The sequence below is a fragment of the Anomaloglossus baeobatrachus genome, chromosome 3 (assembly GCF_048569485.1).
Source record: "Anomaloglossus baeobatrachus isolate aAnoBae1 chromosome 3, aAnoBae1.hap1, whole genome shotgun sequence".
Classification (NCBI taxonomy): Eukaryota; Metazoa; Chordata; class Amphibia; order Anura; family Aromobatidae; genus Anomaloglossus; species Anomaloglossus baeobatrachus.
In genome coordinates, this window is record NC_134355.1 from 86,715,906 (window position 1) to 86,787,994 (window position 72,089).

General features: G+C 42.9%; 1 protein-coding gene across 2 annotated transcripts; it reads left to right on the plus strand.

The window, feature by feature from the left end:
• Window positions 1-3,523: 3,523 nt before the first annotated feature.
• On the plus strand, window positions 3,524-32,077 carry LOC142294999 (uncharacterized). Of its 2 annotated transcripts, none has more exons than XM_075338067.1 (8): window positions 3,524-3,543; window positions 15,159-15,246; window positions 21,950-22,002; window positions 24,424-24,508; window positions 27,592-27,656; window positions 27,901-28,056; window positions 29,884-30,661; window positions 31,583-32,077. In XM_075338067.1, the coding sequence occupies exons 1-7, from the start codon at window positions 3,537-3,539 to the stop codon at window positions 30,495-30,497; spliced, it is 1,068 nt and encodes a 355-aa protein (XP_075194182.1). In that variant the 5' UTR covers window positions 3,524-3,536; the 3' UTR covers window positions 30,498-30,661; window positions 31,583-32,077. The 2 variants fall into 2 exon arrangements, with proteins under 2 accessions (XP_075194182.1, XP_075194181.1); XM_075338066.1 differs by lacking the exon at window positions 3,524-3,543 and adding an exon at window positions 14,931-14,952.
• The last annotated feature ends 40,012 nt before the right edge of the window (window positions 32,078-72,089 follow it).

Sequence of the window (72,089 nt, forward strand, 5' to 3'; positions counted from 1 at the left end):
TTTTATAGTCAACACTCCACATGATCATATGTTCCTCTGAATCACATTTTTGGGGGATTTACATGGAAAAGGTAGGTTCACACAAGAGTATTGTCAGTCCGAGTGCTGTCCATGGAAAAAACTGACAATGTTCTTCTATTGGGATGTTTGGATATGGGTTTTTTTTTCATGGACTGAATCTGTGCATGAAAAAATTCACAGCATGCATTAGTCTATTCTGTGTGTAGGATAAGAGTCGCCCATTCAATTCTATGGGGGTGCAACCAAAAAATCAGATCCCATAAGGAAACCTTATAGTATCACATTTTTACAGACATATTTCAATTGTTTTATATAGGAAACTGTATTTGGTCTTATTTTAATAAAAATGGATGCCACAAATATGAAAAATCATTTGGGTTTTTTTCTAGACAAAAAACAATTTTTTTATATGCTCAAATGAATTCTAACAATCCAGGGGCGGACGTACCATTGGAGCAAGTTGTGCAGCCAAAGGCCCAAGGGGTAAAGGGGCGTATTCCACCTCCAAAGCTGTACACAGAGGGGGGAGTATTATAACCTACAATGGGCCCGCATACAATTCCTGTGAGGGGCCCTCTTCTGTCCCTGTCCATCCAGGCGCCTAACAGTTATATGCATATAGCTATAATATGGGCCCCTAATGTCAATTATACCAGTGGGTGCTACTGACGTTGAATGGTGTTGACCCAGAATGTTCCCGTTAAACTTGGTTTAAATAGGCGTATTTCACAGTCTGTATATTTACCACTATGTTTAAATTGACCACGGGCGCATACAACCTTGTAAATTCGTGGTGGGTGATCTCTGGTCAGTGTTGGCATTACAGTCTCAAAACGGACCATGAAATACGCCCATTGAAATCCAATCTCACTCTTCAACAAAGTTTTCGGCAGCAGATGAGCCTTGTATAATATGGACTAATTGCTTACTACTCTAATATACAGTGTCAGGAATATTAGAAGATGCCTTGGAGTTCTGTGTCTTATATAAGTGTATTCAGCCTTCTGTTTAATGTATGGTAAGTGGTAAATTACAGTATTTGATCTATAACAAAATATCATAGAAAAGTATTAAATGTCTGTAATAAGGAGGTCTCATCAACTGCTCATGCTTACCATGATGACATCATAAAGGGCAATGCTAGATGATATCACAATAGAGAGAGTTCCAGACAAGCGGTACGGCTAACTGAGGTCTTTGTGGTGAAGTGAAGGCGAGACCAAGATGTTAGGTTTGTAGCTCCATGATATTAGAAGTTTAATTTCCTATTTTTAATTATGTACATACCAAAGGTTTTCAGGGCAATGTGACTCCTAAAAATTTCTATAATTTCCTTCAGTAGAATTTTGGATTTAGGCTATGAACACACACTGTATTTTTTATGTGCTTATTTTATGCCCGCAAAGTCATTGAGAATTCTAGTGTTGTGCATGTTAAGAATGCCAGCAATTGCAATAACATTAAAAGGAACCTGTCACCACTTTTTTGGCCTACAAGCTGCGGCCACCACCACCGGGCTCTTATATACAGCACTCTAACATGCTGTATATAAGAGCCCAGGCCGGGGGTATAACATAAAAAACACTTTATTATACTTACCTAACGGTCGCGTGGAGGGCCTAGGGGGCGTCTCCGTTGTCCGGTTCCGGTGTCTCCTCTTTCGGCCATCTTGGTCCTCTTTCTGAAGCCTGTGTGCATGACGCGTCTACGTCATACACACTCGCCGATCCTGCACAGGTGCACTACAATACTTTGATCTGCCCTGCTCAGGGCCTGAATGCCGGCGAGTGTGGATGACATCGGACACGTCATGCACCGAGGCTGGAGAAGGAGTACAAAGATGGGCAAAAGAGGCGGCGCCAGCACCAGACAACGAAGACGCCCATAAGGCCCACCGCACGACCGTTAGGTAAGTATTATAAAGTGTTTTTTATGTTATACCCCCGGCCTTGGCTCTTATATACAGCATGTTAGAAAGCTGTATATAAGAGCCCGGTGGTGGTGGCCGCAACTTATAGCCAAAAAAAACTGGTTACAGATTCCCTTTAAACGAATATAGTGTTACAATTCCTCCCCCAAATTGAAATATAGTCGCAGCATAGTAGAGGATTAAATTAATACATAACTTTTATTCTAGTAGTTAAAAAGATAAACGTGCAAAAAATTGGTGCAATTAACACAAAGTGAAAGAAAAAAGAACCTTATTGTCCAATAGGACTATTCCATATCTATATATCAAGCACCGGTTTTATCAAAATACTAGCTGTACTACCCGGCTTCGCCTGGGTTAATAACTGTTGTTAACAAAATAGAATGTATTAACAAAAATGTATTCTGCACACAAAAAACACAAAACAAATAAATAGAAATGTAATTATTAAAAAGCAAAAACTAAGCTAATAGAAGCATTTCACAACATGTATTTCAACACCACAGATATTCCACACAGATTTAATTAAATTGGCCAAGTAATGTGCTCAGTCTGTCTCTTTCCCCGTCTGTCTCTTTCCCCGTCTGCCTGTCTCTCTGTCTCTTTTTTTGTCTGTCTCTATCTCTTTTTAGATCTGTCTCTTTCCCTGTCTCTTTGTCTGTGTCTTTTCCTGTCTGTCTCTTTCCCTGTCTGCTTGTCTCTGTCTGTCTCTTTCCTTGTCTGTCTCTTTTCAGGTAAGTTTCTTTCCAGGTCTGTCTCTTTCCAGGTCTGTCTCTGTCTGTCTCTTTCCCTGTCTGTCTGTCTCTCTGTCTGTCTTTCTGTCTGTCTCCCTCTATCCGTCTCCCCACCGACATCTTATTACCTCACATATAAGCTTCTTATACTAGGAATGTCTTTTGTTCCTATAGCAACCAATCACAGCTCCTACTAATAACCTGTAGTTCCAGGCTCCATTTACTTTAATGGAGGCATGTTTTTTGGAGAGTAACTGAAAAGCGCGGGGTTAAATTTTCCTGTCAAAACATAGTCTATGACGTTCCCTGGGTCACATGAGGTGTCTGTGCAAAATTTCGTGATTGTAAATGCGACGGTGTGGATACACTTTTCGTTTCACTTTTTCCCCATTATGTAGATAGGGGCAAAATTGATTGGTATATTGGAACGCGCGGGGTTAAAATTTCGCCTCACAACATAGCCTATGACGCTCTCAGGGTCCAGTCGTGTGAGTGTGCAAAATTTTGTGGCTGTAGCTGCGACGGTGCAGATGCCAATCCCGGACATACACACATACATACATACATACATACATACACACATACATATACATATTCAGCTTTATATATTAGATGTGTGCCACTAGATATTAGAATTTATCTTAACCGCAACGTCAACATTAATCAACCATTCAGGTTGTAATGATTGCAGAGAGACCAAGATCTAAATATTAACCAGGTCTCATCAACTGCTCATGCTTGGCATGATGACATCATAATGGGCAATGCTCGATGATATCACAATAGAGAGCGTTCTAGACAAGCGGTACGGCTAACTGAGGTCTTTGTGGTGAAGTGAAGGCGAGACCAAGATGTTAGGTTTGTAGCTCCAGGATATTAGAAGTTTAATTTCCAATTTTTAATTATGTACATACCAAAGGTTTTACGGGCAATGTGACTCCTAAAAATTTCTATAATTTCCTTCAGTAGAATTTTGGATTTAGGCTATGAACACACACTGCATTTTTTATAATTTTGGTAAGGAGATGGATGTTTAAATACCGCGCCAAAGACCACTAGTGCAGGAGATGAATTTAACGTGACTTTATTCCATGTTCAGGTCTACGCGTTTCAGGAGCATCCGCTCCCTTCCTCAGGACAACACAGGCACAAGCAACATCAAAACCAGCAATCAAAGAATGAGCCGAAAACTATATACCTTCCGGTGTGACGTCATTGATACGCCCACTTGAACCAGAAAAGAAAAAAATCGGCGGGAATTGCACACATTCACTGAATAACACAGCAACATAATTTCAGTGCAAAAACCGCTTTGCCTTATCATAAACATATCTATTAAAAATATCATAAAACTTCCAGTTTAATAAAAAGAAAAAGAAAAATTGTTGGAGTCCCGTGTGTTTGTGAAAATAGAAAAATAATATATGTATGAAAGAATAGTGGTTATGTGAAAATGGACCAAGCGGTGAATCAGGATAGAACCTACAAGACATCCAATTAATATGTGTAAAGAATGTGACAGGGGATTAAACCATTAGACCATACAAGGCAGGCAGCGGTACATATAAGAACCCGTTCCTGCATCAACAAAAAACCAATTGTGAGTGCTATAAACACACTGTATAAAATACAGGGAGCTGAAAACTGCACTTCTCAGAACAAATGAGGTCGTGAAAGTTCAAACCGTGGGAAAGAAACCTATACGCATGCGGGAAAAAAGGTAAGAAGCGAGATAGATATGTGAGGTCGAGAAAGTTCAAAGCGTGAGAAAAACACCAATGCGCATGCGTACATACAGAAGACCAATGTGAAAGTGAATGAAACAGTGAGCATATATCAAAAACCAGAATTTACATCTAATTACAAGAATTAGAAAGGACAATAAATACAAAAATATATAAATATTAATATATGTACAACAATTTTTTGCAATCATTAAAATTACACAACCAACATGGATGCTAGCAAAAACATAAAACTAAAAATAATAATAAAAACAATATTAAAATATGAGGTAAGACCTGAATATGAGCTATAAAAAACACAATTAAAACTACATTAAAACCAACAATACAATTGCACGTTAATCAATTTTATAATTAATACCCTGACGTATACACCTAATAATTATATATAAATTTATTTGTACGTATATGGGTATATATGTATATATAACACAGAACAAAAAAGATAAAAAACCTATATATATATATATATACATAAAAAAATGTATACACATATATATATAAAATTTTAAAATTTTTTTTTTTTTTTTTTTTTTTTTTTTTATAAAACCAAAAAGCAAAGACCCCTAATGAAAAAGGTCGGTTACCTCGTTCAACCCCAACGGTTTAAGGGTATTTAACTTATAAATCCAATACGTTTCCTTTTTGTTTAATAATTCATTCCGATTAGGGGTATATGGGGGTATTTGCTCAATAGGAGTAACTTTAAGACAAAATTTTTTATCATGAACCATGGCCATATGCCTAGATAGGCCATGGAGCATAAACCCAATTTTTACATTGTGCCTATGCGAGTTCATTCGATTATGCAGGGCTTGCGTGGTCCTGCCCACATAACGCATACCACAGTCACACTCAATAAGGTAGACAACAAATTCAGATTGACACGTGAGATGACTCTTAATAGTGAACTCAGTACCTCCTGGAGACGAACCAAAGAACTCCCTTCTGTGCTGTATGGATCTACAACAAAGACAGTTTTTTATACCACATTTAAAAACTCCAACAGGTTTATTACTTAAAGGTGCAGGTAAAAGGGTCCTCAATCTACTGGGGGCTAACTGATTTTTTAGACTGGAAGCCCTCCTAAACGTAATCCCAGGTTTTTTTGGGAGAACATCCCTCAAAAAGGGATCATTAAGAAGAATGTTCCAATGTCTTTGAATGACATTTTTTATGGCCACACTATCCCTACTGTAAGTAGTCAAGAAATTTAAAGAAAAATTAGGCTCATTCTTGAAACATTTTTTTGTCATAGGCTCATTCTTTTTCCCTTTAATTAATTCCACCTGTTGGGATTTTAAATTCTCTTTATAGGCTCTTTTAATCACCGAATGTGGATATTTTTTATTTAAAAATCTGTCCTTTAGGACCCCTGCCTGTTCAATAAAATCCTTATTAAGGGTACAATTCCTACGTATCCACTGATATTGATTTCTAGGCACATTTAACAGCCATTTACAATAATGATCACTAGTAAAATCAATATATCCATTACTGTCCACCTTTTTGAAGAACGTTTTAGTAATAATAGTGCCCTCCTCATGCTTAATGGTGAGGTCCAAAAAATCTATAGTTTTCTTGTCCACTGAAGGAGAAAACGTAAGGCCCCAATTATTGTTCTTTATATGTTCCAGGAAAGGAGTTAAACTATTTTCAGAGTCATCCCAAATCATAAATAAATCATCAATATACCTTTTATAGATGATAATATGTTTAGAGAATTTAGAAGAATATATATATTGCAACTCAAATAATCCCATGAACAAATTTGCAAACGTGGGTGCCACCTTCGAGCCCATCGCCACCCCACGTCGCTGGCGATACAATACATCCTGGAAGGTAAAAAAATTATTCACCAGAATGAACTCCATGCTCTCCAAAATAAAGTTTTTTTGCGCCTCTGGTAGGCGGTCATCAACCCCCAGGAATTGCTGAAATACCTCGAGACCCAGATCATGTAATATATTTGTGTATAATGCAGCAATATCTAGTGAAACAAACCGGTAGGACTCCTTCCATTCAATATCCTTAATAATGTTAATAAGGTGGGTGGAATCACGTAAAAAACTTTTTAACCTGACCACATGTATACCCATTATCTGGTCTATATAAGCTGCTAGGTTCTCGGTTAGTGAACCAATACCAGAAATAATAGGTCTCCCTGGAGGGTTGTGGAGAGATTTATGAATTTTGGGTAGGTGGTAATAAAATGCTATCTTGGGATTTTTAACCTCCAGAAATTTTGTTTCATCTTTATTAAGTATCCCTCTCTGTGTTGCATCTTTTATCAAAGTATAATACTTTTTTAAAGAAAGATCATACTGAGCCATCTCCACCACTTCATAATGAGCCGGATTCAAAAGATTCCTCATTGCCTCAGACAAATATGTCTCTTTATTTTGTATAACTATACCCCCCCCCCCTTATCTGCATTTCTAATAATTATGGATGGGTTATTTTTTAAACCTAAGAGGGCCGCCCTCTCCTCCTTATTCAGATTAGACTTGAAAGGTGCTTTATTAAGCGCAAGTCTTTTAAAATCTTCAAGGACTAGATCGTAATACGTTTTTAAATGGTGTCCCTTACTCTGAAGAGGATAGAAATTAGATTTAACCTTACAGTCAGTATGGAAAAAATCATCCACAGGTGAAACAGTCACCTGCGGGTTGTGCTTATTGACTTGAAAATGACGAGTAAGAGTCAATTTTCTGATAAATTTTTGTAGGTCAATATACATCTCAAAATCATTTGAATTTTTTGCCGGACAAAAGGACAGTCCCTTACTCAATACATCCAATTCTCCTTTTGTAAGAATGTGACTGGACAGATTAAAAATGCCCTTATTGGCAGGGTCTATTGTGGGCCTCTTCTCTCTTTTTTGTTTGACCCTAAAGCCAGCCCTGGTTCCTCGGTAATGTTTTTTCTTTTTCCCACTCGCGGTGTGAGGAAATGTATAATCTGGGGTTGGGTGCTCCTGGCCCCCGGTAAAAAAGGAACACATTTGTCTCCCTCACGAGTATTATCAATAGTAACTATGCCTTTTGCAGAGTCATCAATAATTGTGGCCGTGGATACCATTAAGGTGGGCATCTCTAGTGGACCCTGTTCAGGAGGTAATGGGATGTATTCATCATGTATGGACATATCCAATACGTCCAATACATCTTTATCCATAATATCTTCTTCAATGACTGATATACTGACTTTTTCTCGTTCTATTTCTAGATCTCTATTTTTTCGTATTCTCTCTATTTGTAGCCTGAGGGCTTCTAATTGCTTCCTAGTCTCCGTGAAATCTCTGGGAGCAGTATCGGAAAATAAAGTAGAGCCAGGGTCTACAAGGGCTGGTTTAATCTGTTTGGGACTAGGAATAATAATCGGGTCCCTACTAGTGATTACAGTAAAAACCTCATCCGTTATGGTGGGTAAAGGGGATTCAGAATTAGGGGCACCCATAGGGTTAGAGGGGGGAGGGCGTTTTGCCTGTCCCCCATCAACACTGTCAATGCTATTATTTCTGATGGACACATTGGAATTTTTCCTATGAAATTTACTATTGAAAAAATTCCTATGCTGGCTGTTACGTCTAGGTCTATGATTAAAAGGCGTCCTATGTGTTACCTTATCAGAAAATTCTGAACTTTTTTTATCAGTAACCATATCTTGTCTATCCCGTTGTAATTTTTTAGATTTACGGAATATGGTGTCCTGTTCTAATTGAGTTAACCTAGTATTAATATCAGAATTGTGAATTTTATATTCCGGATGTAGATCAAATTTGTTCAACTCTTTATACAAATCATTAATGTTATTAGTTGCTTCATCCGCAATAGTAATTCTTTTCTTATGTAAGCACTGTAACATGCTCTGCATACAATTACAGAGAATACCATCCCATTCTGCCGTGAAAATCAAATCGGATGGAAAGGGAGAGTCATGTGTGATTCTTAAGCCCCACGGGCACAACTTCTCCTCCATGTAAATCATGAGGAACCTGGCATCCAGCCCAAATCTAAGTTCCTCTTTCAACAAATCTTCCAGTCGATGAAACAGTTTTATCATGCATGCAGTATCCTCCTCAGAGTATATGTTAGGTAAATCATGATCCCAATTGGTTCTATGAACCACGGGTGCACCTACTGTTTGTAGAATTAATTTTTCTCTTGAGGAAAGTCGGTTGTTAAAATATTCCATCTTAGGTGAAAAACGACCCTCTGCTGCTAGATCCACACACAGAAGAGCTGGTCACGCCAGATCCAAGAAAAACCGTGAAAAACACTGTGGAAAGAGAGCGCAATAGGGTCTTACCCCACAAACAATTTAGGGTATGATTCACAGAGGTTACTCACCAAGTGTAGTTGTGAAAGTCACAACCACTATGCAGGCATATAAACTGGGTCAGCGGCAGCAGTCATCCCTGTGATGAATAATTTTGGTAAGGAGATGGATGTTTAAATACCGCGCCAAAGACCACTAGTGCAGGAGATGAATTTAACGTGACTTTATTCCATGTTCAGGTCTACGCGTTTCAGGAGCATCCGCTCCCTTCCTCAGGACAACACAGGCACAAGCAACATCAAAACCAGCAATCAAAGAATGAGCCGAAAACTATATACCTTCCGGTGTGACGTCATTGATACGCCCACTTGAACCAGAAAAGAAAAAAATCGGCGGGAATTGCACACATTCACTGAATAACACAGCAACATAATTTCAGTGCAAAAACCGCTTTGCCTTATCATAAACATATCTATTAAAAATATCATAAAACTTCCAGTTTAATAAAAAGAAAAAGAAAAATTGTTGGAGTCCCGTGTGTTTGTGAAAATAGAAAATTAGAACAGGACACCATATTCCGTAAATCTAAAAAATTACAACGGGATAGACAAGATATGGTTACTGATAAAAAAAGTTCAGAATTTTCTGATAAGGTAACACATAGGACGCCTTTTAATCATAGACCTAGACGTAACAGCCAGCATAGGAATTTTTTCAATAGTAAATTTCATAGGAAAAATTCCAATGTGTCCATCAGAAATAATAGCATTGACAGTGTTGATGGGGGACAGGCAAAACGCCCTCCCCCCTCTAACCCTATGGGTGCCCCTAATTCTGAATCCCCTTTACCCACCATAACGGATGAGGTTTTTACTGTAATCACTAGTAGGGACCCGATTATTATTCCTAGTCCCAAACAGATTAAACCAGCCCTTGTAGACCCTGGCTCTACTTTATTTTCCGATACTGCTCCCAGAGATTTCACGGAGACTAGGAAGCAATTAGAAGCCCTCAGGCTACAAATAGAGAGAATACGAAAAAATAGAGATCTAGAAATAGAACGAGAAAAAGTCAGTATATCAGTCATTGAAGAAGATATTATGGATAAAGATGTATTGGACTTATTGGATATGTCCATACATGATGAATACATCCCATTACCTCCTGAACAGGGTCCACTAGAGATGCCCACCTTAATGGTATCCACGGCCACAATTATTGATGACTCTGCAAAAGGCATAGTTACTATTGATAATACTCGTGAGGGAGACAAATGTGTTCCTTTTTTACCGGGGGCCAGGAGCACCCAACCCCAGATTATACATTTCCTCACACCGCGAGTGGGAAAAAGAAAAAACATTACCGAGGAACCAGGGCTGGCTTTAGGGTCAAACAAAAAAGAGAGAAGAGGCCCACAATAGACCCTGCCAATAAGGGCATTTTTAATCTGTCCAGTCACATTCTTACAAAAGGAGAATTGGATGTATTGAGTAAGGGACTGTCCTTTTGTCCGGCAAAAAATTCAAATGATTTTGAGATGTATATTGACCTACAAAAATTTATCAGAAAATTGACTCTTACTCGTCATTTTCAAGTCAATAAGCACAACCCGCAGGTGACTGTTTCACCTGTGGATGATTTTTTCCATACTGACTGTAAGGTTAAATCTAATTTCTATCCTCTTCAGAGTAAGGGACACCATTTAAAAACGTATTACGATCTAGTCCTTGAAGATTTTAAAAGACTTGCGCTTAATAAAGCACCTTTCAAGTCTAATCTGAATAAGGAGGAGAGGGCGGCCCTCTTAGGTTTAAAAAATAACCCATCCATAATTATTAGAAATGCAGATAAGGGGGGGGGGGTATAGTTATACAAAATAAAGAGACATATTTGTCTGAGGCAATGAGGAATCTTTTGAATCCGGCTCATTATGAAGTGGTGGAGATGGCTCAGTATGATCTTTCTTTAAAAAAGTATTATACTTTGATAAAAGATGCAACACAGAGAGGGATACTTAATAAAGATGAAACAAAATTTCTGGAGGTTAAAAATCCCAAGATAGCATTTTATTACCACCTACCCAAAATTCATAAATCTCTCCACAACCCTCCAGGGAGACCTATTATTTCTGGTATTGGTTCACTAACCGAGAACCTAGCAGCTTATATAGACCAGATAATGGGTATACATGTGGTCAGGTTAAAAAGTTTTTTACGTGATTCCACCCACCTTATTAACATTATTAAGGATATTGAATGGAAGGAGTCCTACCGGTTTGTTTCACTAGATATTGCTGCATTATACACAAATATATTACATGATCTGGGTCTCGAGGTATTTCAGCAATTCCTGGGGGTTGATGACCGCCTACCAGAGGCGCAAAAAAACTTTATTTTGGAGGGCATGGAGTTCATTCTGGTGAATAATTTTTTTACCTTCCAGGATGTATTGTATCGCCAGCGACGTGGGGTGGCGATGGGCTCGAAGGTGGCACCCACGTTTGCAAATTTGTTCATGGGATTATTTGAGTTGCAATATATATATTCTTCTAAATTCTCTAAACATATTATCATCTATAAAAGGTATATTGATGATTTATTTATGATTTGGGATGACTCTGAAAATAGTTTAACTCCTTTCCTGGAACATATAAAGAACAATAATTGGGGCCTTACGTTTTCTCCTTCAGTGGACAAGAAAACTATAGATTTTTTGGACCTCACCATTAAGCATGAGGAGGGCACTATTATTACTAAAACGTTCTTCAAAAAGGTGGACAGTAATGGATATATTGATTTTACTAGTGATCATTATTGTAAATGGCTGTTAAATGTGCCTAGAAATCAATATCAGAGGATACGTAGGAATTGTACCCTTAATAAGGATTTTATTGAACAGGCAGGGGTCCTAAAGGACAGATTTTTAAATAAAAAATATCCACATTCGGTGATTAAAAGAGCCTATAAAGAGAATTTAAAATCCCAACAGGTGGAATTAATTAAAGGGAAAAAGAATGAGCCTATGACAAAAAAATGTTTCAAGAATGAGCCTAATTTTTCTTTAAATTTCTTGACTACTTACAGTAGGGATAGTGTGGCCATAAAAAATGTCATTCAAAGACATTGGAACATTCTTCTTAATGATCCCTTTTTGAGGGATGTTCTCCCAAAAAAACCTGGGATTACGTTTAGGAGGGCTTCCAGTCTAAAAAATCAGTTAGCCCCCAGTAGATTGAGGACCCTTTTACCTGCACCTTTAAGTAATAAACCTGTTGGAGTTTTTAAATGTGGTATAAAAAACTGTCTTTGTTGTAGATCCATACAGCACAGAAGGGAGTTCTTTGGTTCGTCTCCAGGAGGTACTGAGTTCACTATTAAGAGTCATCTCACGTGTCAATCTGAATTTGTTGTCTACCTTATTGAGTGTGACTGTGGTATGCGTTATGTGGGCAGGACCACGCAAGCCCTGCATAATCGAATGAACTCACATAGGCACAATGTAAAAATTGGGTTTATGCTCCATGGCCTATCTAGGCATATGACCATGGTTCATGATAAAAAATTTTGTCTTAAAGTTACTCCTATTGAGCAAATACCCCCATATACCCCTAATCGGAATGAATTATTAAACAAAAAGGAAACGTATTGGATTTATAAGTTAAATACCCTTAAACCGTTGGGGTTGAACGAGGTAACCGACCTTTTTCATTAGGGGTCTTTGCTTTTTGGTTTTATAAAAAAAAAAAAAAAAAATTAAAATTTTATATATATATGTGTATACATTTTTTTATGTATATATATATATATATATATAGGTTTTTTATCTTTTTTGTTCTGTGTTATATATACATATATACCCATATACGTACAAATAAATTTATATATAATTATTAGGTGTATACGTCAGGGTATTAATTATAAAATTGATTAACGTGCAATTGTATTGTTGGTTTTAATGTGGTTTTAATTGTGTTTTTTATAGCTCATATTCAGGTCTTACCTCATATTTTAATATTGTTTTTATTATTATTTTTAGTTTTATGTTTTTGCTAGCATCCATGTTGGTTGTGTAATTTTAATGATTGCAAAAAATTGTTGTACATATATTAATATTTATATATTTTTGTATTTATTGTCCTTTCTAATTCTTGTAATTAGATGTAAATTCTGGTTTTTGATATATGCTCACTGTTTCATTCACTTTCACATTGGTCTTCTGTATGTACGCATGCGCATTGGTGTTTTTCTCACGCTTTGAACTTTCTCGACCTCACATATCTATCTCGCTTCTTACCTTTTTTCCCGCATGCGTATAGGTTTCTTTCCCACGGTTTGAACTTTCACGACCTCATTTGTTCTGAGAAGTGCAGTTTTCAGCTCCCTGTATTTTATACAGTGTGTTTATAGCACTCACAATTGGTTTTTTGTTGATGCAGGAACGGGTTCTTATATGTACCGCTGCCTGCCTTGTATGGTCTAATGGTTTAATCCCCTGTCACATTCTTTACACATATTAATTGGATGTCTTGTAGGTTCTATCCTGATTCACCGCTTGGTCCATTTTCACATAACCACTATTCTTTCATACATATATTATTTTTCTATTTTCACAAACACACGGGACTCCAACAATTTTTCTTTTTCTTTTTATTAAACTGGAAGTTTTATGATATTTTTAATAGATATGTTTATGATAAGGCAAAGCGGTTTTTGCACTGAAATTATGTTGCTGTGTTATTCAGTGAATGTGTGCAATTCCCGCCGATTTTTTTCTTTTCTGGTTCAAGTGGGCGTATCAATGACGTCACACCGGAAGGTATATAGTTTTCGGCTCATTCTTTGATTGCTGGTTTTGATGTTGCTTGTGCCTGTGTTGTCCTGAGGAAGGGAGCGGATGCTCCTGAAACGCGTAGACCTGAACATGGAATAAAGTCACGTTAAATTCATCTCCTGCACTAGTGGTCTTTGGCGCGGTATTTAAACATCCATCTCCTTACCAAAATTATTCATCACAGGGATGACTGCTGCCGCTGACCCAGTTTATATGCCTGCATAGTGGTTGTGACTTTCACAACTACACTTGGTGAGTAACCTCTGTGAATCATACCCTAAATTGTTTGTGGGGTAAGACCCTATTGCGCTCTCTTTCCACAGTGTTTTTCACTGCATTTTTTATGTGTTTTTTTATGCCAGGAAAGTCATTGAGAATTCTAGTGTTGTGCATGTTCCTAATTTTCCCCTTTCAGATTTGATGCAGAAAATATATTGCAGCACGTACATTTTTTCAGTGTTTTTGCCAGCGTTTTTAAACCCCAAATGCATGTAAAAAAATGCACCAAAGAAGTGGGAAAAACGCATTGCAAATGTGCAGATTTTTTATTTGTGTCAGGAATTTAGGATATCTAATATGTATATATATATATATATATATATGTATATATATATATATATATATATGTACACATATATAGATAGATAGACATATATATATATATAAAAATATATATTTGTATGTATATATATATATGTGTGTGGATATATATATATATATATATATATATATATATAGCATGTAAAGGTTTTCAGCACCCCTGATCAGATCAAAATTATTAAATTATTGTTATTTATATTTATAATTGTTATTGTGAACAGTTAAGCAAGTTGAGGCATAAAAGATGACACATTTCCTTTGTATTTTTATATTTTCAACTTATAAATTTTAAAATTAACAAAAAAGGAAACGGGGATGATGCAAAAGTTTGGGAACCCTGCATAGTTAGTAACTAGTAGCACCCCCCTTTGGTAAGTGTCACAGCTTGTAAATGCATTTTGTAGCCAGACAGTTCTTGTTTGAGGGACTTTCATCTTCATGGGTGCCTAAACTTTTGCATCGGCTCATTTTCCTTTTTGTAATTTTTCTAATGTTAAAAATGTAAAAAAAATTTTTTAAAAAAAGTGCCTAAAATACAATGGAAATGTGTCGTCTTCAACTTCATGTATTTTAGAGATCATTTAAATTTATAATCTGCTTACTTGTTCTCAATAATATTTATTTTGACCAGGGGTGCCCAAACTTTTGCATGCCCCTGTTCACATATAGTATTCAATGGACTCATCGTTGCACATGGTTATGATTACATCATAATGCAAAATGATGATGTCACAATATGGAACCATATGTACACGGAACAGATGACTTAGCCCTATGGGGTGATGTGAGGGGAAAGAGATGAAGATGTTAGGTCAGTAACTATAGGATATTAGTAGAGCATTTTGTATATACAATGTAGTATTTTGCACTAGTTTTACGGCTATCATGGAAAAGAGTCACATATTCAATATATTAAAACTTCAGCACAATATTTGTTATAGAATTATTTGGTAGATAATTGTATGTTTTGTACACGATTGATTATAAAGGTTTCTCATTGTTTTTTCTCTCTCATAGGTTTTGGTAAATCCGTGATTTTGATAGTAATTGTGTTTTTAACACTATTAGTGGATACATTTACTACATTATTTGCCATTTTCAACTGGTAAGTTATTGATATCAGGAATTACCCCGATGCATTTCCCCTTACACACACTTAGGTCAAGTCCCACGATAGAAGAAATCTCATTCCCTATGTGTTTTGTTTTTTTTTACATAGTTACTTAGGTTGAAAAAAGCTCTAGGTCCATCTAGTTCAACCTTCCTCCACCAATTATATATTTTGTCACTAAGTCATTTATAACCAACAATGTTATGTGTACTGAGGAAGTCATCCAGCCCTTTTTTAAAAGCTGTTAGGCTGTGTGCACACTTTGCGTTTTTACCGCGGAAATGCTGCGTTTAGAACCGCAGCGTTTCAGTGGCAAATTGCATGCTTTCAGCTTTCCCAGCAAAGTGTATGAGAAAGCCGAAAAATCAGTGCACATGCTGCGTTTCTAAACGCAGCGTTTTGGATGGCAAAAATCGGTGCGGAAAGAAAAGCAGCATGTCACTTCTTTTGTGCATTGTAGCTGCGTTCTCTCCCCCATTGAATCAATGATGTGGGTCAGAACGCAGCTACACCGCAGTGAGCTGCTTTTTTGTTGTGGTCCGCGGCCTTTGTCGGCATGCCAGAACGCAGGCATTTACCTGGAAGTGAGGTCAAGAGGTTTCCTGTTGACCTCACTTCCTGGCAAAGTCCAGGAAAGCCCCCGGTGTCGCCAAAGTGCCCGCCCCGACCCCCGACCCCCCTCCCGAAAATCCAACATGGCCGCGCACACAGTAGCGCACCGGCCGCCCTGCTCCTATGATTTCTGTCGCATGTGCAATAACACATGCGACAGAAAAATGCCCCCCCCGGCCCTGCCAGGTCACCCCCTATTCCCCCGGTATTCCCCCTTACCTGTCCGGTCGCAGCGCTGATCCCCCGCGGCCCCCTCCTCCTTCACAGTGCACGCTGGCCGGTCACATGAGCAGAGCAGCTGACAGCCAGCACTGTGTTCAGAGAGCTGTGCTGGCTGCTCGGCACTCTGCAGCTGTGACCCGGGGAGAGTGGGTGCAGATTTTTGGCACCCACTCTCCTCAAATGGAGGGTCTGCCCTCCTAGAAAATGGGGGATACGTTCCCTGAACGTGCCCCCATATTCTAGAAGGTCCAGAGGCGACGTGGGACGTCCATATGGATTTTTGCGGACCCATTTTTTTCAAATTTTTTGATTAAATTGGAGAACAAGGGAATGATTTGGGGAGTGTTTTTTCTAATAAAAATTTTTTTGTCATTTTTTTTTGCTTTTGTTTACTGTCAATTAGTTATGTCGGGTATCTAATAGACGCCGTGACATCACTAATTGCTGGGCTTGATGCCAGGTGACATTACACATCTGGTATCAACCCCATTTATTACCCCGTTTGCCAAAGCACCAGGGCGCGGGATGAGTTGGAGCGAAGCGCCAGGATTGGCGCATCTAATGGATGCGCCACTTCTGGGGCGGCTGCGGCCTGCTATTTTTAGGCTGGGAAGAGTCCAATAACCATGGCTCTTCCCACCCTGAGAATACCAGACCCCAGCTGTCAGCTTCACCTTGGCTGGTGATCTATTTGGGGGACCCCACGTTATTTTTTTTTTAATTCTTTATTTATAAATAAAAAAAAAAAGCCTGGGGAGCCCTCCAAATTGATCAACAGCCAAGATGAAGCTGCCAGCTGTGGTTTGCAGGCTACAGCTGTCTGCTTTACCCTGACTGGCTATCAAAAATAGGGGGGACCCCACGCCATTTTTTTCATTTTTTTTTATTGGATAAATACTAAGCTAGGCACCCTTTAGTGCCACATGAAAGGTACTAAAGGTGCCAGCTTAGAATATGCAGGCGGGGGTGGGACGTTATATATATTTGACATCCATTCATCCATTGACGCTTTTTAGGTTGTGTGCCCACAATCAGGGTTTGCAGCGTTATGGGCGCTGAGTGTTTTCCCTGCGTCCATAACGCTGCGTTGTGCAGTAGAAGCACAGTGGAAGGATTTTTGGAGATCCCATGCCCACTGTGCTTCTTTTCTCCGCAGCATAAACTGACCGGTGGCGTGGCTTCCCGAGCCTCAGCATGTCAATTTATGCTACGGAGACGAGAGTGTTCTCTGCAGGTAGAATAGAGCTCCACAACAGCCTGAACCCAAATCGTGGGCATGGGCAGCTGCAGGAAGGCTGACACTGTGTACTAGACGCCGTGTCGCTGGATCATGGCCACATAGCCTTAGGCCTCTTTCACACGTCAGTGATTCTGGGACGTTTGTGCTTTTTTTTAAACGTACCAGGATCACTGACATACGCAGACCCATTATAATGAATGGGTCTGCTCACACATCAGTGATTTGTCACTGCACGTGTCTCCGTGCAGCGTACCCGCGTGTGCGTGATTGCCGCACGGAGACATGTCCATTTTTTTCTGGCATCACTGATGTCCCACGGACCACGCAGTGGTGTGGTCCGTGAAACACGTGCCAGAAAAAAAACGTGCTTTTAAAATAAAAATCATTTTAACTCACCCGGCGTCCAGCGATGTCCTCTGCAGCCCGTACAGCTTGCTGCTTCTGAGCCGGCTCATTATTGTCGTGCATATTCATGATGCACGACACAGCTGACCCGGAAGCAGCTGCTGCGGGGGTCAGCGCCGGCCGGATGCTGCACCGCGGGAGCGATCAGCACCATGGAGAGTGGGAGCAGGCGCAGGTGAGTTAATCTCTAAGTGCAATCACGGGCCACGGAGAACGGAGCCCGGATTGCACTTAGACAACCCATGTATGCCGTGATTCACGGCACACGGAGGGACATGTGCGTGTTTTACACGCCAGTGAAAAACGTCAGTGTTTTTCACTGACGTGTGAAACGGGCCTAAAAGTGAGAATATTGTTGCTACAGCAACATTTTGGGTGAAGTAGCTGTGGATTCAAAATGCTTAATATACTCCTGAATAAAATCCTTGAGGGGTGCAGATTCCAAAATGGCGTCACTTGTGGGGGTTTTCTGACGTATAGGTACCTAAGGGGCTCGGTGCGCGAAGTTTATTTCAACTTTTCCAAAATTCAAATGGTGCTCCTTCCATTCCAAGCCCTCCCATTTATCCAAACAGAATGTGGAGAAGGAAATGACATCACAGGTTTTTTTTCCAAAGGTCTGTGTTCAACCAACTTTATTAACACTGACAAGTCTTAAAAAACGCACCTAAAAAAACGCATGAAAAACGCATGAAAAACGCATGCGTTTTCGATGCCTTTTTCTCAAAAAGCATTGTTTACAATTCTCCCCTCTGCCAGAGGGTGCGTTTTTTTCCGCGCTGAAAAAAAAGCAACGTGTGCACATAGCCTTATAGTATCTGCAATTACTACCTCTTGTGGTCGGCATTCCACAGTCTGACCGCTCTAACTGTAAAGAACCCTTTCCTATTTAGCTGCTGGAATCGCTTTTCTTCCATTCGCAGTGAGTGCCCCCTGGTCCTTAGTACTGTCTTTGGAAGGAATAAGTCATGTGCCAGTCCTTTATATTGACCACACATGTATTTATACATAGAAATGAGATCTCCTCTGAGACGTCTTTCTTCTAAGCTAAACATAGCTAACTTTTTCAACCTCTCATCATATGGGAGGCCTTCCATTCCTTGTAGTAGTCTAGTTAGTCACCTTTGAATTGATTCTTACTTCTGATGTCCTTTTTAAAATGTGGAGCCCAAAACTGGATCCCATATTCCAGATGTGGCCTTACAAGTGATTTATAGAGGGGTAACAATACGCTGGGATCACGGGATCTAATTTCTCTTTTTATACACCCTAAAATCTTGTTTGCTTTAGCAGCTGCTGCCTGACATTGAGAGCTGCTGCTCAGCTTATTTGTAATGAGAATACCCAAGTCCTTCTCCTGTTCTGTAGTCCCGAGTTTACTTCCATTTAATGTATACGCAGTTATAGGATTACTCCGTCCTAGGTGCATTACTTTACATTTATCAACATTAAATCTCATTTGCCAAGTGTCTGCCCATTCTGACATCTTATCCAGATCGTTTTGTAATATTGTACTATCAAGGTCAGTTTTACCTGCAGTTCATTTTTATAAGTCGCAATTAAAAACCGCATTGCATTGTTACCGTGTTCCAGCCGTGAAAAACACACAAAAATGCATGTAATCCACACTTGACTGCGTATTCTAATTACAAATAAGTTGAGCAGCAGCACTCAATGTCAAGCAGCAGCTGCTAGAGCAAACAAGATTCTAAGGTGTAAAAAAGAGAGATTAGATCCCGTGATCCCAACGTATTATTATCCCTTTATAAATCACTTGTAAGGCAACATCTAGAATAATGGGATTCAGTTTTGGGCTCCACATTTTAAAAAGGACATTCAGAAGTTAGGGGTACTTTGCATGCTGCGACATCGCTAGCCGATGATAGCGATGCTGAGCGCGATAGTACCCGCCCCGTCGCACATGCGATATCTTGTGATAGCTGCCGTAGCGAACATTATCGCTACGGCAGCTTCACACACACTTACCTGCCCTGTGATGTCGCTCTGGCTGGCGACCCGCTTCCTTCCTAAGGGGGCGGGTCGTGCGGCCTCACTGCAACGTCACATGGCAGGCGGCCTATAGAAGCGGAGAGGCGGAGATGAGCGGGACGTAAACATCCCGCCCACCTCCTTCCTTCCGCATAGCCGGTGGAGGCAGGTAAAGAGAAGTTCCTCGCTCCTGCGGCTTCATACACAGCGATGTGTGCTGCCGCAGGAACGAGGAACAACATCGTACCTGTCGTTGCAGCGAAATTATGAAAATAACCGACACTGCACAGATCACCGATTTACGACGCTTTTGCGATCGTTTATCGGTGCATCTAGGCTTTACACGTTGCGACGTCGTTACTGGCGCCGGATGTGCGTCGCTTTCGATTTGACCCCGACGACATCGTAGTAGCGATGTCGCAACGTGCAAAGTACCCCTTAGAGTCAGTTCAAAGGTGGTTAACTAGACTACTACAAGGAATGGAGGCCTCCCATATGATGACAGGTTGCAAAAGTTAGATATGTTTAGCTTAGAAAAAAGACGTCTCAGAGTGATGTCATTTATATGTATAAATAAGTGTGGTCAATACAAAGGAATGGGACATGACTTATTCCTTCTGAAGTCAATACTAAAGACCAGTGGGAATTCACTGCGAGTGTCAGAAAAGCGATTCCGGCAGCTAAATAGGAAAGGATGCTTTACAGTTAGAGTAGTCAGACTGTGGAATGCCCTACCACAAGAGGTAGTAATGGCAGACACTATAAGGCTATGTGCGCACGTTGCGTAAATTCATGCAGTTACGCTGCGCTTTGTAGCGCAGCGTAACTGCATGCGTCCTGCGTCCCCTGCACAATCTATGGAGATTGTGCAGGGGCTGTCCGCACGTGGCATATTACAACGCAGCGCTTCGGCTACTGCCGAAGCGCTGCGTAAAAAGAAGTGACATGTCACTTCTTCCGTGCGCTTTGCCGGCAGCTCCTGCTCTGTCTATGGCAGGAGCTGCAGGCAGAGCGCACGTTCTCGCCGGCACCATGCGCCTCAGAACGGAGCTTTTCAGCTGCGCTCTGAAGCGCACCTTTTACGGTGCTGGGCTAGTACGCAATGTGCGCACATACCCTATCAGCTTTTAAAAAAGGGCTGGATTTCCTCAGTACACAACATTGTCAGTTATAAATGATTTAATGACAAAATATATAATTGGTGGAGGAAGGTTGAACTAGATGGACCTAGGTCTTTTTTCAACCTATGTAACTATGACTGTATCTATAAAGTGTCACCAAAGCTAAGTAACAGGAAGTATCCAAACTAAAGCAGCTGTATTTAAAATATGACATACCAAAAAGTTACAAAAGCCACAGCAGAAAAAAACAGTGATAAATGCTCATGTAAAAATGTAATGAAAAAAACACATGTGACCTAATCTAGCTAATAGGTGCAGAAATCAAAAACTCACCAAACACTCATCTTGGGAATTTGGCCTTAAGCCTGCTTTACACGAGTCGATCTATCGTGCGATTGCACGAGCGATCGTACCCGTCCCCGTCGTTTTTGCATCACGGGCAAATCGCTGCCCGTGGCGCACAAACTCGTTTAACCCCCGTCACACGCACTTACCTTCCGGACGACCTCGCTGTGGGCGACGAATGTCCACTTCCTGAAGTGGGAGGGACGTTCGGCATCACAGCGACGTCACACGGCAGCCGGCCAATAGAAGCGGAGGGGCGGAGATGAGCAGGATGTAAACATCACGCCCACCTCCTTCCTTCCATTAAGCCGGCGGGTGCCGTGGGATGGGACGCAGGTAAGCTGTGTTCATCGTTCCCATGGTGTCACACGGAGCAATGTGTGATGCCACGGAAACGATGAACAACCTGCACCCATTAAAATAAACGATATTATGAAAGTTAACGACGAGTACACGACTCATGATTTGTGAGCGACACTGCGTCGCTCGGAGGTGTCACACGAGACGACGACGAAAACCGTGACCCCGACGACATATCGCACAATATATCGTCTCGTGTAAATCCCACATTAGGCTACGTTCACACGGTTTTGCAGCATTTTTTTTTTATGCAAATTAAAAGCTGTTTTTTGCAATACTAGATAAAATGAGATTTCAGAAATCTTATGCACATGCTTGATTATTTTTATGACTAAATTGGAAAATACTTGTTTCTCAATTAAACTTTAATATTTAAGCTCTTTTCATTTCTTTTACTTTTTAGGGCAAAAACAAAAAATGACAAAGACATTGTGGAAAACTTTTTCCATAAACTAGGTAAGCATAACAGTATAGGCTGCTTTACACCTTACAATTACACATGCGATATCGTATGCGATGTGACACGCCCCCATCGTATGTGCAGCACGTTCAATTTGTTGCCCGTGTCACACAAACGATTAAATCCCGTCACACGTACTTACCCTCCATACGACCTCGATGTGGACGGCGAACATCCACTTCCTGAAGGGGGAGGGACGTTCAGCGTCACAGCGATGTCACACTGCGGCCGGCCAAATGAAGCGGAGGGGCGGTGATGAGCGGGACGTAAACATCCCGCCCACCTCCTTCCTTTAGCATTTTCGGCGGGATGCAGGTAAGCTGTGTTCATCGTTCCCGGGGTGTCACACACAGTGATGTGTGCTGCCTCGGGAACAATGAACAACCGGACGTTCAATTTTTAGTAATTGAAAGACGTGTATGCGATCAACGGTTTTTCGTTCAATCGCAATCACACGTAGGTTTCACACGCTACAACAACACAAACGATGCCGGATGTGCATCACTTACGACATGACCCCGCCAGCACATCGTTAGATATATTGTAGCGTGTAAAGCCCGCTTTAATCCCACATACAAGGTCTGTATTCTTTGCTCCTAACCACTCAGTAGTCATTTAGACTATTGACTCTGTAAAATCAGCTCAGTCAGGTTAAAGGGAACCTGTCAGCAGACTTGGGGCCTATAAGCTGCGGCCACCACCAGTGGGCTTTTATATACAGTATGCTAACATGCTGTATATAAGAGCCCAGGCCGCTGTGTAGAACGTAAAAAACACTTTATAATACTTACCTAAACAGTCGCTCCGGTGGAGTTGGGTCATATGGGCGTCTACGTTCTCCGATGCCGTCGCCTCCTCTTGCGGCCACCTTAGTCCTCCTTCTGAATCTTGGATGCATGACGTGTTGTACGTCATACACACTTGCCGGCCGCGCACAGGCACATTACAATACTTTGATCTACCCTGCTCAGGGCAGATCAAAGTGCGCCTGCGCAGGGCCTCAATGCCGGTGAGTGTGGATGATGTCGGACGAGTCATGCACTCTGACTACAGAAGGACAAAGATGGCCGAAAGAGGAGGCACCGGCATTGGAGAACGGAGATGCCCATATGACCCAACTCCATCGCAGTGACCACAGAGTATTATAAAGTGATTTTTACGTTCTACACAGCGGCTTGGGCTCTTATATACAGTATGTTAGAATGCTGTATATAAGAGCCCACTGGTGGTGGCCGCAGCTTAGGCCTAAGACACACGGTGAAAAAAACGATGCGAGTGGAGTGCGATAAAAAATCGTATACCACTCGGACCAACATTAGCTTGTTTGTAAGCGCACGAGCGATTATTTTCTCAGCCCTAACCGGACTGAGAAAACAATCGCAGCATGCTGCGACTGTAATGTGTTCCTGTTTTCTCTCGCACTCATTCAAGTCTATGAAGCGAGAGAAAAATTGCACCGCACTCGCGGTACACCGGTGTACCACGAGTGCAGTGCGAGAATGGCAATAGCCGGCAACGGAGGAGAGAGGGAGGTAAATCTGTCCCTCCCCTCCTCAGTGCCGACCCACCTTTCCTCAGAGCCAGCCCGTCCCCGGCAGCGGAGGTCCGCTCGCACGGTCGGACCTCAGTCGCAGGGACATTTGCATGACACTCGGCTCTGCTGTGCTGCCAGCGGGAGCCGAGTGTCATGCGAGGGGATCGCAGTAATCCTTGTGTGGCCCCAGCCTTATAGTTACCAAATCTGGTGACTGGTTCCCTGTAACTAGCAAATATCCTAAAAACAGGAGCGGTCTAGAAATTGTCTTTGTTTCATAAACTGAGCACACTGATCACATAATATAGAGATAAATGCCCCTATATTATGTTATTTCCTGACACCGCACTAGGACTGATGTGGGGCGACATTTACTGCATTTATCAAAACTGTCTATGGCTATATCCGGATATAATGATTCTATTGGATTGATTGATTTACTGTTCTTGCAGAGATTTTGCACTTCCTTTTGAGGAAGTTCTGGCAATAAATTGATATGATCATCACACTTGTGTATTCCTTTAGGACATGGCAGACAAAAGCCATAAAACTATATAGGATAAGTGTAGTTTTAGGAATATTCACTGTCACCTTGGAGTTCTGTGACAAGGGATACATTATCTGATATAATAGAATAGATTTGTCACAAGAATTGCAAAACCAAAGGAAAATGGGTCCGTGTTGGTAGGATTTTGCAAATATGAATTTTGCAATAGTTTTACAGCAATCATGGCAAAAAAGTCACATAAGTTTGCGTCTGAATATACTCACAAGGCTCATGTACGATATATGGTGTATAATTATTTCTTGCAAAATTATAAAAGTTGCATATGTACTTTCTATATGTTTATATAAATATTTCCCATGTTTTTTTCTCTCATAGGTTCTAGTATATATGTGATTGTTGCAATTTTTATTGTAACAGTAATTCTGAACATAATCGGTTTCGGGCTGTGTTTTTACATCTGGTAAGTTTCTGACATCATTTTTTATATATATATATATATATATATATATATATATATATATATATATATATATATGTATATATATGCAAAAAGGAGGGGAGCCAGCACTGCCTATGAGTGGCATGCAACAATGAGAAAGTAAAAAGTGTAATATTCACAAATTCATTCCTACTGTGACAGTTCAATGAGATTTTTGGCAAATAATTGATCAATGATTTGAGCCCCCCTGCCCCGTCACGGCAAATCTCTATAAGGGGGGTCCCTACACTATATTTATAATTTATATACGTACCCTAAGGTCTCGTGTAATGCGCAGGACCGTATAAGAACATCACCTACCTGAGAAGTGTCAGAACCGCTCCCATGCTGCAAGGGCTGACAACTGCGAGTAAAAGGGCAGTCCAGGTGCCAGCGTGTGCGGCAGAACCACACACACCAGCACAATGTCAGAACTGACCCCCACAGTGCCAGAACAGCAGACATGGATGAAGGGCGGAACAGCCCCAGGCAGGTGGTGCTTAAGTAATAATGCCTATGGAACAGGAGGCGGTGGCCGTGTGTGAACAGGCACCAACATAAATTTTGATGGTAACAGAAGGAATTTGCAAACCACACTGGGTGTGCACGGCAAGGTGGCGGTCAACCACCGACCATCTAAACGCAAAAAGGAGGGGAGCCAGCACTGCCTATGAGTGGCATGCAACAATGAGAACATACCGTGTTTTTCCAAAAATAAGACCTCCCCCAAAAATAAGCCCTAGCAGGGATTTTCAGCATTTTCGAAGAAAGGCTTAAATATAAGCCCTCCCCCGAAAATAAGCCCTAGTCCCGGATCAATAATGAAGTGTCCGTGCAGCTAAAAAAGATACAGATACTGCAGGACACTTCATTATACACAGCGGCACCCGGCAATTACACTCACCAGACACTGAGCTGCAGGACCTGTAGTGATCACACACCCGCACACATCAGCTCACACACACACACACACACACACACACACACACAATCAGATCTCACACACACACCAGATCTCATACACAAACATCGGATCGCACACACATTCAGATCGCACACGCAAACAACAAATCACACACACACACAAACATCGGATCGCACACACATCGGATCGCATACACACTCACCTCATCCAGTGACACCGATCTCTTCTCGCCGGGAGAATCCTGAGAGGCAGTGCGGTGCAGCACGACGAACAGGACCTGCGGCCGGACACGTGACTTGCTCTCATTTTCTGCTGCCGTAAGTGCTGGATGTGATGTGATGTGTGTGTGTGTGTCTGCAATCGGCTGTGTGTGTGTGTGTCTGCGATCGGCTGTGTTTTTCTGCGATCGGCTGTGTGTGTCTGCGTTCGGATGTGTGTATCTGTGATCGGCTGTGTGTTCCTGCGATCTGCTGTGTGTATCTGTGATCGGCTGTGTGTATCTGTGATCGGCTGTGTGTATCTGTGATCGGCTGTGTGTGTCTGCGTTCGGATGTGTGTATCTGTGATCGGCTGTGTGTTCCTGTGATCGGATGTGGGTATCTGTGATCGGCTGTGTGTGCCTGCGATCTGCTGTGTGTATCTGTGATGGCTGTGCGTGCCTGCGATCTGCTGTGTGTATCTGTGATCGGCTGTGTGTGTCTGCGTTTGGATGTGTGTATCTGTGATCGGCTGTGTGTGCCTGCGATCGGATGTGTGTATCTGTGATCGGCTGTGTGTGCCTGCGATCGGATGTGTGTATCTGTGATGGCTGTGCGTGCCTGCGATCTGCTGTGTGTATCTGTGATCGGCTGTGTGTATCTGTGATCGGCTGTGTGTATCTGTGATCGGCTGTGTGTATCTGTGATCGGCTGTGTGTGTCTGTGATCGGCTGTGTGTATCTGTGATCGGCTGTGTGTATCTGTGATCGGCTGTGTGTGTCTGTGATCGGCTGTGTGTATCTGTGATCGGCTGTGTGTGTCTGTGATCGGCTGTGTGTATCTGTGATCGGCTGTGTGTATCTGTGATCGGCTGTGTGTATCTGTGATCTGCTGTGTGTATCTGTGATCGGCTGTGTGTGTCTGCGATCGGATGTGTGTATCTGTGATGGCTGTGCATGCCTGCGATCTGCTGTGTGTGATCTGCAGTGTATATCTGCGATCTGCTGTGTGTATCTGTGATTGGCTGTGTGTGGCAGCGTGTCAGTTAGCAGCAGGGTAGGACGGCGTGCAGCACCGACTGGAGATCACAGGAGGACCTGGGAACCATGCAGATGTCCTGGTCTGGGGGGGGTCTGCTTTTTTGGGGGGTACACTTACCCCCGTGTTTCTCCAAGAATAAGACCTCCTCCAAAAATAAGCCCTAGCGCTTTTTTGGGGGGCAAACAGTGTCTTATTTTTGGAAAAACACGGTATATATATATATATATATATATATATATATATATATTTATAATAAGAGGCCTAATATTATAGGGTGTTACCCAGATGTATTTGTCCCTTTCACAGACTTAGGGCACATCCACTCTAGAAAGAAGTCTATTCTATACAGGCTCTGTTGAATTCTATGGCCCCGAATCATCAAAGCAATTACAAAAAACTGGTGTAAATCACATTATTGTAGATTGGGGCAAAAATGTTTTTACTTTTTTGCTTTCACACCAGTCTCGTGCCAGGGCTGGGTCTTGATGCTACAGCTTATCTAATACATAATAACCTGTTGCGTTCCTTATGCCAGAAATCTTACTCCAGTCCCTGACTAGAGTAAATTTCATGGTAAGGCGCACACCACATGTCAAGTGTTCTGGATTCATTAGGTGGAATATGTTTCCTAATGAATCAGGGGAAATTCTTTAACACATCCCCTCCTCAACAGCAGTCTTGATTCCTAGGGGTCTTTGTGTATCTAGTTAGTCTATACTCTAGCAGCCATGAACCATGATTAGAATACTTCCATATTAATTGTGTCTATTGGTGCATGTCCTGATTGTTTATGTTGTGTTAATACAAAAAATTCCAGTATGCTTGTAAATAAAATTCATATACTAATTTCTCAATGAAGCAATATTATCGCTTAAGATCTTTCCATTCCTTTTAATGCTTAGGAGAACTAGAAATGCCCAGAAAAAGGAGACTGATGAGCTTGAGGAAGTCATTGTCCATAAACCAGGTAATAACAATAAAACCACTATGCATGTTGTATTCTGTTCACATAACCCCTCAGTAGTCATTCACACTGTAGACTTTGAATGATTGGCTCTGTCTTGCATATCAAACCCAAAAAGAAACAGGCAAAACCAAGAAATTGCCTTTCTTTCATAAAAGCTCAAACCAAAATTCTGGTGAAACATGCCCCTTAAAATCACCTTTACCAATTTACTTTTTTTAACTAACTCCTGTATTCTTTCTTCCAGCCAGCAGATCTGACCAGAAATTGGACAGCCCCATAGAGAGCACAGTTTTTGCACCGACAGACATTTCTGTACCTGCCTCAACAACATGTCAATCTACTGAAAATGGTCAAAAAGAGGAGAATGATGAGCTTGTGGAAGTCATTGTCCATAAACCAGGTAAGAATAACAATAAAACCACTATGCATGTTGTATTCTGTTCACAGAACCCCTGAGTAGTCATTCACACTGTAGACTTTGAATGATTGGCTCTGTCTTGCATATCAAACCCAAAAACAAACAGGCGAAACCAAGAAATTGCCTTTCATAAAAGCCCAAATCACAAAAGTTCTGGTAAAACATGCCCCTTAAAATCACCCTTATCAATTTAATTTTTTAACTCTTGTTTCCTTTCTTCCAGCCAGGAGATCTGACCAGAAATTGGACAGCCCCATCAAGAGCACAGTTGTTGCACCGATGGACATTTCTGTACCTGCCTCAACAACATGTAAAGCTCCTGAAAATGCTCAAAAAAAGAATAATGAGCTTGCGAGAGTCATTCTCCATAAACCAGGTAAGAATAACAATAAAACTACTATGCATGTTGTATTCTGTTCGCATAACCCCTCAGTAGTCATTTACACTGTAGACTTTGAATGATTGGCTCAGTCTTGCATATCAAACCCAAAAAGAAACAGGCGAAACCAAGAAATTGCCTTTCTTTCATAAAAGCCCAAGTCACAAAAGTTATGGTAAAACATGCCCCTTAAAATCACCCTTATCAATTTAATTTTTTAACTCTTGTTTCCTTTCTTCCAGCCAGGAGATCTGACCAGAAATTGGACAGCCCCATCGAGAGCACAGTTGTTGTACCGATGGACATTTCTGTGCCTGCCTCAACAACATGTCAAGCTCCTGAAAATGCTCAAAAAAAGGAGAATAATGAGCTTGCGAGAGTCATTCTCCATAAACCGGGTAAGAATAACAATAAAACTACTATGCATGTTGTATACTGTTCACAGAACCCCTCAGTAGTCATTTACACTGTAGACTTTGAATGATTGGCTCTGTCTTGCATATCAAACCCAAATACAAACAGGCGAAACCAAGAAATTGCCTTTCTTTCATAAAAGCCCAAATCACAAAAATTCTGGTAAAACATGCCCCTTAAAATCACAATTTTTTAACTCTTGTTTCCTTTCTTCCAGCCAGGAGATCTGACCAGAAATTGGACAGCCCCATCGAGAGCACAGTTGTTGTACCGATGGACATTTCTGTACCTTTCTTAACAACATGTCAAGCTCCTGAAAATGCTCAAAAAAAGGAGAATAATGAGCTTGCGAGAGTCATTCTCCATAAACCAGGTAAGAATAACAATAAAACCACTATGCATGTTGTATTCTGTTCACATAACCCCTCAGTAGTCATTCACACTGTAGACTTTGAATGATTGGCTCAGTCTTGCATATCAAACCCAAAAAGAAACAGGCGAAACCAAGAAATTGCCTTTCTTTCATAAAAGCCCAAATCACAAAAGTTCTGGTAAAACATGCCCCTTAAAATCACCCTTATCAATTTAATTTTTTAACTCTTGTTTCCTTTCTTCCAGCCAGGAGATCTGACCAGAAATTGGACAGCCCCATCGAGAGCACAGTTGTTGTACCGATGGACATTTCTGTACTTTTCTTAACAACATGTCAAGCTCCTGAAAATGCTCAAAAAAAGAAGAATGATGAGCTTGCGAGAGTCATTCTCCATAAACCGGGTAAGAATAACAATAAAACCACTATGCATGTTGTATACTGTTCACAGAACCCCTCAGTAGTCATTTACACTGTAGACTTTGAATGATTGGCTCTGTCTTGCATATCGAACCCAAAAAGAAACAGGCGAAACCAAGAAATTGCCTTTCTTTCATAAAAGCCCAAACCAAAATTCTGGTGAAACATGCCCCTTAAATTCCCCTTTACCAATTTACTTTTTTAACTCCTGTTTCCTTTCTTCCAGCCAGCAGATCTGACCAGAAATTGGACAGCCCCATAGAAAATAAAGTTGTTGCACCGACAGAGATTTCTGTACCTGCCTCAACAACATGTCAATCTCCTGTAAAACTCACTCCCAGTCAGAGAGCAATCCTGGAGAGTGATGAGTGGTTGGATGACGACATCATAGACACCGCTCAGGAGATTCTCAAAAGACAATTTGAGGCAGATGGACTGCAGTCCTGTGCGGTGGCACAACTAGGATATCAACCAGTGTCTGGTCCCTCAGTACAAATACACTATGATGAAGACCGTAGACACTGGTTCACCTCCTGCTTCAGAGATGGAAGAATCCTCATTGCTGACAGCATGAACTCAAGTCTATCACGCTCAGGGAAAAGGCAGATTCTTGAACTTTATAGTCAGGTTGCTCGTAACCCCCTGAGAAACGTGACATTTCTCAATGTTGATCGGCAGCCAAATAAGTATGACTGTGGTGTGTATTGCATAGCAAATGCATATGAGCTGTTAACTAAAAATGGAAATGTAATATGCAAATATATCAACCGCGAAATGAGAACCCACCTCATTCATTGTCTTGAGAAGGGGTTTTTTAGTCCATTTTCTAAAGTAGCTTGATAAATTGCTACACGGGATGAGGAAATACAACTGCTCGCAAATCGCATAAATCCCAGCGACATTGGAAGAAAAGAGCAACCCCATTCTGGTGTACAAAGCCACAGATTAGAAGTTTGGGCAACACTGAAGCAGAGAGGAAACCCCAAGATGGAGGGAAAGATTCCGTAAGTACTTTTCTATCTCTTGTATCTTTTAAGTTACAAAGTTAAGGGTGCTTTACATGCTGCAACATCGCTAGCGATAGCTAGCGATGTCGTGCGCGATAGCACCCGCCCCCATCGTTCGAGCGACATTTGGTGATCGCTGCGTAGCGAACATTATCGCTATGGCAGCGTCACATGCACATACCTTTTCTGTGATGTCGCTGTGACCACTGAACAATCCCTCCTTCAAGGGGGAGGTGCGTTCGGCGTCATAGCGACGTCACTGCGGCGTCACTAAGCGGTCGCCCAATAGCAGAGGAGGGGCGGAGAGGAGCGGCCGGAACATGCCGCCCACCTCCTTCCTTCCTCATTGTCGGGGGACGCAGGTAAGGAGATGTTCGTCGTTCCTACGGCCTCACACATAGCGATGTGTGTCGCCGCAGGAACGACGAACAATCAGCGGCATGCACCAACAACGATATTATGAAAAGGAGCAACGTGGTAAGACCTTTCTTGATGTGAAAATGCAATATACTGATCACATAAAATAGATATAATGGGTAAATTTAACTGTGCACTGAAATGTGTGGATGGTTTTCAGACACATAATCTTTCATTACTCATCACATACCCCAGTTCCTAATAACGCTTCAAAACGTCACCTCATCCCACAAAAACCAAGCCTTCATATGGCTACATCGTCAAAAAAATGAGCAGTTTCATGTAGTGATTTTTCCAATCAGCATTATCTGTCATCAGTAAATAGGACCACCCCTTGGACCCAGTTGAGAAAAGTTTTAAATGATGAATTTAAATCTTATCTTGAATCTTTTTGCAGAAATCTATTTCAGTGGGTAATGGCATAAATTGAGCGTTGCTTCTTTGTAATATTCTGCTGCTCTATGTTCAATCATAACTCACTTATATTTCTTATTTCTGCAGATAACTATTTCAGAGCGCAGTCTCTGTTCCAAAATAGAATATGGATTCCAGCCGAGATGAAGACTCCAATCTTCCACTGCAAGTCACTGGCATGGTGGCCACCGTGTTAGGATTGTATGACCTGCGCATTAGAAAGAAAAGGCAGATTCCAGGCTTGGTCTCTGTCCTCACGAAAGGAAGTGACATTTCCAGGACGTTTCTCAGTTACATGTACTCACCGAGTAAGTGAGCTACATACTGAATAAAGAGGCAGATTCCGGGCTCGGTTTCTGTCCTCATCAAAGGAAGTGACATTTCCAGGACTTTTCTCAGTTACATGTACTCACGGAGTAAGTGAGCTACATACTGCAACCAGAGGCAGATTCCGGGCTCGGTTTCTGTCCTCATCAATGGAAGTGACATTTCCAGGACTTTTATCAGTTACATGTAGTCACAGAGTAAGTGAGCTACATACTGCAACAAGGGGCAGATTCCGGGCTCGGTTTCTGTCCTCACCAGTGGACATCAGCAGCCTAAGGGAGGGCAGTCCTTCAGCCATGGTTCCCTAGAGGTTTCCTCCATTGGGGGTTTTTCCTCTCCTGAGTGCTGAAAAATGACTCTTCATGAGTTAATGGGCCCATCATCATGAGGGCCACATTTAGGAATATTATCCTGACTTCTACATTTCATTACTTGAATGAAGTTAATAAAGAAGTTAGTTTATATCAAGTATTCATGTATCTGAGACTCTTTTTGAATCTTTATAGTATTTAATAGAGCAAAAGTGGTTATTCCAATATATAGGAATTTCAGGTGTGTTCTATGACTTTGTGCAAGGTTCACAAATTACTTTCTATATTCTATGTGCCCACAATTGCAGTAAGTCTCAGTGGTTGAATTTAAAGCATGTTTGTCACTGGATTTCTCAATACAAACTGCATACATTAATAAATAGATGGTGCACTTTGAAAGTTTATGTCAGAATAGCTATACAATCCGCTGTTGCTTAAATACCACAATGCCCACTGCTAGCTGCACCTCTGTCATACTTGGTGGACAGAGTTTATATACACTTGGGGTTATATCTCTATCATTCTTTAACTTTTCTCAAAAATTCTCAGTTTAATTTGTAAGTAGACCAATTTCATCAGATCTATTTTGTAATGTAATTTTAATAATGATCATTTGACAACATACTTTCTAATCATCTACCAGGGACATTTGTTTACAATTATTTTTTGTGATCTCTCTTAGGCCTGCAACACACATCCGTAGAAAACGTGCATGTTTGGTCCGTTTCCGTATATACCGGAGACACGGCCAAACGTGCACCAATGTTATTTCATGTTTGAGGACACATGTGCGTTTTTCATTAAGGTCCGTGGGTCCGTGTGCGTGCTACGTTTGTGTCTCCGTTTTGCACGGAAGCATGTCCGTTTTCAGCACGCAACACGGACCCAATGAAAGTCAATGGGTCTGTGCGCACGTCCAAGTGACACGGACACATCTGTTTGTTCCCTGTACGTGTTGTGCTTTTTTCATGTGATGTCGGTCTTTTTTCTTTTTCTGTTTCGTTCTCTCCCTCAGTCCGTCGGTCGGTCTCTCTCTATGTCTGTCGGTCGGTCTCTCTGTCTTATCTGTCCCTCTTGCTGTCTTTCGGTCAGTTCCCCCCCTCTCTCATACTTACCGTTCCCCGATCTCCGGCGCGGCGCTGCACAGCTGTTATATAAACTCCGGCGGCTTTTACTATTTTCAAAAAGCCGGCCGCTCATTAATCAATCTTGTATTCCCTGCTTTACCCGCCCACAGGCGCCTGTGATTGGTTGCAGTCACACACGCCCACCACGCTGTGTGACAGCTGTGTCACTGCACCCAATCACAGCAGCCGGTGGGCGTGTCTATACTGTGCAGTAAAATAAATAAATAAATAATTAAAAAAAAACGGCGTGCGGTCCCCCCCATTTTAATACCAGCCAGATAAAGCCATACGGCTGAAGGCTGGTATTCTCAGGATGGGGAGCCCCACGTTATGGGGAGCCCCCCAGCCTAACAATATCAGTCAGCAGCCGCCCAGAATTGCCGCATACATTATATGCGACAGTTCTGGGACTGTACCCGGCTCTTCCCGAATTGCCCTGGTGCGTTGGCAAATCGGGGTATTAAGGAGTTAATGGCAGCCCATAGCTGCCACTAAATCCTAGATTAATCATGTCAGGCGTCTCCCCGAGATACCTTCCATGATTGATCTGTAAGTTACAGTAAATAAACACACACACCCGAAAAATCCTGAGACCTGTCACTCAGCGTGGGGGCGTGTCTCACTGCAACCAATCATAGGCGCCAGTGGGCGGGGAAAGCAGGGAATACGAGATTGTTTAATGAGCGGCCGGCTTTTTCAAATTAGAAAAAGCCGCCGGAGCAGTGTGAATGCCTGCAGCGCCGGTGATCGGGGATCGGGGAGTATGAGAGAGGGGGGGACACTTCAGTCACTCGGGGGATTAGTAATTAACCTCTTTGTTCTATGAACTAATTTTCTTTCTGCTCCTGAAGAACCTCAGATTGATGAGGGGAAACGCGTCGGGTGGTTTCGTTCAGGGACCGCTGGAGTTTATTGAGTGGGCTCTGGGTCATTGTGCCCGTACATGTTTCCAATTAATTATATTGGACATAGGTTATTGATATTATCTATATTTTATCTTGAAATTTGGTTCATTTGAATGTGTGAATCCTTCATAGTACCATCACCTCACAACTCCTAGGGCCATTATAGGGCTAGGAGGGAGAGTCGACGCAGAGCGGGGGCGCCAACTGCGCAGGTTCTTAGGGCGTCGACCTCATCGGCAAGGAAGGGGTGAATCTAGGGCATTGTGAGGGTCAGATTCCCTCCCCCTCCCTTGTGGCTTTTTAACATTGACACTTATTGTATTTTTGAAAGGATTTTTGATTTGGTTTTGAAAGATTCCCTTCCCTTTTAATCGGTTTATATTAAAATTGAATTTTAGGAGTTTTTTCTGTTTGTTTTTTCACTCGGGGGATTAGCGGTCACCGGTGAATCCTTCACAGGTGACGGCTAATCAGTACACGGCACACAGACAGAGCCGCGGCATGACAATGAAGTCGGGTGAAGTTCACCCGAGTTCATTCTCATCGCGCTACTCTGTCTGCTGTCTGCCGACATGTAGTAAACGACATTTTGCATCACAAACGGACATTCCGCACGGACAACACAAACACATGTCATTTAAGTTTCACATGCACACACGGACATTTCACACGCACATACGGCTAGCATACGGGATACATACGCAGGCCACACATACCATAAAAACAGACCTAAAAAACGGAAAACGGACCAGAAAAACGGCCCGTTTTACACAGACGTGGTTTTAACGGATGTGTGTTTTCGGCCTTACTAGGAGCTTCAATGCCTCCTTAATAGTGTTAGTAAAATGGTAAAAATGAAATTATATGCCCCGAGAACAGCCATATTCTACTCATGTCCACTAAAGGCACATGACACCCATTTACCATGTGAATCATATGCCACTTGTAGTACATATTTTTCCTATTATAGACATTCTCAAATTGACTCTTTAGCAGCTTGAAGCTATGCAGTCTCCTTACAATCTCGTAATAGAATTGTAGTATTAGTAGAACTATGTTGCTCGGTACAAGTTCTGCCCATCTTTACCACATTACGTTATCGGTATTGTTCTAGAGTCCACACTGTTATCACTATATTTGTATATAGATATAATGGCATTTCAACAAGAACACAGCTCTGGTCAGTGAGAGCTGTGATGCTTAATGCAAAGGATCTTACAGAACTGATGAGCGAAAGATTTATGACAACTGCTTGTAAAGCAGAGGCAGGGGGAAAAGCTGAGAAACTACTGTTGTATAAAACTCAATATGCTGTAGAGAGCTGACTTGTATGTGAAGAGTTGACTCTTGGGAGCCATGTCCTGATGGCCATGTAGAGCAGACACACAGAGCAGATCTGACGAACTGCATCCTGCTATAATACTGACATCTGCCCTGTAATTCAACTCACATTTGGCTCCTGCTATCAGGGAAAGTGCCTGGAGTTAAGACAGCAGCCATTGGTGTCTTCTGCAATCGAGGATGATGAGAAGGACCAGGACGGTATGGCATCTAAAATGGTGCCCCCTCATACCACAGTGCCAGAGATGGCTGCAGTTAAGTTAAATATAATGGTCGTATAGCAACTCACACTGGATACAGGTAACACACCAAATATTGCAACTGACACTGCCGGTTCCTGTACAGATAAGAGATGCCAATCCTAAAGTCACTAATGGTTCCTGTCTAAGTTAGAATAGCCCTGACAGGGATAATGGTTAGTGCCCAACTGCACGATTACTATGCTCAAAATCTGGAGCTGGTGCAGGGTCAATTTAGGAATAAGACAGACGCCTGATGTCGACGCCCGATGTCCCTTATTGTCCGTACTAATATATTAAAAATAGTGCTGATACCCACACTTCTGTACCTTCTCTACAATGCCCCAATATGGATCCGCTGGAAATTTTTCCGCAAAATCAACACTCTTTGGCCAGGATCCTCCTCGAGACCCTGCAGAGAGGGAAGGAGAGCGGGTGTCTGGCAATCCCCAACCTGTAGGTTTATTATGTCGCGGAACAGATGTAGCACTTTAAGGGATGGGGAAAGGATGAGACATATGACGCTAGGGGCAAATTGGTGAAAGGCCTTGCAAAATGGGAAGACCCAGTGGCTTTTTTGGAGGAAGGATACTCTCCTAGAGAAAGACCATTATATCCAACATTGGCACTGCTGTACAAGGTGTGGGATAGAGGGAAGGAGATGCTGGGAATATCAGGCGCAACGGACTACTGGCCATTATGGCATAACTATGGACTGGTAGAGCTGCAGAATCTCCCGGGTTGGAGAATGTGGGTGAGCAGGGTTGTGCATTGGGTGTCTCAGATTCTTAAAAATAACATACTTAAAGGTTTTGACCAGCTTCAAGCTGAGTTTGGGATACCGCAAAGTTCCTTTTACCAATACCTGAAACTCCGGCACACCTATGAGACACAGACACTTCGCAAGGGCATTAGTATAGAGCGAAATCACATTCTTACAGACTTGTTGACATCTGACCATTTCTACGGTATTATTTCCAGACTGTATACAGTGATGTTATCCGGATACCTCAACAAATTCCCTTTGCAAGCTAGAGAAAAGTGGGAGAGAGCCTTGGGCCCTATGATGGAAGAACAATGGGATGAAGTCCTGTCTTAGACTCTCAAGCCTTGCTATATCTGAAGGCCAACGACTGTCGCAGCTATTCATGTTGCATAGAGTGAATAGGACACCCAGTTTATTACAAAAGATGGGGATCCGGATGGATGCTCTCTGTCCTAGATGTGGGCGGGGGAATGCTAATTTGCTGCACATGATGTGGTCCTATGGGAAAATTCAAGACTATTGGAGGGCAGTATTAGAGTTGATCGGGCAAGTCTTTAATATACGTCTACAACCAAGACCTGCTACATGTATTTTGGGTCTCCTGGAGGGAGGTGGACTTGAGTTTGCCGGTGATGATTGGAATTACGCGCCTCTTGTACCAGGCCAGGAAATTGTTGGCTTACCACTGGCCAGACCCGACCCCTCCGGCCATCAGGGATTTTAGGGAGAGAATTAACGCTATACTTCGACTGGAGAGGGGGGTATACCTTAAAAGAAATGCATTGAAGAAGTTCTATAAGATCTGGGGGGTGTGGTTGGATACTCTGGACCTTCCCTCCTCGGTGTTACTGCAGGACAGTGCAGGAGACCAGGTTCTTCTTCTTGTAACTGGTTGATAAATTTACTGGAGTGGGGTGAAATACGTATTGCTGGGACACATATGGTTGCTAAAGATGTTGGATAATTTATATTATAGGTAGTACATTGGGGAATAATATGTACTTTGTCACTTAAACTGATGTGGGCATGGACTGTGCGTGCACTCTTTATTGTTTATTATGTAACTTGTGTGTTGTTTTTTGGCACTAAGATTTTTTACCTCTCTGTGATGTGTTTGTGGGGAAACAAATTGTTAAATGTGTTGTGTAATTTTGCTGATAAATAAAAATGAAGCTGATTTAACCCCTTAATGACCGTGGGCCGTAAAATTACGTCCTAGCGGTCATAATGTTACTGCCCGCGGTCTGCCGGCGGCAGCATGCCGCGATCGGCGCACATCTCAGCTGATTTTCACAGCTGAGATGTGTGCCTGCTAGGCACGAGCAGAATCGTTATCTGCTCGTGCTGTTTAACCCCTTAAATGACGCTGTCAATATGTGACAGCGCCATTATAAGCGCGATCGAGGTAAACTTTTACTTACCGCCCGATACCGGAAGTCACGTGACGCGATCATGTGACTTCCGATAGTTGTCATGGTAGCACAGGGTCATGTGATGACTCCTGTACTACACATGAATTGCTTTGATTTTCGCTGTGCCAGCGGCACAGCAAAAGAGAAAGAGAGCGTATCTGCTGTTTGCAGCTGTATAGCTGTGATCAGCAGATAGTGCAGAGCGATCAGAATGCTGATCGCAATAGCCCTCTAGGGTGACTAGTAAAATAAAAAAAAAAAAGTTAAAAAAAAGTTTTAAAAAATTAAAAAAAAATAAAAAAACCTAAAAGTTCAAATCACCCCCCATTCGCCCCATTGAAAATTAAAGGGTTAAAAAAATATACACACATTTGGTATCGCCGCGTTCAGAAACGCCCTCTATTAGCTGCGTGGAGCTGACAGGAGCGGCGGTGTCTTCTGCAGCTCCGGTCACCTTCATGCAGCAGAGCTGGCAGCGACGCTCGACCATCCTGGAGTACGCCAGACATGGAGGGCTTTTTCGGGCTTATTAAATTGGTGAACAAGGCAATTTGTTAGTGTTTTTTTTTCTAATAAAGGATTGTTCGGGTTTGTGTGTGTTTATTTACTGTAATTTACAGATTAATCATGGAAGGTATCTCGGGGAGATGCCTGACATGATTAATCTAGGACTTATTGGCAGCTATGGGCTGCCAAAAACTCCTTATTACCCCGATTTGCCAACGCACCAGGGCAAATCGGGAAGAGCCGGGTACAGTCCCAGAACTGTCGCATATAATGTATGCGGCAATTCTGGGCGGCTGCTGACTGATATTGTTAGGCTGGGGGGCTCCCCATAACGTGAGAATACCAGCCTTCAGCCGTATGGCTTTATCTGGCTGGTATTAAAATTGGGGGGGACCGCACGCCGTTTTTTTTAATTACTTATTTATTTATTTTACTGCACAGTATAGACATGCCCACCGGCTGCTGTGATTGGGTGCAGTGAGACACCTGTCACTCAGCGTGGGGGGCGTGTCTGACTGCAACCAATCACAGGCGTCTGTAGGTGGGGAAAGCAGGGAATACGAGATTGATTAATGAGCGGCCGGCATATTCAAAGTAATTGTTGCCGCGTATTCTCTGCACAGCTGTTCCTCGCCATGCTGGTGATCGGGTAGCGGTATGAGCCGGGGGAAGAAAAAAAACGAGCGCCAATGTAAGTATGACTGAGAACAGCAGAAAAAAGGTAAGTATACTGAATTTAATTTAAAAAAAACAAAAGAAAAGATCACTAGTGTAAAAACGCACACCCACGAAACGTGCTGAACACGGACATACTCCGTGTGCAGTACGTGCAGGCACGGACCCATAGACTAAAGCGGGTCCGTGCCTTCGTGCTGCCGGCCAAAAACGGACATGTCGTCCGTGTAGAAAAGCGCACACACGTACTTACCACATGGTCACACGTTCCGTGTGATTTTACGAGTGTGTGCCATCTACCATTGAATAACATGGGTCTCCATGTGTACGTGTCTCCGGTTACGTACCGCACACGTACAAATTAAACGAATGTGTGTTGCGGGTCTAAAGGGAACCTGTCAGCAGATTTGGAGTCTATAAGCTACAACCACCAGTGGGCTCTTATATACAGCATTCTAACATGCTGTATATAAGAGCCCAGGCCGCTGTGTAGAACGTAAAAATAACTACATAGTACTTACCTAAACGGTCGCTGCGGTGGAGTTGGGTCGTATGGGCATCTCCGTTCTCCGCTGCCAACGCCTCCTCTTTTGGCCATCTTTGTCGTCCTTCTTCTGAAGCCGGGGTGCATGACGTGTCCTACGTCATCCACACTCGCCGAAATTGAGGTCCTGTGCAGGCCCACTTTGATCTGCCCTGAGCAGGGCAGATCAAAGTATTAAAGTGCAGGACCGGCGTGTGTATGTATGACGTAGGATGCGTCATGTAGACAGGCTTCAGAAGGAGGACGAAGATGGCCGAGAGAGGAGGCGTCAGCATCGGAGAATGGAGGCGCCCCTGTGACCCAACTCCATCACAGCGACTGTTTAGGTAAGTATTATAAAGTGATTTTTACGGTCTACACAGCAGCCTGGGCTCTTATATACAACATGCTAGAATGCTTTATATAAGAGCCCACTGGTGGTGGCCACAGTTAATAGGCCCCAAATCTGGTGACAGATTCCCCTGAAGTACAGCACTTGCAGAAGGAAGTGAAACCACTCTCAGAGACTCATTCTCAGCCATTAATGGCTGCAGCACTGTTCTGGATACCTTGAGCTTACAAATTGGAGGACTTAAGGAGGTACTGGCTGTATTATAAATGATTCTCAGAAATCAAAAGGTTTATTTGCTAAAATATCGGAAATTCAAAATTTTAATTTTTATGCCCTTAAACCAAAGTTATGTCACACAAAATAGTTAATAAATAACATTTCCCACATGTCTACTTTACAGCAGCACAATTTGTGAAACTGCCTTTTTTTTCGTTAGGAAGATAGAAGAGTTAAAAATGTATCAGCAATTTCTCATTTTTCCAATAAAATTTACAAAACTATTATGTAATGTGGAAGGAAAAAAAATGAAAATTTAACTTTTTCTGACAAAAATGATACTTTAGCCCCAAATTTGGCATTTTCACATGGGTAACAAGAGAAGATGCACCAAATGCAATTTCTACTGAGTAAAGCAATACCCCAAATGTGGTGGAAATATACTGCTTCGGCACATGGCAGTGCTCGGAAAGGAAAGAGTACCATTTGACCTTTTGAACCTAAAATTGTCTGGAATCGTTAGTGGACACCATGTTGCGTTTGGAGAGCCCCTGATGTGTCTGAACAGTGGAACCCCCCACAAGTGACCCCTTTTACAAACTAGACCCCTCAAAGAATTTATCTATATGTTTGGTGAGCACGTTGAACCGCTTCACAGAATTTTATAACATTGATCAGTAAAAATGAAAAACACATTTTTACCACAAAAATGTTACTTTAACCCCCAATTTTTCATTTTCACAAGGGTAATAGGAGAAAATGAACCATACAATTTGTTGTGCAATTTCTCCGGAGTACGACAATACCCCATATGTGGTCGAACACCACTTTTGAGGGACAGTACAAAGAGAAGAAGTGAAGGAGAACCATATTGGAGCTTAGATTTAGATGGAATGGTTTTCAGGTACCAGGTCACATTGGCAGAGCCCCTGAGATGCCAGAACAGTAGAAGTCCTCAACAAGTCATCCCATTTTACAAACTGCGCCCCTCAATTAATTTAGGGGTGCGTTGAGCATATTGACAATGCAGATAAAGATGTATCACAAAATATTATACTATTGGGTGATGAAGAACAAAAAATTACATTTTTACCACTTAAATGTTGTTCTGGGAGCTCAGGTACTCTTTTTTGGGGGGATCCATAGTGCTCTTCTAGTGCCTTTGTGCTACCAGTAAAGTGGAAACCACCTATATTTTTCTTAACAGATGATAGACCTGAGTGAGGACTTGTTTTTTGTGGATTGAGTTAAAGGCTATTTGGTGGCAATTTGGGATACAGAATATTTTGGATCCGTTCACATTGATCCTGTACTCTATGCTGAGCACTTACATCAGGGTTTCCATTTACATCTCCACAATACATGACTGAGGTGAAACCCTCGAAGGATCGATTCACTATAATGAGGCAGCAGAGTTACTCCAGACTCCGTTCAGCCTCTGTTCATCTTTTCAAAGGTGCACAAAACTGTTGATGACTGCACTGTTATGCACATCCAAAAAGATGCATAAAAAGATGGACACTGCCTGAATGGACCAGGCCAGACAGCTGTCACATGGTGTTTTGCTCTAAACTCGCTCAGTGCATGGTGGCATTAAACGCTGTTCAGACCACAGACTCATACAATACTCACGATCCTTTCTCTGGTGCTTTTGATTTGCACAGACAGATTTGAGGTGTTGACCAGCTGTGTGCTCCTTAGTGATCGATCTAGCATTAATAGCATTAATTTCTCCTAGGCTACTGGTTACCTTTTGGATCCATTGTTGCAGAAGAGCTATCACAGGTACTTCCTGCCTTTTTAAGGCTACTTTCACACATCAGTTTTTTGCAATCAGGCACAATCCGGTTTGTGCATGATGCAACGGATTCGGGTCAGAGTGTGTAAAAACTGATGCGACGGATCCGGTAAAAAACGACACTCCCGCACACACCCCAGCACTCCCGCACGCATCATCACCGCACACACCCCGGCACTCCCGCATGCACCATCACTGCACATACAGCGGCACTCCCGCACGCATCATCCCCGCATACACCCCGGCACTCCCGCACGCATCATCACCGCACACACCCCGGCACTCCTGCACGCATCATCATCACAGCACACCCCAACACTACCTCAGTGACGTAACCGCTGACAGCACGACTCCCTGAGTTGCTGCGTGGAGCTGATAGAGAGAGGCGGTGTTCTACGGAAGCTCCTGTCAGCTTCATGTAGCAGAGCTGAAAGCGTCGCGGGACCTCTCTGGATTACGTCAGACCTGGAGGGGTGTTTGGGGATTTTAATAAAATGGTGAAAGAGGGTGTTTTTTGTCCTTTATTCCAAATAAAGTATTTTTTTGGGTGTATGTGTTTATTTACTTTCACTTACAGGTTAATCATTGGGGGTGTCTCATAGACGCCTGCCATGATTAACCCCTTATTACCCCGATTGCCACCACACCAGGGCAATTCGGGATGAGCCGGGTAGAGTCCCGGGACTGTCGCATCTAATGCATGTGGTAATTCCGGGCGGCTACTGGCTGATATTGTTAGGCTGGGGGGCTCCCCATAAAGTGGAGCTCCCCATCCTGGGAATACCAGCCTTCAGCCATGTGGCTTTACCCTGGCTGGTATCAAAATTGGGGGGGGGGGACCGCACACCGTTTTTTTTAACTATTTATTTATTTTACTGCAACATATAGACCCGCCCACCGGCGGCTGTGATTGGTTGCAGTGAGACAGCTGTCACTCAGCGTGGGGGCGTGTCTGACTGCAACCAATCATAGGCGCCGGTGGGCGGAGAAACCAGTGAATACGAGATTTAATAATGGGCGGCCGGCATTTTCAAATCAGGAGAAGCCGCCAGCAGTGTGACAGCCATGCAGCGCCGCTCCCGTGATCGGTGAGTGGGTGAGAGTGAGTGAATGAGTCAGTGAGTGTGAGTGTAAGAGAGAGAGAGGCTGGGGCCACACGGGGCACTACTGTGATGCTCGCATGACACTTGGCTCGTGCTGGCAGCACAGCAGGAGCCGAGTGTCATGCTAGTGTCCCTGCGTCTGCGGTCAGCCTGTGCTGTGCGAGCGCACCACAGCTGCGGGGGGCGGGGCGGCTCTCAGGAGGGGCGGGCTGGCACGGAGGAGGGGAAGGTGGGATTTCTCTCCCTTTCTCCTCCGTAGTCGGCTATTGCGACTCTCGCTCTGCATGCATGGTACACCGGTGTACCATGAGTGCAGTGCGATTTTTCTCTCGCCCCATTCACTTGAATGGGTGCGAGAGAAAAGAGTCTCGCATTACAGTTGCAGCATGCTGCGATTGTTTTCTCGGTCCGATTAGGACTGAGAAAATAATCGCTCATGTGTGCTGACACACAGGCTAGAATTGGTCCGAGTGGAATGCGATGTTTTATCACACTCCACTCGCACCGATTTTCTTAGGCAAGAGAATCACTTGTTTGCTCAGAAGCAAAAACCGAATCCGGTACATGCTTCCGGCGTTTGTTGCATGCCACCGGATTCGGCGTGCATAGACTTTCATTATGCACCATGCTGCACCCGGCGCTGTGCGTTTTTTTTTTATGAGACAAAAAACATTGCATGAAACGTTCCATGTGTCCACTGCATTCATTAATTAAGCCGCATCCGGAAAAAGCCGGATGCAACGCAAGGTCATCAGGCACAATCCGGCGACAATACGAATCAATGGGGATAAAACGCGGTACCGGATCCGTTTTAACCGTTTTTTCCGGATTGTGCCTGATGGGAAAAACCTGATGTGTGAAAGTAGCCTAAGATGGTGAATTTTGTCTTCCTATGCCAATTATAGCTTTCTGCTAAACCGGTCTGTGTGCTGTTGTTTTCCAGTCTGGTGATTTACTGCGTTTGGTTTGGTGTGCAGTGGAATTCCTTATGTCGTCTGGTTATTTCCTCAATGCTTTAGTTTTCATCCTTATCACTTCCATGATTACTCTGTGTGAGCGTGCTGTGTAATAGAGTTTTGGTTTCCCCTGTTTGTCTATCACTGTTGATGTTTACATGCTTCTGTTCCATCCTTCCCCTTGGGGGGAGGGAGGAGGTAGTAGATCAGGGCTGGTCAGGAGCAAGGGTAGGAAGGTGGCCCAGTCATTATCACCATCAGATGTATCTCTGGGATCAGGGACAGTTAGAGCCCCGGTTCCCAGCCACCCCGTGACAACAGGAGTTTAAAGTGACTCCCTCTGCCTCACTACAGTGAACTTTCCATTGGGAATGTTGTCTGAATCACGTTTTCAGGGATTTACACACAATCCCTGATGTGAGCGCTCAGTAGAGCGCATGACAAATGTGAGCAGCACCTTACTGCGATCTTTCGCAGCAGGAATAAACAAAGCAAAAGCAGTTGAAGAATTGGCTTTAGTAAGATTTTTTACGCCATTCACCTTGTGGTATAAGTGATAGGGTGGCTTTAGTTCTCAGGTCAGTAAGATCACAGCGACCCCAGATTTATATAGGGTTTTTTTTTTAGGTTTGGCTACTGTCACACTAAAAAATGCTTTTTTACAAAATAAAGTTTTTTGCATCACCGTATGTTGAAGGCTATAGTTTTTTTTTTATTTTTCAGTTGACCTAGTCAAGTGTGGGTTAGTGTTTTACAGGCTGAGTTGGAGCTTTTGTTGGTATAATTTTGGGCCACATGATTGTTATGATTCAGGGACCGAAGAAGATCAAAAACTGCGGAATCCCGAAAAGGTAACAAAGTGGCTGGAAACTTAACAGACTGCAGACCTAATCCTGACACACAACTTACAGTAGCCGTGGGGAGTGCCTACGATGACCTGGACATCTCGACAAAGCCGGAGAACTAAATAATCTCACAGATAGAAATATAAGAAACCTAATGTGCCTCAGAGTAGTCCCCAAAGATAGATAGATAGCCCCCCACATGTAAAGACTACGGTGATATAGAAAAATACAATACAAAGCCAGAAACGACAGATTCAGCAAAGGTGAGGCCCAAACTATCTTTATAGAAAAGGATAGGAAAGAGAAACTGTCTGCAGCCGTAAAAACCCTAATATATACGAGCACTACTGATATGGAAAAATCCTGAGGTCACACAACCTCTCCGCCACTGTACCAGCACTCAAATGTTACTGGGATCCAAAAACACTAATACAGAAGAGGGACTGAATCAATACCAAGCATGACAAACACAAACCTTGCAGACTCATGGAGCTAAGTATTCAGACACTCCCTGCAGGGAATGATCCCATTCCACCACTAACTCCACACAGACAAAATAGGAATCATGCATTAGTATCAAAGCAGAAAAAGCAACAAGAAGGTAGAAAACAAACTGCAGAGGTACAAAGACCACTTATCTAAGAGTAGTTCTGGAAGTGAGCAGAGCTGGTTACAGAATGTCCTTAACACACAAGAGCAATTGACCACCGGCAAGTAACAAGGGAAAGCTACTAAGTTAAATAGCTCAATCTGACCCTGATTGCCAGTCTTCTGCAGGTGTGTAGCTTTCATTCCACACATCAACTGCACCGACCACAAGAGGGAGCCTCAAACTGGAAAACGTATTCACAACACAATGTTTTTTGATCGCTTTTTATTCTACTTCTTATGAGGCAGAATCAATAAGAAGCAGCAATTCAGGAATTTTTCTTTTTTTCACGCCACTCACAGTGTCGTAAAAGTGGTAAGACAGCTTTATTCTTCAGGTCAGTGCATTTTTGCATTGCTGTATTTTGAGAGCTATAGCTTTTTTATTTTTGTGCTGACTGAGCTGTATGGTGGCTTTTTCTTTTTTTTACATGACAAGATGACGTTTTCAGAGATACCATTTTTTTTTACAAGTGCCTTCTCACTGAATGGGTTAACTAGTGTGACAGTTTTATAGATTGGGCTCTTCTGAATGCAGCCGTACTTTATTTTCTTTACATAAAAATACATGTTTATTTTTTGGTTATTTTTTTTATTTTTCATTTTTTTGTTCTTTATTTTCTGGGGGGTATTGTATATTTTACAATTTTTTTCAACTTTTTCTTTACTTTTTTACTTAGTCCTATATGTGACATTAACTTTTATTGTTCTGATCGCTGATATAATGTATTGAAATGCACCAGCATTGCAATATATTATATCTGTCAGCGCTGCACCGACAGAAGCGTTTTAGACCATGCTTCTAGCATGGTCTAAAAGGATTCACATAACTGGGTGATCTGAGGTCGTCATGACGACTTTAGGTTGCCATAGCAAGGATCAGGCCCTTGTGATGAGGGCAAGGATCGGATGGGAGAGGGAGCGCATTTAAGGGTTTAAACAGCCAGGGACTATCCCTGGTTGTGAGAGCTGTGGCTCAGCTGTCATGTAAGCCAAGTGCTCGGTGGCGACCGTGCATGCACAACTCCTGTGCACCCCCATAGTCCTCCATATATTATAATGCACCCCCATATTCCTCTGTATATTATAACGGTACCCCATAGTACTCCATATATTGTAATGCACCTGCATAGTCCTGCATATATCATAATGCACCCACAAAGTCATTCATATATTATAATGCACCTATATAGTCCTCTAAATAGTATAATGCATCCCCATAGTCCGTCATATATTATAATCCACTCCCCATAATCCTCCATGTATTATAATGCTTGTACATAGTTCCCCAATCTCCATATATTGTAATACACCCACAAAGTTGTCCATATAATATAGTGCGCCCCATAGTTCTACAAATAGTATAATGCACCCCAGAGTCCTACAAATATGCACTCCCATAGTCCTCCATGTACAGTCATAGCAAAAAATGTTGGCACCATTCAAATTTTTCCAGAAAAAGAGTAAATCTTCCAGAAAATTATTGCCATTACACGTTTTTTCATAAACATGTTTATTTTTTTTTGTGTGTATTAGAACAACAAAATAGAGGTTAGTATGGATCCCAAAAACACTATCTAAGTATAACCGCAAGGGATTTATGTCGAAAATGCGATTACCATATCAGGGGTACGGCAAGTCTCTCATCTGTGACTTAATGACCGATATGGTCCCCCCAGTCAGTGGCGAATTCATCCACTCTACCCATACCCTATTAAACGTTTGCGGGCAACCTCTATTTTTTATAAATAAAGTACTCGAAGGATGAAGTGGTATTAACAAGCCGGATCCAGTGTGACTTGCTAGGGGTGTCGTCTGTCCATCCATCTCAAAACTATCCCCTTTCGTGCTAGGAATAGTGTCCTCTTCAAAAAGATATTATTGTACCATGACCATTCCTCAGCATCGAGGATTTCAAATATACAATAAAGGGTCAAGAGAGACTACATGATCCAGAATCTCTGATAAGAAGGTCACCACCTCCCTCCAGTATTGTTGGAGGTCTCTACAAGCCCAGACCATATGCCAATAATCCGCTGCCTCCTCCCCACATCTCGGGCAGCAAAGGCCCCGGGCGCTACCCATTTTACCCAGTCTAGCAGGAGTGTTATAACTTTGGTGGACAATATATAATTGAATCAGCTTATTTTTTTATCGCTGCTGATACCAGGGTATGAGATTCAAGAATGTCGCTCTCATCTATAGCAGGAATCCGTGATTTCCATATATCCAGAACTGGGAGAGGAGAGCCGTGAGCCTTAGCTCTGATATGAGAGAAGTACAGCCTAGAGACTAAGGTCCCGGGACCCTGGGAGTGGATAATACCTATAATTGGGAAGGAGGAAAATTTGGAGTTGTCGTGCGGGAACTGTGAGTTAAATGCATGGCGTATATGGAGATATTTAAAGAAATGAGAGTGCGGCAACTCAAATGTTGCTTGTAACTGATCAAAAGAGTTAAACACATTATCGCGTATTAGGTCCCCTATTGTAGTTATTCCCCTAGTCTCCCAATCACGAAACCCTTCAAGTTCTCCAAATTGGGGTAGGCTCGCCTTGCACCAGGGGAACATCTATGTGGCTATATATTTGTTGGCCTGCTTCCAAATTTTAATGGCAAGCCTATGCATCGGAAGAAATTTATTAGAAGGGACAGATATAGGACTTTCCAATACTGGCCACAACAACCTCAGGTCCAGAGTTTCTGCCAGACAGGACTCCGGGCATCTCGAATGACCCGCCTGCGTCCATTAACCTAAATATTTGAGCTGCCCCACTACATAATACAGGTATAGGTCCGGGAGCGCCATATCCCCCAGGATTTTTGGTCTCTGTAGCGTGGCAAATTGTAGTTTAGGTCTAGCTGGACCCCATATAAAGTTAATCACCTTGGAATCCAATGATCTGAAGAAGAAACAAGGAATTCATATGAAGATATTGTGCTGCACTATCATCTTAATCAAATTAATTGTGCCCGCCACAGAGAGAGGGCGAGAGCCCCACCGGTGGAATTTATCTGGCATCTACATCTTAATATTTGGTTGCACATCCTTTTGGAATAATTAACTGCAATTAATTGCTTCCTGTATACTTCAACAACCTTCGTGTTCTTACACCTCTCAACTAGACCTCTCTTCTTTTGCAAATTGTTCCAGGTCTTTCATATGTGAACGTGCCTTATCCCAACAGCAATTTTAAGATCTCTCCACAGGTTTTCAGTGGGGTTTAGATCCAGATTCATTGCTGCCACTTCAGAACTCTCCAGCACTTTGTTTCCATCCATTTCTAGGGGCTTCTTGAAGTATGTTTGGGGTTATTGTACTTCTGGATGACCCATGACCTACTACAAATTTTTTTCTACGTTTTCTTTACTTTTTCTCACTTAGTCCATATATGTGACATTAACTTTTATTGTTCTGATTGTTGATATAGTGTTTTCATTTACAAGCAACTTTTGATCACGTTTTATTCAAATATCTTTGGTGGTATGATGAAAAATGTTTACTTGTTACTTTTTTTTTTACGATCTTCATTGAAAGGGTTATCTAGTGTGACAGTTTTATAGATCAGGTCCTTCCAGACGTAGGGATACCAAATATGTATACTTTTTTTAATTTATTTTTTTTTTACAGAAATATATGTAATTATTGAAATTATGTTTTTTCCTGCTATTTATTTATTTATTTATTTATATTTTTAAAAAGTTATTTTTTTTACTTGGTCCCTGTTGGACACTCATTTAATCCATTGCAATGCACTAGCATTGCATTGGATTATAACTGTCAGTTTTACACAGACAGGTCGCTTCTTACACCATGCTCTTGGCATGGTGTAAGAGCCTTTCCGTATTTCAGTGACCTGGAGGTCATCATGATGATGACTTAGGACTGACATGGCAGTATTCGGGGATCCCGATCGCTTGAGAGAGGAGCGCACTCCTCTCCCTACCTCCTAAATGCTGTGATCGTTATTGGTCACAGCTTTTGAGGGATTAAACAGCCCTAAACAGTACGGGGTGGAGTAGGTACCACTTCTGGCTGCAAGAGTTGGGTCTCGGCTGTCACATAAACCGAAGACCCGGCGGCAATCTAGCAGTCACAGCTCTTGTGCCCACAAAATTGCCAGGATGTATCCCATACATCTTTGATTGGGAACACCTCGGCAATCAGGACGCACAAAGTACGGGAAGGGGTTAAACATGTAAACATGGCTATGTGAATGAGGATTACCGCAGCAGGGCAGCGCTGGAACTCTAGTAACTTGCAGACTAACCCTATATCTGCATGTTAATAGTGTTTGGAGACAGTGACAAGTTTGCTTTGAGTACTGCAAACCTAAGTACATTCAATGAGTTTTGCATTGTGGCATTTTAGTGTTAAGTCAATGGTGTTTTTTTAGTTGCAGCATGCTCCGATAATAGGGATTTTCTGATGTTGTCCCATAAAGTTCTATATGAGATGAAAAATGTAGCAAAATAAAAAAACCTCCAAAACAATATATGAAACACACCCTATGATAACACTTAGGCTGAGGCCACACGTGGTTATGTGCGAATGCTCGCATGACACTTGGCACACACTTGCAGCACAGCGGGAGCCGAGTGTCATGCGAGGGTCATGCGACTGTGGTCCGATCGTGCGCTGCGGAGGGGAGGGGAGGCACTGCAGAGGAGAGGGAGGGATTTATCTCCCTATCTCCTCCATTGTTAGCTGATGCGAGAATAGCACTGCTCTTGCGTTACATTGGTGTAACGCGAGTGCAGTGCGATGTTTCTCTCGCCCCATAGACTTGTGTGAGTGGAACAGGATCGCTTTCCACCTGCAGCATGCTGTGACTGTTTTTTCGGTTAGGGCTGAGAAAATAATCGCTCGTGGGAGCGGCCCCTTAGACTAATATTGGTCCGAGTGGAATGCGATTTTTTATAGCATTCCACTCGCACCGTGTTTTTCGCCGTGTGTCCTAGACCTTATTTAGAAGTGTTTTCAAATTCAAAAATTGTGTGGAGGAGCCCCAAGGCGTTAAATAACCCCTCCCTTGGCTCTTCCTATTTCTTTACTGCAGTTTTGTTTGCTTGATGTTCAGATAATGTATGAAAACATTTTAAACAAACTTGGCAATAATAAATAATTCCTATAGAACACATATTTTATGATTGAATGATTCTATTATTGGTTAAGCAAAAAAAATATTAAGAAGCTTCTTGGAGAACACTAGTCACGGACAAGTCGAAAGGCATGATAGAAGAATCTTTCGAGGTCAGGTACTAGAAGAGCACGATAAGATTAAGGGGAAAGGCAAAGGCGTAGTCAGGCCACAATCCAGATCTTTTCTGGTGTAATCACTATACAGTAGAAAAGTATACAATGCATATAAAAATTCTAGCATATCAATTGTCCTGAAAATCAGGTAAATTGATACAGAACTGTAAAAATGAATAGAATCTCACAATACCAATGAGGACTAGCTAAGATTTGCCAAAATTAGACGCATTTGGTTCAGATTCTCCGTATATTGTTTCTATAACTGTCAAATATTAGGTTGTAGTAATGCTGGATTAAAGGAATTGTACCATGTTTCCATTCAAGAGACGTGAAAAGCAATCAGTCAAAAGAAATTATTTTGTGCAGTCGCCTTGACAGAATTGATTGCTGCGTGCTGTGTTTTATAGGATGTCATAATATTGCATAAATCCTATATTTATAAAATTCCCTGCTCTAACACTTAACAACATCCAAACATAATACACACTGATTTCTAACCACTTGGGGACCGCCCAATGACTTTATTCATTTTGGTGTTTCATATAAATCAGCAAGGATGGTGGGATGTACATATATATATGTCCAGTCATATAGACGCAGGAGAGTAGTCAGGGACAATAATAGCTACAAAAGTGTTTCTCTGCTCTCAATTACCATATCCACAGAGGTTAGTGAGTGGCATGTACATCGTTTACTGAATGTGACAATGGAACATGCACAGAGCAAGATCCCAAAGTTTCTAAAGGGTGCTTTATACGCTGCGATATCGCTAGCGATCTCGTTAGACACGCCAGATCACAGATAAGATTTGCCGAGATCGTACATAAGTCATTTTTGTAGAGCCTGTCACATGTGCGATCTTAGCAAATCGTATGTGCGATCTGGCGTGTTACATCGCTAACGAGATCGCTAGCGATGTCGCAGCGTGTAAAGCACCCTTAAGGATACCTTAACAAGGAGCCACCTAGAAATCACTGCATAGGCTTTGTGTGAACCATAATTTGTATGTCACACGTCATAAAGAAATTATAAATTTCATAAGACATCTCTCTGGTCTCTAGAGAGGACATATGGCACTGGCAGAATGAACATGTGGAATTAAAGGCCCTGTCACACACAGAGATACCGTATTTTTCGGACTATAAGACGCACCGGACTATAAGACGCACCCTGGTTTTAGAGGAGGAAAATAGGAAAATAAAACTTTAAGCAAAAAAAATGTGGTCATGACACACTGTTATGGGGCAAGGATCTGCTGCTGACACTGTTATGGGGGGTAATGTCCCCAAATTCTCTACTAAGGTACCCCATCCTGGTAATGATCCTCCTGCCTTGTATATGATCCTGCTCATATACCCCCATCCTGCTCATATACCCCCCATCCTGCTCATATACCCCCATCCTATTGATATACCCTCCATCCATCCTGCTCATATACCCCCATCCTGCTCATATACCCCCATCCTGTTCATATACCCCCATCCTGTTCATATACCCCCATCCTGTTCATATACTCCCATCCTGTTCATATACCCCCCCATCCATCCTGCTCATATACTCCCATCCTGTTCATATACCCCCATCCTGTTCATATACCCCCATCCATCCTGCTCATATACCCCCATCCTGTTCATATACCCCCATCCTGTTCATATACCCCCCATCCTGTTCATATACCCCCCATCCTGTTCATATACCCCCATCCTGTTCATATACCCCCATCCTGTTCATATACCCCCTATCCTGTTCATATACCCCCCATCCTGTTCATATACCCCCCCATCCATCCTGTTCATATACCCCCATCCTGTTCATATACCCCCATCCTGTTCATATACCCCCCATCCATCCTGCTCATATACTCCCATCCTGCTATATGACCCCATCGTGCTCATATACCATGCTGGTATATGGCCTGTATCCTATAGCACAGAGAAAAAAAACAAAAACGTTTATACTCACCTTTTCCTCACTCCCTGCAGCACCGATCATCTTCCTCTCTGCACCACTGACCTGTGTGTGTGGAGCCGTTCCCCTGCAGCACGCGATGTCTTCCTGTCTGTGCCGATCAGCTGATCAGCACAGATCAGCTGACCGGCACAGACAGGAAGACATCGCGTGCTGCAGGGGAACAGCTCCACACACGGGGACGGGTGAGTGTACTGATTCACTGCACCCCGCGCTGATGATGACGACGCACGGGGGGCAGTGAATACAGCCACACATAATCACTCCAGGCTGTAATTGCCAGGGGTGATCATGCGGGCCGGCTCTTTACTATGCGCGCGTCCCTGCTCGTCCTCCCGCCCACCTGTCAGCGCCGGCTTCTGCACTGAGAAATGGGTGGGAGGATGGGCGTGCATATGTAATGAGCGGGCCCACGTGGTCACAGCAGGCTGCTACAGCCTGCTCGTGCCCCTGATGACCCGCTCCACCGCAGCACCTCATTCCCCGCAGCCACAGTCAGACCATAAGACGCACCCCCAACTTTTCCCCAACATTTGGGGGAAAAAAGTGCGTCTTATGGTCCGAAAAATACGGTAAATCTGCGGCAGAGCTGTGGTTGCAGTGAAATTGTGGACAATCAGTGCCAAGTTTGTGGCTGTGTACAAATGGAACAATAGGTCCACGATTTCACTGCAACCACAGATCTGCCAAAGATTTATCTCTGTGTGTGACGGGGCCTTAAGTATAGCTAGGGAGAAAGAAGAAAATTATAACTGGAGGAAGAAAGGGAGCGATAACACTACATGTGGCCCTTGTTTTGCCACGGTCCCCTAGTTTGGACAGGTAATTACAGCACAGTAATGTTTGAGAAAAAAACAGCAAGGTAGAGATTAGTTTATGCAGAGGAGGAGCACTGCTTTCCTAGGCATAAGATTTTTTTCATCAAAGTATCTTTGGTAGACACTGTCTGCTGTGTTCAGATATGAATATTGGGTTATGCATGGATCCCACAGTTATGTAACACACATCTTTACATAACTGTGGAACCTATGTAGCAGCCCCAAATTAATATTGGGCAGATGGATGACAATACATATATCATGGTTCATCTCTATAGAAAGATAAAATTGTGATAAGAAACATGACCACAATATCTTCTGCCTGGGACCTTCAAGGGCAAAGATATCCTGTAAATTGGTGATCTTCTAAAATTCTGAAGGGTTGAGTACATCCCACAAACAGCGCACACATTAGGTCACGAAGTGGTGGTATATGGGAGTGACTGCAAATTAAAAAATCCAGAAGTTTGAATTGACTCCTTGTTCAATATCAGGAAAGTACATTGCCATGTAAGATTGTTCCACCTTCCATTGGAGCCTTTCCCTCCATAAATCTGAAGTCATTGCAGGGACATCTGGTTTAGTAATTTTCTTTTATTTATCCCTTTAATTTATGTAATTGTATATGCTGTATTGCTTTGTTCTCCTTTGTAACATGTTTTGTATATTTTTATAAATGCTACCAACTTTTAGATTAAATATATAAAATTTAATAGCGTTATTCTTGCTCTATAATCCACATTCCTGTAGCCATACAATATCTTTAACGAGTGTCCAATCAGCTTGTAAACTGATTGGTAGTGGCGGCAGCTACTACTTCTGATTGTTATTGTGAATTTGAATTTGGCAGTGACTGTACCGAGGTAAATATATATATATATATATATATATATATATACAGTTAGGTCCAGAAATATTTGGACAGTGACACAAGTTTTGTTATTTTAGCTGTTTACAAAAACATGTTCAGAAATATAATTATATATATATAATATGGGCTGAAAGTGCACACTCCCAGCTGCAATATGAGAGTTTTCACATCCAAATCTGAGAAAGGGTTTAGGAATCATAGCTCTGTAATGCATAGCCTCCTCTTTTTCAAGGGACCAAAAGTAATTGGACAAGGGACTCTAAGGGCTGCAATTAACTCTGAAGGCGTCTCCCTCGTTAACCTGTAATCAATGAAGTAGTTAAAAGGTCTGGGGTTGATTACAGGTGTGTGGTTTTGCATTTGGAAGCTATTGCTGTGACCAGACAACATGCGGTCTAAGGAACTCTCAATTGAGGTGAAGCAGAACATCCTGAGGCTGAAAAAAAAGAAAAAATCCATCAGAGAGATAGCAGACATGCTTGGAGTAGCAAAATCAACAGTCGGGTACATTCTGAGAAAAAAGGAATTAACTGGTGAGCTTGGGAACTCAAAAAGGCCTGGGCGTCCACGGATGACAACAGTGGTGGATGATCGCCGCATACTTTCTTTGGTGAAGAAGAACCCATTCACAACATCAACTGAAGTCCAGAACACTCTCAGTGAAGTAGGTGTATCTGTCTCTAAGTCAACAGTAAAGAGAAGACTCCATGAAAGTAAATACAAAGGGTTCACATCTAGATGCAAACCATTCATCAATTCCAAAAATAGACAGGCCAGAGTTAAATTTGCTGAAAAACACCTCATGAAGCCAGCTCAGTTCTGGAAAAGTATTCTATGGACAGATGAGACAAAGATCAACCTGTACCAGAATGATGGGAAGAAAAAAGTTTGGAGAAGAAAGGGAACGGCACTTGATCCAAGGCACACCACATCCTCTGTAAAACATGGTGGAGGCAACGTGATGGCATGGGCATGCATGGCTTTCAATGGCACTGGGTCACTTGTGTTTATTGATGACAAGAGTAGCCGGATGAATTCTGAAGTGTACCGGGATATACTTTCAGCCCAGATTCAGCCAAATGCCGCAAAGTTGATCGGACGGCGCTTCATAGTACAGATGGACAATGACCCCAAGCATACAGCCAAAGCTACCCAGGAGTTCATGAGTGCAAAAAAGTGGAACATTCTGCAATGGCCAAGTCAATCACCAGATATTAACCCAATTGAGCCTGCATTTCACTTGCTCAAATCCAGACTTAAGACGGAAAGACCCACAAACAAGCAAGACCTGAAGGCTGCGGCTGTAAAGACCTGGCAAAGCATTAAGAAGGAGGAAACCCAGCGTTTGGTGATGTCCATGGGTTCCAGACTTAAGGCAGTGATTGCCTCCAAAGGATTCACAACAAAATATTGAAAATAAAAATATTTTGTTTGGGTTTGGTTTATTTGTCCAATTACTTTTGACCTCCTAAAATGTGGAGTGTTTGTAAAGAAATGTGTACAATTCCTACAATTTCTATCAGATATTTTTGTTCAAACCTTCAAATTAAACGTTACAATCTGCACTTGAATTCTGTTGTAGAGGTTTCATTTCAAATCCAATGTGGTGGCATGCAGAGCCCAACTCGTGAAAATTGTGTCACTGTCCAAATATTTCTGGACCTAACTGTATATACACACACACAGCATATTCCATGAGTTGGAATTGGTTGTATGTATACTATACTGTCACAGTGAGTTCCTCAATAATTGGCCTACTAGTGGCAACAACCGTAACCTCGTCCATTAATCATCGGTCAATTGCATAATTGTGCTGAAGATTGGGGGCAACACAGTGCTGTTTGTTATGATCCGGTAACCATGGAAGATTACAAAAAAATCCCATTAGTAGAAAAACACTAAGAAAAACAAGAGTACTTGGAACCTGAGCTGACCGCAGTCCCCTAACTATCAGACCACACTAGAAGTAGCCGAGGAGCGTTCCTAAACACCAAGACGCTACGTCACAGCCGGAGAAACTAGTTACACCTCACAGATAGAAATGAGGAAATATACCTTGGCTCAGAGAAGTCCCCAAAGGAATAGCAGCCCCAGAAATATAGAGATTACGGTGATGTAGGAAAACACGATACACAGATAGGAAAAATAGATTCAGCAAAGGCAAGGCCCGACTAACTAGATACAAAGAAAAGAAAAGGAAACTGATTGCGGTCAGTACAAAAAAACCTGCAAAAAACACCAAGCTCATGATAGTAAAAATGGCCCTGGAGGTCACACGACCTCACCCCCACTATATCAGGTACTCTTGTAAATAATGGGAGAAACAAAATATCAAAAAAGCACAAAAATACAAAAGTGCAAATAATCACGTTTGACAGGGAGAATCTCCCTTTTCTTGCAAAAGAGCTAGCAAAGGGGAAACCCCCATGCTCACCAAACTAGAAAAGCAAATTTTCACCTGCAAGAAAACAGATTCCAAACAAAACAAAAAGAAAAACAAACACCCTTAGGTGTAAACCAGGAAGCTTATCAGGAAGGCAAACTTATCTGCAGAGTTCTTGCACAGGAAGACAGGGAAAGACAGAACTCCAAGCCAGGTTCAGAGACTGAGGAAAATTCAACTATCACTGGCGCCAGCAAGGCAAAAAGTGCTCTCCTATATACACTAGGCTTGTCTGCAAAAGGACTTCCTTAATTTCCAATAAACGCCGACACCTGTCTGAGTCACAGACTCAGACTCAGCTTCACTACCATTCCTGCCCACTAGAGGGAGCTCCAAAACATCACCCACACAGACATTTACAACAGCTGTTCTTGACAAATTGGTGGCAGCAGTGGGATATCTGTGTGATCTCCGCATGATCTCCCTGGCTGCCCTAGGGCCCTAGGTTCTTATTGGCGCAGTGCAATTTTCAGCCTTATGTAGCTAGAATATGTAAGCATTTTCAGCATGATGAAGGCATTAATGCCATTGACTGGTCCACACGTTTCATAAACCTGACCCGAATTAAGAATCTTTGGGATATTATGTATCTGTACATTTGACTTTACCATGTATTGCCACAGACTGCCGATGAGCTCACTAATGCCTTGATCAGGGTCAGGGGAGAGATCCCTCAGGACACCATCCGGTGGCTCATCAGAAGCATACCCAGATGTTGTTGGGAGTGTATACAGGCAAATGTGGACCATACACACTAGTAAGTCACAAAAAAAAAACAAGAAAGCAGGGCACTCAATGACCAATAGCCCAAAAAAACCTTTATTGCAGCAACAGGTTACATCAAATTCGTTGGGGGAGGGAAAAACAGACGTCCGGCACAGCACATAACGGCCGTTTCATGCTCAGCAAGCACTGACTACGCCTCTGTTTTCTCCTTGTGCTTATACTGTCCTCCTGTTAACAGACCCTGGCTTTCCTGACTACGCTCCTACCCACACTCCCCGTAAGTAGTGGCTAGCTTCATTTACTCTTGTCTGCCTATGCAAGGAGTCTAATAAACAACTGCTAAATAGTAAAGGTTTACAGATCGGCGGTTGTACTGTGCAGTCAGACGGTCTGCGTAAACCATATACTCTAAATCAGGGGTCTCAAACACGCGGCCCCTCAGGCTGCTTCGTGCGGCCACCAGGCCCGTGCCCCTGTTCACTATCGCGGCAGGTGCAGGGGCCGCAGCCACTGTCTGCGCTTTATGTCAGATGAATGTATTGCCGGCGCTGCGCTCTCGGGCCGGCAATACAATCATCTGACATAAATCACTGCCAGTGGATACTGCCCCTGCACCTGCCGCGATAGTGAAGAGGGGCACGGGCCTGGGGGCCGCACGAAGCAGAGATCAGGCAGCCGAGGGAACGCGGGACAGGTGAGAAGAATGGTGGGGTTCTTGGTTTTTTTGTGTGTATGTGAAGGACAGCACATTATCCCCTTAGCGAACTATGACGTACTGGGTACGTCATGGCTCCCTGGCACTTAAGGACCCATGACGTACCCAGTACGTCATGGCAAAATCGCAGCCCCGGTGGCCAAGATCGCTGCAAATACCTTAGATTCTGGGAGGAGGGGACCTCTGCCTGACCTCAGGAGGGGTGGTGTCTCCTCCCCGGACCTAGGGGGCTGTGATTGGCTGACGAACGCCGCCCAGCCAATCACAGCCACTGTAATATTTCAGCCATTGAAAATGGCTGAAACATTAAAATCCAGGCATGATCAGTGCAGCTATTGCCCTGATCATTGGCTGGAGCTGGGTGACTTCTGTTTCTCCCGCCCCCAGCTCTGATTGGAGAGATCGGCCTTGTGACTGATCTCTCCAATCACTGTGGATCTGGGGCCAGAGACTGCTCCTCTCACCTTCACTCCGGCGTCTGTGGAAGCTGAGGAGAGCGATCGGTAAGTTATAGCCACTGCTCCCTTTCAGCCGCCGCCACTGCTCACCCCCCCCACCCATTACTACAGGATGGGGACAAAGTGTGCACATTACTATGGGATGGGGATAAGGCTGGGGACATTACTATAGGATTGGGATATTACAAGGATGTGCACAATACTATTGGATGGGGACATTATTACTATAGAATGGGGACAAGGCTGGGGACATTACTATAGGGGGGCACAGTACTACAGGATAGGGATATTACTACAAGGGGACAAGGATGGGAAACATTACTACAGAATAGGGATAAGGCTGGGGACATTACTATAGGATGGGGACAAGGTTGGCACATTACTACAGGATGGGCCCATTACTATAAAATGGGGACATTACTATAGGATAGGGACATAACTATAGGATGGGGACATTGCTACAAGGGGACAAGGATGGGGAACATTACTATAAGATGGGGGCCAAGGATGGACACATTACTATAGATTGGGGACATTACCATAGGATGGGGACAAGGATGAACACATTAGTACAGGATGGGCACATTACGATAAGATGGGGACAAGGCTGGGGGCACATTACTATAACATGGGGACAAGGATGAGACACATTACTACAAGATGGGGACAAGGATGGGGAACATTACTTTAGGATGGGGACAAGGATGAGCACATTACTTTGGAATGGGGACTAGGATGGGGCACAATACTACAAGGGGACAAAAATGGGCACGTTACAACAAGATGGGGAACATTACTAAAAGATGTTGGTCAAAATTTCTATATAGTGCTAATTGTAAGACAATTAGTTACAAGAAAGGAATAAAATTTTTTTTATATATATATTTAACCCCTTGACGACCCTTGACGGATCTATCCGTCATGGATCGTGTGAGGTTAATCTTCGCCCTCTGCCGTTGGCAGGTCGCGGCGATCCGCGCACATATCAGCTGGTTTCAACAGCTGATATGTGTGCCTGCATGTTCCGAGTGGAATTGCACTCCACCCGGAACATTTAACCCCTTACATCTCGCTGACAAAGTCTGGCAGCGAGATGTATATGCGCGCAACCATTATTTTCACGTGACTTTCGGTGGTTGCAATGGTAGCACAGGGTCATGTGATGACGCCTATAGCTATCATGAGTCACTTTCGGTTTCACTCAGCCCGGAGCCGAATGAATCAGGAAGTGACCATATCTGCTGTTTACAGCTGTTTTTAAGCAAGAGAACAAGAGTCATAAAAGTGCAGAAAATAAGTGTAATTTTATAATTAATATAATTTTCTGTATATAAGTGCAGCCAGCAAAACAAGAGGATAAAAGCACAAAGGGGTGTGAACCACATGAACAGGACAGCCAAAACAAGTAATACAGAGAAATGACCGGTCACAGTAAAGGCTACTTTACACGCTGCGATATTGGTCCCGATATCGCTAGCGTGGGTACCCGCCCCCATCTGTTGTGTGACACGGGCAAATCGCTGCCCGTGCCGCACAACATCGCGCAGACCCGTCACACATACTTACCTGCCCGGCGACGTCACTGTGACCGGCGAACCGCCTCCTTTCTAAGGGGGCGGTCCGTGCGGCGTCACAGCGACGTCACTGAGCGGCCGCCCAATAGAAGCGGAGGGGCGGAGATGAGTGGCCGGAACATCCCGCCCACCTCCTTCCTTCCTCATAGCGGCCGGGACGCAGGTAAGGAGAGGTTTCTCGTTCCTTCGGCATCACACATAGCGATGTGTGCTGCCGCAGGAGCGGCGAACTACATCGTTACTGCTGCAGTAACGATAATCGAGAATGGACCCCCATGTCACTGATGAGCGATTTTGCACGTTTTTGCAACGATGCAAAATCGCTCATCGGTGTCACACGCAGCAACATCGCTAATGCGGCCGGATGTGCGTCACAAATTCCGTGACCCCAACGACTCCGCATTAGCGATGTCGCAGCGTGTAAAGCCCCCTTAACATAGCAATGGTGGGTGACAAGGATAATACAGGCAATAAATATATTATAAAGTGCAAGTGCATAAGTAATAGATATTTTCCACATAAGCCCGTCCAGGAATCCCAATGGATCAACAAAACCAGGTCAGATCAATGAATGGAGCAATTACTGAAACAAAATAAAGTGTCCAGTGCATTTAAAGTGGCCAGTGCATAGTCCTGAGAATGTGAAAAAGGAGCTTCCCCATACCCCACCGATGTACGTTTCGCCTATTTGGGATGGAGTGCCCAAATTCGGCTTCCTCAGGGAGGGAGAAGGCAGCGCCATGCTCGTTGTATCTAGGGGTTTTTTATATGTTGCGCCCGCTAAACTTCCGCATACGTCACCTCCTTGAGTGACGCGCACACGCGCCGGCGGCGTCATAGTGAAGGCGGGCCAGCTGTCGGGCGGCAATGCACACGCGCGGGAGCGCGTCATCCCACTCCTGCGAGAGCGGAGCCACCATGGCGACGGCGGGCACGTCAGCGATATTGAGGCAGCCAAGTGAGTCACGGATAATACGTTACTCAAAACCCTGCCTTGGCACTTCAAAGCCCACCACAGGTTGTGATTCTGCACGGTTGGAGGTGCGGGGCATTGACATGGTGAACAGCGGGTCCAGGGGTGGTAATCTTAAGAAGGCATTAGCCCAATGTGAGGCTCGTTGGATGCACCGTCTGGACATGCTGGTCCCAAATAGACTTAATGAATCATTGAGTTTTGCCCCGTTCCTCTGACATATTATTCTTCCAGTTTTTATCATCACCGGTTTGGTTTTATATTCATCCTAGGGTCTGCGTGTTTTTATTCTTGTTTTTATTCTCTATTTTATGGTCTCTGCTTTCCCTCTCTCTCTTATTACATGCTATGCCCGTATCTGTAGACCAGGAGATAAAAAGGAATAAAATATCCTAAAAATCCCATGTATCCACTATTTGTGCCCAGTTTTGTAATTTCGATACTTTTTATGCACTATTTTCCAGCATTTTGTCTGCCTGGACTGTTGTTCCTCTCTTCTTTTTGGAAATTGGACTTTTGTCTCCTCCGGATTTATTGTACTATGACATCAATCAAGTTATTAAGAATACCGGACCTGGCCTCTGCATTCGCGCTATGTCGATATTGCTTTTATATATTTACCTATGATGCCAAGTATTTCTCTGTACTCCATTGAGATTCCCAGTCCGGTTTCTATGTTTACATTTCTCACGTTTACTTACCTCTGCACGCGCAGCGCGCCTGTGTCCTCCTGTTGCTGATGCGCCTGCCGTCGCTATAGTGGCTCTCGCGGGAGTGGGATGACGCGTCCCTGCTCCCGCGCGTGCGCATTGCCGCCCGACGGCTGGCCCGCCTTCACCATGACGCCGCCGGCACGTGTGCGCGTCACTCAAGGAGGTGACGTATGCGGAAGTAAAGCGGGTGCAACATATAAAAAACCCCTGGATACAACGAGAATGGCGCTGCCTTCTCCCTCCCTGAGGAAGCCGAATTTGGGCACTCCATCCCAAATAGGCGAAACATACGTTGGTGGGGTATGGAGAAGCTCCTTTCTTACATTCTCAGGACTTTGCACTGGCCACTTTAAATGCACTGGACACTTTATTTTGTTTCAGTAATTGCTCCATTCATTGATCCGACCTGGTTTTGTTGATCCATTGGGGATGCCTGGACGGGCTTATGTGGAAAATATCTATTGCTTATCCACTTGCAAGTTATAATATATTTATTGCCTGTATTATCCTTGTCACCCACCATTGCTATGTTACTGTGACCGGTCATTTCTCTGTATTACTTGTTTTGGCTGTCCTGTTCATGTGATTTACACCCCTTTGTGCTTTTATCCTCTTCTTTTGCTGGTTGCACTTATATACAGAAAATTATATTAATAATAAAATTACACTTATTTTCTGCACTTTTATGACTCTTGTTCTCTTGCTTAAAAATGTTTGTTTGAGTCTGTGCCATGGCCTTACGGACCAGCTTGGGCTAAATTATGCCCAGTTAAACAGTTATACTTCTGTATGGGGACCCCTATATTTAACATGTTTACAGCTGTGTAGCTGTGATCAGCAGATAGGGCAGAGCGATCGGATTGCTGATCGCTATAGCCCCCTAGGGGGACTAGTAAAATAAAAAAAAAAAAGTAAAAAAAAAAAAGTTTTAAAAAATAAAAAAAAATAAATGTTCAAATCACCCCCCTTTCACCCCATTGAAAAGTAAAGGGTTAAAAAAATAAAAAATATACACACATTTGGTATCGCCGCGTTCAGAAATACCCGATCTATCAAAATATAAAATCAATTAATCTGATTGGTAAATGGCGTAGCGGCAAAAATTAAGTTTTTGGGTCGCCGCAAGTTTTACGCAAAATGCAATAACAGGCGATCAAAACGTAGCATCTGCGCAAAAATGGTACCACTAAAAATGTCAGCTCGAGATGCAAAAAATAAGCCATCACTGAGCCATAGATCCCAAAAAATGAGAACGCTACGGGTTTCGGAAAACGGCGCAAAACGTACATCACTTTTATTGGACAAGCTTGTGAATTTTTGTTAACCCCTTAGATACAAGTAAACCTATTCATGTTTGGTGTCTACAAACTCGCACCGATCTCAGGCATCATACCGACACATCAGTTTTACCATATAGTGAACACGGTGAATAAAACATCCCAAAAACTATTGTGCGATCACACTTTTTTTGCAGTTTTTCCCCACTTGGAATTTGTTTGCTGTTTTCTAGTACATTATAAAGTAAAATTTATGGTTTCATTTAAAAGTACAACTCGTCCCGCAAAAAACAAGCCTTTATATGGCAATATTGACAGAAAAATAGAAAAGTTACGGCTCTCAGAAGAAAGGGAGCAAAAAACAAAACCGGAAAACGCCAGGGGCCTGAAGGGGTTAAACAAAGAATGTGCACGTTTGCATAATAATAAATGAGTTAAAATGTTCAAAATCAGTGATCCAAAAGGTATGTAAAAAAAATAATTATATTATATATGGTACCAATAAAAATGTCACTTTGTCCTGCAAAGAATGCGGCCCCCCAAATTATTTTTTTCCCTTTGTGCGGCCCATACATCCAGCATAGTTTGAGACCCCTGCTCTAAATATACTGCTTTATCACTAAGCAAATGGTATTATTCATAGTTAATGATAAAAGATTAGCCAAAAATATCTGTATCTTGATCACAGGATATCTGGCATTGCAGCTTAGACCAATTCACTTGAATTGCCTTAATACATGAAAGTATCTCTTTAAGAACCAGTGGTTGGACATCTATCGCCTAATGTATACACTGAGGGTTCTTAAAGGGAACCAAACATCAGGATTTTCGTGTATAAGCTGCAGCCAGTGCAGTACTGGCACTATCATGCACAGTGTGTACATACCATCAGGGGGCAGCTCGGGTGTTTAGGCAGTGAAACTTTATAAAGTTTGAAATTTCGTGCACTTTTTGATTGACGTGTGCACCTCTGCAGATAATGTCCGGGCGGGTTATGCAGGAGTTCCCCGCCCCCCCACCAGCCTGTTCCTCCCTCTCTCCTGATGTCCGGGCGGGTTATGCTAGTGTTCCCCGCCCCCCCCGCGCCGCCTGTTCCTCCCTCCTTTCCTCTGGCTGTATGTAAATATCTAATCTTCAGAAACATGGCGCCGGAGTGGGCCTCTGCGCATAGCGCTTATCTCCGGCGCCATGTTTCTGAAGCCCCCGCATTACACAACTTGGTGTCTGAGAGGGCGGCGCATGCGCCCTCGTTTCTTCACAGCCCGTTGTGACCGCGGGAGCGCGCGCGATTAGAACAGGACAGAACAGCTGACCGGAGGACGCGATTACCTGCTGCTTCTGTGTCGTGCCGCCCCAGGACACCGGGCCAACACACCAGCCGGTGAGACATCGCTGTGGCGCCGCCCTCTCAGACACCAAGTTGTGTAATGCGGGGGCTTCAGAAACATGGCGCCGGAGATAAGCGCTATGCGCAGAGGCCCACTCCGGCGCCATGTTTCTGAAGATTAGATATTTACATACAGCCAGAGGGAGGGAGGGAGGAACAGGCGGCGCGGGGGGGAGGGGAACACGTGCATAACCCGCCCGGACATCAGGAGAGAGGGAGGAACAGGCTGGTGGGGGGGCCGGGAACTCCTGCATAACCCGCCCGGACATTATCTGCAGAGGTGCACACGTCAATCAAAAAGTGCACGAAATTTCAAACTTTATAAAGTTGTATTTCACTGCTTAAACACCCGAGCTGCCCCCTGATGGTATGTACACACTGTGCATGATAGTGCCAGTACTGCACTGGCTGCAGCTTATACACGAAAATCCTGATGTTTGGTTCCCTTTAAAGTTCTGTTCACCGTGAAGGTGAATTAATTATTTTTGGATTTGACGTAAACTGTCTATCGACTTCACTGCTGATCGCTGCCAGCCACGACCTGTATCTACGTAAGCATATTGATTTTCCTTTGCCTGTGCTGACCTCGGATTGAATGTTTGTCACTTGTAAGAAGGGTAAACTTTATATCTTCCATCAACAGCACGTGGATCAGGAGCGTACATAGAAATCATGGGGCCCCATAGCAGAATTTCTGCCCCCTCCCCAAATAAAATAAATTATAAATAAATAATAATAATAATAATATTCGGCTGCGTCACTGAAGAGCATATCTCAACTTTGCAGCCCTTACCAAGTAAGTTTCCTCTTATTGAAGCCCCTAGATTCCCCTTTCATTGCAGCCATAAAATAAGATGGCAACAAAAGTGCCCCACATACACTTTATGATACCCCCACAGTAAATTCTCCACAGTACCCTCCACACGCACAGTATGATGACCCTACTGTACCCCCCTCAACTACCCAGGCAATGAATGGTGACCCTGACACAGTAAGATCCCCAACTGTGCCCCCCCCCCCCACACACCCCTCCATGCAGTATAATGGCCCTTACTATGCTCCAAATAGTATAGTGGCTCCCACACAGCCCTCCACACAGTATCAAGGACCCTACACAAACCTTCATACTGTATAATTGCTTTCACACAGTATAATGGCCCTCATAAAACTCTAGATACAGTATAAAGGCTCCCTCATAGCTATCCAAATATTATAACGGCCCCACAAAGTCTTCCATATAGTAAAGTGGGCCTCAACTAGTCCTCCATATAGTAATGGGCCTCAGATAGTTCTCCATATAGTATAATGGGCCTCAGATAGTTCTCCATATAGTATAATGGGCCTCACATAGTCCTCCATATAGTATAATGGGCCTCACATAGTCCTCCATATAGTATAATGGGCCTCACATAGTCCTCCATACAGAATGCGCCCCACATAGTCCTCCTTATAGTCTAATGCACTTCATAGTCCTCCATGTACACTCCCCATATTCTTCCACATAGCGTTATGCACCCCCACTTGTTTTCAGCAGAGAACCTCTGTAAGTGCATATTTGCTACAGTGTAATAATCATAGGACAGGGAGGGGTTAAGCTTTCAAGTATTTAATCTCTGTTGGAAATTAATAATCTTCCCCATATTGATATCAGAGAGAAAAAGTGACCTCCATACACAACACAATCCACTATACTAAGACTATAACACTATAATAATACCACATACAAGGGAGAAATACCATCACACCGTGACCAGACCACATATTACCACCACACAGTGATCGAATACAACCACATACAAGGGTGAAATACCGCCACACTATGATCAGAACACATAAAGACCAAATAATACCATCATACAAGACAGGAAAAACTGCCACAGCGTGACCAGAAAACATATTACCACTACATAGTGACCAAATACAACCACATACAAAGGAGAAATACCGTAATTCCATGACTAGACCACATAATGACTGAATAATACCACAAACAAGTGAGACATACTGCAACACTGTGATCAGACCACATAGTGACCAAATAATACCGCAAACAAGAGAGAAACACCACCATACTATGACCAGACCACATATTACGATGACATAGTGACCGAATACAACCACATACAGGGTCAAATGCCAACACCCCATGACCAGACCACATAGTGACTGTATTGAGGATAAAGAATTGAGTATCCAAAAATACTTAATTCAGCCATTTCATAGACTCAGTTATATAGTTCAGTAGATGTGAACTAACACACATATTTGTGAATGCTTTTGTTTCTTACTAACATGTATATATGTATATTGCATATTCAGTGTATTTTCCTTAGACACAGTATATACCAGCACATGTAATTGTAAAGATGGCTGCAATTTCCTGTTTTGCACCCAAAACAGATGGACAAAGGAAATTCCTGGAGTCTGGACTGACCAATCCAAGGAGGATGTGTAGATCTCTCTACGTCATGAAGCCCTGCCCTGCGATATTTGATTAGACTAAAACTTTTGTTTACACCCCCTTACTGCTCGGTTTAGAGTTTTTTCAAATAATAAGGATTACTTGGTTAAGAGCCAGTCAAGGAGATAGATGTAACTGACTTGCTGTCCAGTTATTTAGTCTCTAAGTGCACTCATGACATTTTAATTAGAAACAGCAGCCGGATCCCGAGAGATCCTTTGAGTCTCATCATCATCGTCATTTTGAACTTGACAGTTGGCGCCCAACGTGGGGCTCGAGAAGGGTGAGTCAGATCTTCCATTTTCCGGACGTCTGGGGGCTACTTCACAAGTATCCAGGTGTTGCTCGATATCGAGGACTTGATCACCCTCCGTTGCGCGGTGAGCATCATATACATTGTGTGTGCTGTTTTACCTGTGGTTCGAGAGACACCTGGCGAAAGGGGGTGGTCACTAGTCCGGAGAATGGTAGTGCACCGGAGACCTAACGGTGTGACTGTCACTCGCCGGTGAGCTAGAGGACCCAGTCCCCATAGGGGCTAGGCGTAGGTTTTAAAGGATCCGGCTGTCTGTATTTCTGAGCTGTAAGTAAGGTAGAAATGGGGGGCTTTTTGAGTAGCTGTTGATTTGTATATAGTGTATGGTTAATCAGGCTTGTGATTACTCTGTTTGGTTCTCGGAGAGTTAATTGTCTGTTATTGTTCACGGAGGGAGAGGAAACGGAGGCTAGGGATGCAGCTGCTGTCTTTGTTCTGTGAAAAAGAAGGGGGGTCAGTCCCTCACTCGCTGCTTACACGGGACAGTGAGCGGGAGTTGTATTACGCGCTGTGCCTGCAGTCTCTTACACAAAGAAAGCAGGGGGGGGGAGTTAGCAATCACCCACTGCCTGCAGTCTTTACATTGAGGGAAAGGAAAAAAAAAAAAGGAGTGAAGAGGCAGAGACCGGGGGTCAAGACAGCGCAGCTCTTTGGAGTGAGGAGAAAGGAGGGATCAGTGGAGGTGGCTGCAGCCTTTGTATAGTAAAGCAAACAGAGGAGTTGTAATGATTTGAAAGAAAGACAAGTGTTATTTTGGTTTGGATTAGAGAGAAATTAACGGGTTCATGCGTTTTTCAGTCTTTTTAAATTGTTTGTTTTTGAACAGAAGTATGAGAACTAGCGATTCCCCTGTGTTGCGGATGACACAGCCACTGTTTGTTAAATATTAAATATTGAATATTAAATATTAAATATTGAATAGATAATAAACGAGGCGGGAAGGGTTCTGTTAACTTAAAGTGGAATTAGCGTATTCCCCTGCGGTTCAGGCGCATGTCACTGTCTGCGTGGCAGACGAGGCGGGAAAGGATCTCACTTTAGTTAAGGTAAAAGTGTCGGAATTAGCGGATTCCCCTGCGTATTAGATGCAAGTCACTGTTTGCATTGGATATGCAAACGAGGCGGGGAAAGAATTCCGGTTGGAGCCGGCCGGTCCAATTAGAGCACTGTATACTCTGTTCAAAAGATAAATATGTTGTTTTTAGTAGGAGCTGAGAACGCTATCACCCTAGGTACAAAAAAAGCGGGAAAAAATATGAAAGATTGCAAAAACTTGTGTAAAATCGTTGGGCTACTACTAGATGGCAGGCTGCAACCCATGTATTGAAGTTCAGATTAATCTCCAGTGAGAGTATACTGGAGGACAAAGACCCTATTCACTGTGTGTTGCTGTTTGTAGAATCACTAAATGTTTTTCTCTAGCTGTGCCTCATGGTTTTCCTTTAGAAGTCATAATATCTGGTATTAATCAAGTCTCTCTTTGTATGCTGGAATGCAAATTTACAGGCACTAAAAGTATCCCTGGTTTACTACGTAGTTCCAGCCACTCCCAGTACACCCAGGGAGTCACAACATGGATGCTACACCCGGAAGTCAGGTGCCTGGAACTTCCTGTGGCAGCCGTCTTGCTACACCCACTGATGGCAGTACACCTCATAAGCCACACCCCTCGCAATGGCTCTTTGTTCAAAGCTCTCCACCCATCCCCGGTGGGAGGTGTTCTGTGGTATAAATGACTAACACATTTGAATAAGTATAAATTGTATATTTGTTTACTCAGCTATCCCATACATGCAAGTCAAAGATAACTAAGTGAAATTTTTACTGAATTGATGAATAGTCAGAGATAAGAATGGAATGTGTCTTTCCCCAATAGTGACGTAAGTTTGGTTTTACCCTTAAGGCTACTTTACACACTGCGATATCGGTCCCGATATCGCTAGTGTGGGTACCCACCCCCATCTGTTGCGCGACACGGGCATATCGCTGCCCGTGCCGCACAAAATCGCCCACAGCCGTCACATATACTTACCTGTCCGGCGACGTCGCTGTGACCGGCGAACCGCCTCCTTTCTAAGGAGGCGGTCCGTGCGGCGTCACAGCGACGTCACTGAAACGTCACTGAACCGCCGCCCAATAGCAGCGGAGGGGCGGAGATGAGCGGGACGTAACATCCCGCCCACCTCCTTCCTTCCGCATAGCGGCCGGGAGGCAGGTAAGGGGAGCTTCCTCGTTCCTGCGGTGTCACACGGAGCGATGTGTGCTGTCGCAGGAACGAGGAACAACCTCGTTACTGCTGCAGTAACGAGATTTGAGAATGGACCCCCGTGTCGCCGATTAGCGATTTTGCACGTTTTTGCAACGATGCAAAATCGCTTATCGATGTCACACGCAACGGCATCGCTAATGCGGCCGGATGTGCGTCACGAATTCCGTGACCCCAACGACTCCGCATTAGCGATGTCGTAGCGTGTAAAGCCCGCTTTAGAGTTCAGGATTTCCCATTTTTAGTTTACTGCTTATACCGGAATAGGGAATATTAGATTTCATGGGATGTGCGATTTAATTTCTGTGTTGTTTTGTATTTTAATGGCGATTTATTTGAACAATATATTTTTATTTTGTGACTTTATCACCTTTTGTTTTTACGATTATTTCTAAACAATTTATATATTTTTGCAGGTTAGTCGCCTAGTCACAGCTGTCATTTAATCATGTCTCAGTTGTTTCTACTATGAAAGGTTTTTCTTTTCTTTATGGATACAGTGTTTATTGTAAGGTTTTAAAATTTCCCAGTAATGTATATTGTTGTGAGATATACGTTATTTTCAGTGTTTGTTCTTTTTAAGTTTTAGTATGTAGCTAATTTATTACCTGCTGTTTTATTTTTTCTTTTAGGGAATACCAGTATAAAAACGCTGAATTTTGCCATATTGGTAAATAAACAATTAAACAAGGGGGGAATAAGGTATTAATTATATTCTCCAGTTTCTTCGAGGGTGCAGTAGGCATATTAGATAGGTTTTGAAGCTGACCTTTTTCCCACAGGCTATGTTTATTAGATTACTATGAGGTATATCTGTTAACTGAAATGGGAAAAATCTTGTCCTATATGTTTATTTGTTTGTTTATTTAGTATTCTCAGTCATGTGAAGTATAGATGACCACTAACTGTATTATGTTCAGAGATAAAGTTATAAGAATGATCTAATGTATATTTTTTAGTTTTTGTTTTTATAGATGAAACCAGATGGTGGTCGATTCTGCACTGGATATGCTGCTGTTTACACCACATGAGGTAGTCTAAATTCGACCACTCCCTCCAATCCTATTGATACAGGAGACAGTGATGCATTAAATGCCTCTCTAGATGGGTAGAACAGGAGTGGGTAAGAGTCTTTAGAGTTGTATGTAGGTTGTAGATTTTTTCCTGTTGTCAAATGAATTAGGTATGCTGAAGAGAAAGTCTAGATCTGAGCTGATGGAATTGGATGGAGATCCCCGCACAGGTGCAGCTGACCAAGAAGCAGTGAATGGGCCTAGAGTTGAGGAGTCCTTTACCATGTATAAAGACCATGCCTCGGTGACATCTGTCACGTCAGTGACTTCTGTCACTCCTTGTGTTCTTAAATCCCTACAGGAACAAGCAAAACAACAAGGAATGAAGTGTGACATGCAGGGAGCCAGCTGACTGAGGAAGGTCTGTGGACAAAGGGTGGTAAGCTTTCTCTGCCATGAGAGCTCTTCTTAATGATGGCCCAGGTAACATCTGTGAAAGACAATTGTCAGTGTGTGCTTTGGTGACGCCAGGGTTCAGTACCCAGGTCGGTAGATTCACCCAGTCTTGTGAGACAAGTGCCTAGAACGAAGTGAGAAAAAACTGTAAAGAGTCCGTAGAAACACCCTGCACCTGCTCTACCCATTCTTAGAGACTGCAAACTGATTATAGATGTATATCATGAGCATGTTGTATGCAAGTCTGTGCGTGTTGTGTAAATTTCTCTCCAGGTTTGGTCAGAGGCATTCCAGTGCAGAAAACAACATTATTGTTGAGAAGCACATGAAGGTGGTATGTAAAGAAAAATGTGTTTACAAAAAGTGTATATTTTATAGAAAAGTGGAAACTGGCAAATCGTGTACAAATTGTATATGTTTTGTTTTCTTTTCGTAATAAACAGGTTTTTATGTAAGATGTTTTTGGTTTAGCATAGACATGTATATTTTTATATAATTGACTGAATAGTGTGATAAATAGGTGTATTCTCCAATTCCAGATCTTAAATCAGAGCTATTAGCATATGGTCTCCAGTCAGGAGACTGATTGATCCTAAAGGACAAGCGAGAAAGAGCCATGAGTCAACATTAGAGGAGCTGATCCAACCACAGAAACATCTATGGATCCACACCTCGAATTGTAGAAGGGTTGATCAACCAGAGCTGCACTGAGCGTTCTGCTCATACTTATCCTTTTCAGAAAACCCTGTATAGTCTTAGACCAGCATTGCCAGAACAGTTAGAAGAGAGGACTTAGAGAACCTTGAGACATGGGAAAGTCCAACTACAAAGGGTGAGGACTCGCCTAG

Excerpts from the sequence above, each read along its gene's own strand:
- LOC142294999 (XM_075338066.1), top strand. Across the intron at positions 27,657-27,900 it reads AGTCATTGTCCATAAACCAG|CCAGCAGATCTGACCAGAAA; the intron begins GTAATAACAATA and ends TCTTTCTTCCAG. Across the intron at positions 28,057-29,883 it reads AGTCATTGTCCATAAACCAG|CCAGCAGATCTGACCAGAAA; the intron begins GTAAGAATAACA and ends CCTTTCTTCCAG.